The 70,975-nt window shown below is 41.5% G+C and overlaps 5 protein-coding genes across 8 annotated transcripts in view; 3 read left to right on the forward strand and 2 right to left on the reverse strand.

The window, feature by feature from the left end:
- synpra (synaptoporin a) overlaps positions 1–8,457 on the forward strand; it is a 16,127-nt gene extending 7,670 nt beyond the window's left edge. Inside the window, exons 3-5 of the mRNA XM_053653278.1 lie at positions 3,892–4,090; positions 5,371–5,562; positions 6,433–8,457. Coding sequence (XP_053509253.1) covers positions 3,892–4,090; positions 5,371–5,562; positions 6,433–6,705 — 664 coding nt within the window. The 3' untranslated portion in view covers positions 6,706–8,457. The remainder of the gene's footprint in view (positions 1–3,891; positions 4,091–5,370; positions 5,563–6,432) is intronic.
- A 6,709-nt stretch (positions 8,458–15,166) lies between these two features.
- thoc7 (THO complex 7) lies at positions 15,167–19,699 on the reverse strand. The gene is made up of 8 exons (XM_053652689.1): positions 19,635–19,699; positions 18,790–18,910; positions 18,523–18,650; positions 17,470–17,556; positions 17,314–17,371; positions 17,122–17,188; positions 16,231–16,300; positions 15,167–15,367 (listed from the first exon to the last, which is right to left on the reverse strand). Exons 1-8 carry the CDS (start codon positions 19,651–19,653, stop codon positions 15,306–15,308), a joined length of 612 nt encoding a protein of 203 aa, XP_053508664.1. The 5' UTR covers positions 19,654–19,699; the 3' UTR covers positions 15,167–15,305.
- A 253-nt stretch (positions 19,700–19,952) lies between these two features.
- Positions 19,953–52,842, forward strand: LOC128624864 (ataxin-7). Of its 4 annotated transcripts, XM_053652687.1 has the most exons (14): positions 19,953–21,123; positions 23,167–23,262; positions 27,837–28,047; positions 30,497–30,565; positions 35,058–35,162; positions 41,506–41,746; positions 43,585–43,859; positions 44,180–44,262; positions 44,631–44,887; positions 45,570–45,765; positions 46,083–46,204; positions 46,866–47,743; positions 48,281–48,423; positions 49,538–52,842. In XM_053652687.1, the coding sequence occupies exons 3-14, from the start codon at positions 27,846–27,848 to the stop codon at positions 49,553–49,555; spliced, it is 2,589 nt and encodes an 862-aa protein (XP_053508662.1). In that variant the 5' UTR covers positions 19,953–21,123; positions 23,167–23,262; positions 27,837–27,845; the 3' UTR covers positions 49,556–52,842. The 4 variants fall into 4 exon arrangements, with proteins under 4 accessions (XP_053508662.1, XP_053508659.1, XP_053508661.1 ...); XM_053652684.1 differs by having other exon boundaries at positions 48,281–52,842; XM_053652686.1 differs by having other exon boundaries at positions 45,573–45,765; positions 48,281–52,842.
- Positions 52,843–54,576: 1,734 nt separating this feature from the next.
- On the reverse strand, positions 54,577–58,339 carry psmd6 (proteasome 26S subunit, non-ATPase 6). The gene is made up of 8 exons (XM_053652688.1): positions 58,064–58,339; positions 57,177–57,382; positions 56,843–56,988; positions 56,540–56,759; positions 56,144–56,252; positions 55,865–56,033; positions 55,691–55,768; positions 54,577–54,776 (listed from the first exon to the last, which is right to left on the reverse strand). The coding sequence occupies exons 1-8, from the start codon at positions 58,206–58,208 to the stop codon at positions 54,680–54,682; spliced, it is 1,170 nt and encodes a 389-aa protein (XP_053508663.1). The 5' UTR covers positions 58,209–58,339; the 3' UTR covers positions 54,577–54,679.
- Positions 58,340–60,796: 2,457 nt separating this feature from the next.
- Positions 60,797–70,975, forward strand: part of slc2a9l1 (solute carrier family 2 member 9, like 1) — a 16,934-nt gene continuing 6,755 nt past the window's right edge. The window contains exons 1-7 of the mRNA XM_053652369.1: positions 60,797–60,820; positions 61,510–61,605; positions 63,326–63,486; positions 63,903–64,027; positions 64,760–64,889; positions 66,401–66,549; positions 66,748–66,935. Coding sequence (XP_053508344.1) covers positions 60,797–60,820; positions 61,510–61,605; positions 63,326–63,486; positions 63,903–64,027; positions 64,760–64,889; positions 66,401–66,549; positions 66,748–66,935 — 873 coding nt within the window. The remainder of the gene's footprint in view (positions 60,821–61,509; positions 61,606–63,325; positions 63,487–63,902; positions 64,028–64,759; positions 64,890–66,400; positions 66,550–66,747; positions 66,936–70,975) is intronic.

Here is a 70,975-nt window from a genome sequence, read left to right on the forward strand (position 1 = left end):
TTTTACTTTATAGCTTTGTTAGTAAACATCAGACAGCGAACATTTCTTCAAATTGTTTGCATTTTATTCTTCACTGAATTATCCCTTTAATATTGTACCGGCTTTAATGAAATCTCCTTTTTATCTACTCCCAGGTTTAAACTTTCTTCACGCCTTGCGCTCTGTAATACCCATATGCCATCCCATTGGAGCTAAAACTGCATCTGTGTGTGAGTGTGTGTGTGTGTGTGTGAGAGAGAGAGAGAGAGAGAGAGAGAATGCTGTCACTCTTTATTCACAGCTGGTATTCCGGCATTAAACCTACGCACCCCATTAAGCAGCTGTGCTAATTATTTGAGTCGAATTGAGTGATTCAGCATTACAGCCCAAAGTCTGACGACATTTGGAAAAAGCTAGAATTAAAAAAACATCTCCATGGCACCTGCTAAATCATTTCTTCTCCGAGTTGTTAAACTTCGCCTTTCTACTTCAATTTACCGGCAGTTGCGAGAGCTGCGTGACGAACGCCCTCGCATATGTCAGAATCATTTGTACAGGCTGAAGACTGAGGAAGAGTGAATGCTTTGTGCTGAAAAATCACCCTTTTTTTTTTTCTTTTTTTTTATTAGTGGAGATTTGTGTAACATAATATTTTCTAACCTCTTTCATTTTCATGCAGCTTTCCATTGACAGAAAACACCAATCCTGTATTCATAATGCATTCTAAATGTGTTTATAGCTTGTTAAATAGTATACACGGGACCTAATAATGGCTGGAATGAACCTCCATAAATGCTTATAAGTGCTTTAAAGCAGGGGTTCTCAAACTTTTCCAGGGCAAGGCCCCCCAAATGGCATTAACATTTGACCGAGGCCCCCCTTTTGCAAGATGTCTTTAAAACACATTAAAAATACAGACTTCTGAATATACCCCCCTTTTTTTTTATTAATAATTACATCTTACATCTTTACATTACATTACATTAGGAATTGATTGCGTGTGTGTGTGGTTGTCTGAGAGTGAGAATTAATTTTTCACACCAAATTATTGAGGCCCCCCGGGCGCCCCCTGGCGGCCCCTAAGGGGGCCCCCACTTTGAAAACCACTGCTTTAATGCATTAGATACAACAGTTTAAGGAAAACAATCAACAACAGGATGGCACATTGTGGCCCGACATGAAGCAGAGTTACTGTTACCACCCCAAAGTTACCAATAATAGCACATCCTTAAGTGTTTTATTCCTCTTGTATCATGAACTTGTCAGCACTAACTTTATTTTAAGTATTTAAAGAATGACCCGTGGTATTTTTAATCTGTTTATCGTTGCGTTTAAACCGTTCTCACAGTACGCTTTCATCGACTTTCGTATAAGATACGATGGATGCTTAATGAATACGTTATAAATGCATGTGTCACGCATTATGAAATCAGAGTTTATAGGAAGTTTTAGGAACAGAACGGCAGCCACGTATAATACAAGCAAAAAATAATAAATAAATAAATAATGAAAAAAGACGTAAACGTTAATTGTGGGTTTTTAAAAGTCGCTGGAGGATCAGAGAGGAATTCCTGGATCTCAAACAAAACTTGAGCAGAAATATATGAGATGGCCAACTTCATTTAAAATTAAAGTTAAGATTAAGAACAGAAAGACGGAAAGCAGAGACACTAGGATGGGACTCGTTTTAAAGACTGGTTAGTAAAAGAAAAGTATAATAAAACACTTTAAGTTTTGCACTGAGAAAATGAAACCTGTTCTTTAAAGGGATTTTCTTATAATGAAACTTTTTTTTTTTCTCATCCATCTCCAAGCCATTGAAGTCAAATATGCACACACGGTCAAACACGGTCCCAGATCAAATTTCTGAGGCTGACGTACAGTACGTCTTTGAAGCTGCTCTCAGATCTCTCTTTGCTTTAATAAGCGCTAAAGCTGCCACTCTTTGGATGTACTGTATCACACTCCTAATTATATTCCATTGTGAGAAAGGGACATTGATATTACACCGAAATCCTGCTCTTCAGAGAAATATCACGGAACTCCAGTACCGAGGAATGATGCTGGCGTTGCACTGCTTCCTCTCCTATCACACCTGCCATGTTTCCCTCAGGTACAGGCTGATCACTTGTACCAGACACTACCACGAATCGTTCTTGACTTCTTGTTGCCTTTATTCGATTCCTTCTCTGATTGGCTGAGGGGTTTATTGATTCGTCTGCTCTAGCCGCTAGAGAGGAATAACGCCTGTGGGATAAACGGAACGTGGCACGTGCGGGTCAGTTCGGTGTTCTCACGTAGGCGGATTTTTAACAGGTGAAATACTAAACGGCAATTTTCTCGCAAGTTCAATTGTTCATACGTATGGTGCCATGAAATGGTATCCCCATGATTCTTTCAGGCTTTAGATCTGATTTGAAGAAGTGTATGACATCACGCAGAGTCATAACAGATTTTTCAGGGTCTCGTATTACGACAAGAAAAGGATCCAGAAGCAGTTTTAAGGACCTGAAAGTGGACGACGCTTTGTCTCAACTATACTTTACAAAAATGAAACAGCGTTAGACAAGCAGTGCTGAAAAGTTTTTTAAAGGAGGAGAAAAAGGCTTGTTTGTCAAAAATGATGAGTTCTTTAGGAATCAAGCAGGCTTATGTAATTCACATGAAACACATGGTATGGCAGAAACATTGCAAATGAGCATGACACCTTCCTCAAGTCCTGCAGCTAAGCCGAGTCTTCGGCCCAACATCCTCCTGCTCCACCAAACACAATAGCATAGAATAGAGTCGAATAGAATAACAACACAGTAACAATAGAACAGAAAAGCAATTCATGTAATAGAATATAATAGATTCATGTAATTTATTAGAATATAATATAGCTGAATAGAATTGAATAGAATATCAGCAGAAAATTATAGAATATAAAAGAACAGTATATAACAGTACGCAAATGGATTCATGTAACAGAATAAACTTGTAGAGGGATTCCTTGAATAGAATAACAATTGGAATAGAAACAGGACAAATAATAGAGTAAAATGTGATATATAGAATAGAAAGGGGGTTCAATTATTCATAGAATAGAAAAGATAGTTATCCAATAGATGAAACTAGAATTGAACGAAGTCGAATAAAAAGAAATAGAAAAAGTATTATAATGAACAGAATAAAATCAATTTGAGTAGAACAAAATGGAACAGAATAGAATAAAGGTATTCATATAACTATATATATAGAGAGAGAGAGAGAGAGAGAGAGAGAGAGAGCGTAAACAAGAATAAACTAGGAAGGATTAAATAGAATAATAATAATAATAATAATTGATACATAGAATAGAATTTATATTTTTATATATTTACATTTACATTTATTCACTTAGCACTTTTATCCAAAGCGACTTACAAATGAGAAAACATTATAATATATATATATATATATATATATATATATATATATATATATATATATATATATATAATGTATTTAATAGAATAAACTAGAAAAGAATGAAATAGAATAATGATTATAATAAAGAATAACAATAGAGTAGAAAAGGGACTGATTGAATAGAATAGTGTCAAATGGAATAGAAAAAGTGATACATAGAATCGAATTAAATAGAATAATAATAAATAGAATATCAGTAGAATATAAAAGGGATTACTTTAATCTAACACACTACTGTGTGTGTAGTGTAGGAAGTGGTTTATAGTGAAGTGAGGGAGGAATGCTCAGGTAATGGAGTGATCTCAGAGTGTCTCAGAGACTCTGTGTGTAAGTGGAGGATATTTGGATATTTTATAAGTGTTTAAAACACAAAGTCATCAGGTATATGTGCGGCAGCCTGGGAAACCCTTCACATGTATTCCTCTCTCTCTCTCTCTCTCTCTCTCTCTCTCTCTCTCTCAGGCTGAATCAGGTGACATTCAATGTGCCTACATGTGAAGGCAGACAGCAGGAGGAGCTCCACCTGGACGGAGACTTCTCTTCCTCTGCCGAGTTCTTCGTCACTATCGCCGTCTTCGCCTTTCTCTACTCGCTGTTCGCCACCGTGGTCTACATCTTCTACCAGAACAAGTACAGAGAGAACAACCGCGGCCCTTTTATCGTAAGCGCAAAAAGAAACACTTTTACTGTTCAATATGTGTGTCATGTAATCCATAAAATACATGGGGGTTATGCTCTTGTCGGAAAATAATCAACAACGGCTTGACACAAAGCGGAATTATTGTTACCACCCTGTAGTTATTTTCCAATAACAGCACATTCTGAAGGACAACTGCAATTTGATAAAGATTACGTTTTTTAATTTATTATAGAATGACAGTACTTTTTATCCCTTTAAATGTGTTTAAAAATGGTAGATTCTATTACCAGTTGTGTTCTAGCAACTATAAATAGTCGTTCCCTCACCAGCACCTCATTTCAGTCTCTCTCTTTAAGTTAGTAAGACAAAAAAAAGTGCAGCTTGTCATTTTACAAAAAAAACCAAAAAAAACCAGAAAGTGCAAACTCCTCTGTCCTGATAACCAAAGCACTGAAACTGGAGACTCCTTCCATAAATGTTATATAAACGTGTTCTTTATTTATATAAAGCGTCACTACTACTATTATTATTATTATTATTATTATTATTATTATTATTAATCTTAGATTATGTGGAGCGTTAGCCGCATAACACTCCTTGTGAAGGAGTTGTTACTATAGAAACGATAACATAAGAGAAGTTGAGCTTGCTGTCAGAGCTGCTGTTATAGAAAATGAATCAACACCTTCTGACCAATCAGAAATGAGAACTCAACCCTTTCTCTACCCTTACTTAGAGTGTCATAAATCTTTAATGTCGTACCTCATATTTAAATACATTAAAATCATTAGAACTAGATTTCAGCATTAGCTGGAATTATTATTATTATGATTAATAATAATAATAAGAAGAAGAAGAATATAAATGATCAAACATTCTAAGTTTTGCCACCGGATTAAAAGCTAATTAGTTCATCATTTAACCTGCCGCTGGCTTAAAAGTCGTTCCTCGTTAGCGTGATGTATGTGTGTACTTGAACAACAATCTCCCAGGAGACCCAGCAGTCGAAATAAACAATATGTGTGATTGCACACTGAGGAAATCTCATTTACATCTAGGTTTCTATTTCTACAAGGATCTCCCGTAGTGAAGAGGAAAAGTCGGACTGGGCTTTGCAGGCTGCTTGTACCTTCATTTGAATTACAGCGTATTCTCATTATACTCGTATGCAAGTGAAATGAAATTGAACATGTGTGAGAATGGAGGAGAATGTAGCAGCAGCCAATAAAGCGAGAAATAAAGCCAAGATAAAGAAGAGCTTGTGAAGTAACGTTCACTTAAATCCAGTTGTGTTTGTACAGGACTTCATAGTGACGGTGGTGTTCTCCTTCATGTGGCTGGTGGGTTCATCTGCCTGGGCCAAAGCTCTGTCAGACGTGAAGGTGGCGACGGACCCCGATGAAGTGCTTCTGCTCACGTCTGCGTGTAAAGTGCAGACCAACAAGTGTGGCTCGGTGTACGGGCCAGTCTGGTCCGGCCTCAACACCTCTGTGGTATCGCTTCATTTCCTCTTAGATCTGTGAGATAGAAATGTTAATGATGGAAACATTATTATTGGTGTTGCAGAGAAATGGAAAAATGACCAAAATTTTTCATTTTTTAGCATTATTTATTTATTTATATACCCGATCCAGTCATACCAACACTCCTGGAGTCGTAACTTTAATATATATATATATATATATATATATATATATATATATATATATATATATATATATATATACATACACATTGGTTTCTTCATATAATTCTTGGACAGTCATGTCAGTAAAGTTAATTTGAAATTTAAATAACTAAATCATTGTTGAAATTAAAGCTGTGTCATTGGGCTATGTACTGTTAATAGCCTTTATAATAGTTCTTATGTAATAGCCCTCAATTACCGATAACTGAAGTGTTTTAATCAGCATAATTTACATTCCTAAATCTATGTTGTTGATTTTTATTTTATTTTATTGTAACTGCACAGAATAAAATGAGATTTCTACTACAGACACCGGGTCATTAAGTACAAGCATCACTTTGAATTGTCACAATACAGTATACTATAATAATCTCAATGAGCATATTACAGAATAATGAAAAGCACTTTATTACACATTATACGTAGTGTAATAAGGTCCATATGTTATAAACACTTTCACTTATTTGAAGCGAAGTCTCAAGGAGCCGAGCCAAAATGTGCAGAAATGATCAATCTGAATGGTAGAGAGCATTCTCCTTTCACAGGACACTGTATTTAATAAAATATAATAAAAGTTAGGAGAGTAAAGCGTGAAAGTCTGGAACTTTTTCGGTTGAATAATGAATAATGAATCACTCATTTGTCCATGTGTTGTGCGTTTCACTCTGATTTCTAGGTGTTCGGCTACCTGAACTTTGTCCTCTGGGCCGGAAACATCTGGTTTGTGTTCAAAGAGACTGGCTGGCACAAGGGTGGAGCTGCACGATACCCGACACCGGCTCCTGAAAAACACACCACCGCGTTCAACCAACAACCCTACAACCAGCAAAACTACAACCAGGGCACCTTCGACCAATCAGGAGCAAACTTCGGAGGAACCGGCGGCTTTGGCCAATCAGACTACAGCCAGGTGGGGAGTTACACCTCAAGTGGGTTAACGTCCTACTGACCGCACACCATTTCATCTTCCAATCACACACACGAGCTATTCGCAGGGGCGGGGGACAATTTCAAGGGCAAAGGGTAAGAATCGGGTACTATCAAATTCTCTTATTTTAGGATCGAAGGTGGTACACAATGATGTGTTTATTATAAAAAATCAGAAGTTCAGAATCTTCACACAGAAGTTATACGTTTTTTTTTTGTCTTTTTAAAAATTACTCATGGAAGTGTTTGCTTTTTTACAATTCATCTGAAGGTATAACTGAAGTCTGAAGGTTCCCTAAAGGCTTCTTCCGGACCTTTAAATGTTCTGTGTAGAACCCTTGCATAGACTTGCATAGAGTTTTTGCTGTCAGAAAGGGTTCCAAATAGAAACCTTGACTATTCAAAGCATCCTTGAAGAACCTAGGGTTTCACATACACAAAAATAAAGCTGCCAGAAAATGGTCTTTAGAACAGTGCTGTAGAAGAACCTTTGGTTTCCATAAGAAGATTGTAACTGATGGATCTTCAACCATTTTTCTTGGTGACGCGGAGAACTAAAACGTTTGTCCCACCATAAATGTTGCCATTATGTCGAAGCATCTCTGGTGGAAAATGATTACTCCGTTTTCTTGTTGAAACAGCAGAAATGGCTAAAAAAAAAAAAAAAAAAAAAAAAAGACGGAATTGTTCCTTAGGGAACCAAAAATGTTTTTCGGGAACCAAAATGGTTCCTCAAAAGAAGGGTTTCACGCTTAAGAACCTTTTAGAAGTGTACAGAGTGATGGGAGTTCCTAAAAAGAGATGCGGGTTAATCGAGAGAAACACTTTTAGAAACAGAAAACGAGATAGTTAAGGGTTTTTAGCTTCCTAAAGGGTTCCACTGGACATCGTCTCTGACTGGGAAACATGAACTTATAGGGGTTCTACACTGAACTTTTAAGGGTTCCTCTACAGGGACAACCAAAGGGTTCTAGATTTATTACCCACATTTCTGACCCCATAATATAATGCCCCCCCCCCCCCCCCGTACATTTCTGTACCGATTTCAGTTGTCCATATTGTGTTAACTTGATGCATGAAGATGTGCTGCGAAAGATATTAATAAAATAAAGCCAGCAAATGTAACAGAAAGCAGAGCAATTCATATTACGTTGAAATGAACCTGTGAATGACATACATGTATATGTAAAGTTGTTAGAATTTAAGAAAAAAATATATATATATGTATACGCATTATTATTAGCGATTTCTTCCTGGTTTTAATCTTTAAAGAGTTTGAAGTTGTTCTGACATCATCACTGAGTTTGACTGACATTTTTTCGGCTGTAGCAGTTGTCTGAGCTAAAGAGACGTGAGATGGGATATAACTGTGTCAAAACTGTTGCATGCAATACACGTTCCATCGAGTCTAGTGCACATCTCTTGCTGTTGATCTATATTTCATATTCTCTTGTCTCTTTTCCCTGTACGCACTGTTCAACGTCCTAATTGGATATTATTTAATGAAAAAAAAAGAAAGAAATGAACTAGATTTCTGTGGTTTAAAAAAAAAAAAAAGCCTGCTTTTAAAATAATTGCAAAACATGGCATAAAAAAAAAGAAAATAAGAAATGTATTGTTTATTATAGAGTTCACATATGCTGTTTGCTCTAATGTGTATCTTTTTAACTTTTTTTTGTTGTTGTTGTTGGTATTTATTTTTTGTAATTAATCCCATGGTGTGAATGGTACTGCATGTGCATTTTGAGTCATGCTAATAAAAATTGTGTACAGAGCCAGAGTCAGATAGTCTTCTTATAGAAATGGACATGTTTACTATTATTAAAGAATATTACAGCTTACAACATTCAAGAGTAAGGGTGGAATAGTATGATTCATAATAATATGACATATAGTATCACTCTACTAATATTGGCACCCTTGGTAAATATGAGCAAAGAAGGCTGTGAAAAAAAAATCGTCTTTATTGTTTAACCTTTTGTTCAAATAAATTCACCAAAAAAAAAAAAAAAAATACTCTGCTCTCATGGATATCAAACAATTGCAAACACAGGTTTATCTGGTAAAATATCTTTGTAAAATATAGCTGTGTAACAATTTTTGGCATCCCTATAAATTCATATGAGAAAAATATATTTGAAGTATATTCCCATTGATATTTTACAATTTTTTTTAGTACACCTGGGTGACTAGGAACAGGAAATTGTTCAACCATGACTTCCTGTTTCACAGGGGTATAAATATGATGTAACACATAGGCCAATGTCCCTTTTAGTCATTCATAACAATGGGTAAGACTAAGGAATATAGCAGTGATGTGCGGCAAACGGTTGTTGAGCTTCACAAAATGGGAAGTGGCTATAAGAAAATTATTGCCCATTTCCACCATCAGGGCAATAAGAAGTTCCAGCCAACTGGAAATGTTATGAATCAACCTGGAATTGGACATGTGTCTACCACTCCACCTACCACTGAGCTACCTAGTACATCATCAGAACCCAATTATTGTTTAGTGTTCTTCTGATGAAGGACTCATGAATATTAGCCAATCTGAGAGAGGCCTTCAGTTGCTTAGAAGTTCCCCTGGGTTCCTTTGTGACCTCGCGAACTATTACACGTCTCGCTCTTGGAGTGATCTCTGTTGGTCGATCACTCCTGAGGAGGGTAACAATGGTCTTGATTTTACTCCATTTGTACACAATCTGTCTGGCTGTGGATTGGTGGAGTCCAAACTCTTTAGAGACGCATAACGTTAATAGCAACCATTCTGGATTTCCTTATTAGAGTATACCAGTGTATCGCCACACATCTATTGTGTGTAAACCCTTTTACTCTCTTTTTAAGCTTCCTAAACTTTTAGCATACATCTTTTTTTAATAGAAAGTTCTCTCCAGCATGAGACTTGTGTTCAGTTTTCCACCTCCACACTGAAGGTCTAGCTGAGCACCCTGGGCAGTTATTGACTGTTGTGCCTCCACACCGTTTTCACATTGTGTCCACATTTATTTTCTTGGTTGATTCCATACTGTGAGCTGGATAACACCTCCACATTCAATTCTACACTGTTTAACCCAGAAAGAAAACATTTTCACCTTCATATACATCGGACAATCCATCAGAACTCATGGGTGTTAAGATAAAGAGGCTAAGCAATTGACTTAACTAGCAGGAACTGTGCAAATGTGCCATAATGCTAGTTTTGTCCTTGTATGCTAACTTCTCTTGTTTACAGAACGTACAGGCATTCTAATAACGAAGTGATGGATTAATTTAAAATTATGAGTCAATGAGTCACAAAACAAGGTACAATCACTAAACCAGAAACTATTTCCAACTTCACACCAGGGTAATTCCTGTTGTAAACAGATCACTAGGCAGGTTAGCATAACTAGCGAGTATGCTAGTTATGCTAACCTCTATTTTGTAGTGTGCTTAGTTGCAAAGAAAGAAAAATCTCATGTAACAAAATCACGAAAATCTAATAGGCAAGTGATTTTGGTAAAACCTTTCAACAAATAGCCTGAGAAAAGTAGCAAACATTAAACTTCTAGCAATTGCTAACTATTTCTAACATCATGCTAATTCCTCGTGTAAACAGATCACCAGAGAGGTGCTAGTTATGCTAACCTGTATTGTGTGCCATGCTTAGTTGCAAAGAAAAAAAAACATCTCATTGCAAAACCATATAAAACTTTTGAGTGAGAGTTTTTGGTCAAATTTTCATCAAATAATTTAAAAACAAACAGCACTTCTAACTGCCAACTATTTGTAGGACATGGATCATGCTAATTTCTGGTGCTATGCAAGGCTAAGTGCAGAATCAGGTGGGATTTCGCAATATTTATTTCTTGTTTTGTGGAAAATATACAAACCTGGCAACTTTTAATACCAATTATTTAACATTTTTAGTGTTTTTAATAATTTATTTAACACTGTCAGACAAATGGATTTTCAACCATTTAAAATTCTGATTCTTTTTTATTCAAATGTCCTCTCTTAAAGACAATCACCTGGTAAATTGAAAAGTATTAATAATTAATGATTGTGCAGATCCTCTATAAGTGCTCTGCATGGGGACACTTGTTACCCAGCTGTCAATGCAAACAAACATAAAAAATGTGATTCAGAGAACAGATCTTGGATAAGTGCTCTTATTTAAGGACGCTTGTCAAAGCACATAGGACAGGTGGAGTGGATGATCAGGACACTGTGTCCTGACCACACTGTGTGCGTGCTGGGGCCAAAGTTCTGACCAAAATCTCATTGAGCACAGCATTCTCTCCTCTCTCGAAGCGCACTTCGATGTTGTTACCATAGCGACAGGGGGAGGACACGTGGAACTGCACGCTGCCTGCCCGTTCTTTCTCACTCAGACAAAGTGCATAGAACAGAGCATCTTGACTTTCATACAGCGAGAGTGAAAAGAGCTGGGTGTTGTATTGTGCGGGAAAACAAGGGAGACGGGAAAACACCAGGAAGGTGAAGACAGACAGAACGCGAAAGTAAGCGCGAGGGCGACTGAAAAGCGTGTCTGGCTTTCGGACTGCATAAAGGAGACTTCAGTACAAGACTGGCCATAATGTCAACTTTAACATGGTCATGGGTTTGAAGTCAAAGATCAATCGCAAATGGATTTTCAGATGGATGTCTGTAGAGCTTCTGATGGCTTAAGGGTTCTTGGGTTGGTTAAGTTGTTCTTCAGTTTGTCCATCAAGGGGAACTTTTGCAAGTTTCTATCTGGAACCATACGAAAGAAGGTTTAGCTTTCAGAGAGGTGTCCATGTGAAATCCATTTATGTAGATGAGAACTCAAATATCCAAAGAACCTTTGAAGAACCATATTGTGTAAGAGTTGAGGTTATAAAATTGGTTCTAGTCTCTGTTGTTGGGTTTTTAGATGGAACTTTTAGGAATTTCCCAACGAGACAAACTACTGAACCCTTTAAATTGGTTCTGTAGGAGTATAGAACCCTGAGGAACCTTTGGAAGAACCTTTTTCTTTCTAAGAGTGTACTTAAAAACCAAACACTGTCAGTGGAAAATTAACTATGCCCTAAATTAATTTTGTTGGACCAGTTTTATTTATCTCTATTCAGCAGTTTAAACAATTTGTAGAGTCAAAGGCAGATGCACTTGCAGATTCAAAGTTAAACAAACCTAAATCGATACTTAGGACACATGCACACATAACATGACAACCAAAGGCAGACACCGAGTGCTGTTACAAATCGTGACTTAAATACACACAGGTGCTCGCTAACCAGGATGAGATTCAGGTGTGCGTGGTCACGTGACTGCTATGCAGAGGTGTAGTGGCTGCTGGGAATTGAAGTCCATGGTTCCTTCCGGAGATTCATAACAGTAGAGCTTTTTTTTTTTTTTTTTTTACCTCAGAAATGTCACAAGCAGCATTGTCTGTTATAGAAAGTGCACATCCATTGTCTCCATGGAGAATTAAGTAGGACAGAACAATGCAGTACTTTTGGCTCTTCACCTTGTGACATTCCCAGTCTATTTGCTCCATTATTGCTTGAAATCCTGACATTATGATATTAATCTCCAAATGCAGGTCTGGAGAATGTGGACTGAGCTGTCTGTTTGGGATTTGTTTTTAGACTCTTCAGACAAAGTTCTCAGTGTCGGAGCCTGGTTCTGACTCATCAGGTCGTCGTGTCTATCTCTCTGCAAGACCCTGAGAATCGCCTTCTGTCTCCTGGTGGAATGTAGGGAATTCGGCTGCCGTCGACAATCTAAAACGGAGAGCTAATTAGAAACGGCATGGCCAACTGCTGGGACCGTATTTGATTATTCATGGGATATGGCCGAGTTTGAAGTAGTTCATTGTGGGTGCTAGTGTTCCTCTCAGCATGCAGGATTTATCATTACAGGCTGGTAATAACGGTGGTGTTGGGGGACTTGATGAAATGCTATGTTAGACGTTAGTCTTCCTTAACGTGTACGATTATTTGTACAAAATGATGTCGCTAATAGTTTTATTGGCTGCTTTGTGACTAATATTTGTAACACACGCTCAGAAATAAAGGTATCAAACGGTACTGGAGTGGTACCACCACCACCACCAAGGATTCAGTATGTATCTTAGACTTGAAAACATGAATAAAGTGTATCTTTAATAGTTTAAGGTACATATCTGGAACTGAAGAACCACCTTAAAGGTACACCACTTGCACACGCACAAGGTCCAAAAATGGACGACACCACTCCAGTGAAGTTTGAGTGTAGTACCTGAGTACTAGTACTTAGTTTACAAGTATGTCTTGCCTAAAATCTTCGCTGCAAATATCTACTCAAATATCATTCAGTCCTTCCGAAATGTTTTAGGGCACAGTATGAGTTTAAACGTGAACAAAACATCACTGAGATGTTGTGAGGCGGCCATGTTTGAGACATTTACCTTTACTCATTCAGCACATGCTTTTATCCAAAGCGGTTTACAACTGAGCTGAAGGTTAAGGGCCTTGTTCAAGAGCCCGACCGTGGCAAAATGACTTGTTTTGCAAAATTCCTTATGTGAAAAGATTTACAGTGAAATTGACTCCTTGAACTTGTTAGCGATGACAGTCCTGTAGCTACACTCCCAAAGTAAAGACGCAAACATCAAACGTCTCGGCTGTTTGGCTACATTTGTGTCAAGGTGGAAATTGTGTAAACTTGATTTTTCAGCTTTGTGCTTGAACCGGATTTGGCCTTGCTTGTCAGATTCGATAAAAGTCTCCGGGCAAATGAATGGATGCAAATGTAACATGGTGTGACAGATGCAGGAATCAGTGTCACATGTCGGTATGCAGGTGAAATGACATCAGAAACTTGCATAGACCTTCCTCTTTCGGGAGAACAAGACAAGCCACACCAAAGCATTTGTTTTGTCACTATTTAATTAGTAATTAAAAAGGCAGGAATGGGTTTACCGGGTTCTTCCACCAGAGTTAAAGCACACTTGTCTCCTACTTGACAATCCACTTCCAATGTGAAGTTCCACACACTTGAGTGTGGGCGATTAGATTTATAGGCTTAAATAGACCTAGAGCATGGCTGTTTTAGAGTCGATCGATGTGAAAGGTCTTACCTCCATCACTGAATGTCTGTGGATTGATTGCTTTAGACTGAACAAACAGACCTGCAGCTTGGGTGCAGAAATCTTGGAAAGGAGAGCTGAAGAAAGTGTTGTTTAGGGATCTGTGCTGCCTACAAGGTCCCCTCTCTCTTTTTTTTTTTTTTTTTTTAAATCTCTCTGTTTCTTTCCAGTGTTGCAATGATCCAAAGAAGACTCTGGCTGTAGTCAGCTTATATTCCAATCACAAAAGTTATCAAATTCATTTCCCCCAACTTAGAAGACGCCAAACAGGAAGTGTGACCATTCCCTTTGTATACTGACTTAATAAAACCTTAGTTATGTCTTTGGTCCCATGCTCTTACACTACCGATGGATGGTCATGTCTTTGGCTCACTCGGGAGTACTGCTGAAACAGGAAGTCGTGCCGTATCTCGGGGATCCATCCAACAAGTCACAGTTTCCTCATGGAGCCAAATCAAATGGATGAAGCCTTAACTTCCACATAGCCACAGTCTCACATAGTGCTTGGACCCCTTAATCACCACACATCATCACCAGATTAGTTTACATAATTAACATTTTAATCATTAAACAGTAATTAGAAATATACATTGATAAGACAGCTTTACTGAGTGTTATACTATTATGTTAGTGATGAAGAATCATGTATTCCTGAGAGCCATTTCTATATATTTTTTTCTATAACCTCCAGAACATGTAAAACAGATGTTCTCTGTCTCGCAGTCCTGAGAAATTGTCTTTTACTGTGTGACAGCAGCACCATCTTCTGGGTTTGAGCATCACTACACAGTGTTAACTTCTTATGGTAAGGTCATAATTTGAGACATACTTACAGTATACATATATACACGACGATCAGCCGTAACATTAAAACCACCTGCCTATTAGCTTTCTATCATAACCAGCATGGACTTTTTCAGCAGTTTGTGCTACAGTAGCTCTTCAGTGAGATCGGACCAGAAGAGCTAGCAGTCGCACCCCACGTGCATCAATGAGCCTTGGGCGTCCATGACCCTGTCGCCGGTTGTCTTTCCTTGGAACACTTTTGGTACGTACACGAGACCTGCCGTTTTGGAAATGCTCGGTCTCCAAAACCCAGTCGTCTAGCTATCGCAATCCGGCCCTTGTCAAAGTCGCTCAGATCCTTACGCTTGCCCATTTTTCCTTCTTCCAACACATCAACTTTGAGAACTGAGCTTCACTTGCTGCCTAACATATAATAATAATAATAATAATAATAATAATAATAATAATAATAATCAATCCCACCCCTTCACAGGTGCCATTGATAATCAATGTTATTCACTTCCCTGTCAGTGGGTTTAATCTTATGGCTGATTGGTCACGTGTATATTTTATACACATAAAGAGACAAAAACACAAAGGATTCTGAAAACTTCACATCACTTTTATTACACTGTTTTGTAACGTTGTATTAAAAGATACTATGGAAATGAGAAAGGGGAAGGTGGGGAAAAACAAACAAACAAACAAAAACTATATAGAGAGGAAAAAAACCCCCAAAACTAATCTCCGTTCTCCATTGGGCTTTCTTGGGACGTTTCATCACTCTCCATCTTTTCATCATCTGCCAAACAAGAAACACAAATTCAAAACAGTTCAGCTGATAGAAATGCAGGAAGTATGAAATTCTGATAAACCTGACTGAAATCTTAATAAGAATTATTTGGCCATTTTAAGAACTAGACCGTATCTATTGGAATTTAAATCGCACGTTTTGCCTGGAGACCTAATTAAACTGAAATCTGATCGATCAGAAAGTGTCGCAGCTTGGATTCATGCACTCAGCAAAAACATAAAAATAAAAAATAAAGTCAGCAAGTCGTCGAAGAACCATTTGGGTATGAGCTGTGGTGTTCCGCCTTTGCATCTCGTGAAATAAATTATTTGAGTCCAGCTAGCGCTTGACATGTTTAACTTCATAGAAAGCATGAGCGTTATATAATCACGCGTGCTAATTAACCCACTCGTTCTACCTGTCCGACTCGCAGCGCCGGGGTGTGTCACACCACCATGAAGTGGATTATGTTCAATACACACAGCTACGTACCAAACGAAATCTTTTGCCGTGCAGACGTCAGTAAATTTTATGATGTTTATTTTATTTATTTATTTTGTTCGGTGTGTTGAAATCACTCGTCTGTCGAAGTTGCTTGTCCTGAGCTACAGATTCATCCACCGGATTTATTATTTTTTTCCTCTACAACTACGGAAGACACGATTAATATTTGCGAATTATGAACAGCGAAAGAATCTCTCTCCACACTACATGTATAGATGAAAATAAATAAATAAATAAATAAATAAATAAAAGTGAAGTGTTAATATGAATTCTTCAGTGTTTCGTCTCGATATTTATGTAAACATCCGATCCTGACGATTTAATGTAACGAGCGCCCAGGTAGCGGTTCAACAGAAGTTCGGACTCACTGTCTAGCGTCTGCTGAAGCTCCTGGATGGTACTGAGAAGCACGTGGAACTGTTTCTTACGCAGCTCCAACTGAGGGGAAAAACAGAAAGTGAAAGATTAGTGCTGTTTTTTTTTGTGACGTGTGTGTGTGCGTGAGAGAGAGAGAGAGAGAGAGAGAGAGAGAGAGAGAGACAGACAGACAGAGAGTGAGTGAGTGACACGGACAGAGAGAGAGAGTGAGTGAGAGACAGACAGAGTGTGAATGAGTGAGAGACAGACAGAGAGACAGAGAGGGAGTCAGACAGACAGAGAGAGAGTGAGTGAGTGAGAGAGAGAGACAGAGTGTGAGTGAGTGAGAGAGAGAGAGACAGAGTGTGAGTGAGTGAGAGAGAGAGAGACAGAGTGTGAGTGAGTGAGAGAGAGAGAGACAGAGTGTGAGTGAGTGAGAGAGAGAGACAGAGTGTGAGTGAGTGAGAGAGAGAGACAGACAGACAGACAGACATAGAGTGACACACAGACAGAGAGAGACAGAGTGAGTGAGAGAGAGACAGAGTGAGTGAGAGACAGACAGAGAGACAGAGAGAGAGAGTGAGTGACAGAGAGAGAGAGTGAGTGAGAGACAGAGACAGAGTGTGAATGAGTGAGAGAGAGAGAGAGAGACAGAGTGTGAATGAGTGAGAGACAGACAGAGACAGAGAGAGCGTGAGTTAGAGACAGAGAGAGACAGAGAGAGAGAGAGAGATTGTGAGTGAGTGAGTGAGTGAGAGAGTGTGAGTGAGAGAGAGAGAGACAGAGTGTGAGTGAGAGAGAGAGAGAGAAAGACAGAGTGAGAGAGAGAGAGACAGAGAGAGAGAGAGAGAGAGAGAGAACCACACACACACAGGGACGACTCAAAATGACCAGAAACTTACCTTATCTTCTACATTCTCTTTGATTTGGGAAAGCTGTTGAAGTTCTTTGTCCAGCGCTTCAAGCTGCCTGTGGTGACAGGATCATACCATAATAATAAATTTAAAAAAAACAAAAGACATTATTATTAAAATATCTTTATATCATTTATACTAGCGTGTCTATGCGCTTCATTAAACAGTAATTATACTTACTCCATTGTTTTGTGTCTGTCTGGATGTTGCTGGATGACTTTTGCCAAAGCATCATACTCTAAAATACAAGAAAATCGCACTCTCATGACTTGTATGATGTTTATTATTATTATTATTATTATTACATGATATACAGATGTAACGTAGTATTCACACCTTGGCGGTTCTTTCGTATCCGCTTTGCTCTCTGGATCTCTTTTTTGCACTCGCCGATTTTCTCGTGTGCGGCTGATATACTTTGCTCTGTGTCGAGGAAACAGACCAGAAATAAGCGCAGAAATCTCAAACGCAGATATTTGTAGTAGACCTGCTCTGATTCTATCAAAATGTAAAAGGAATTACCGTTAAAATACCGTCACGCGTCTATATTTAACCGCTCTGATTGACTTTATAAGAAATGCTATCATTTATCCGTCAAATATCGGAAGTGCTCCTACACGTAACAGAAGAAAGAAAGAAAGAAAGAAAAAAAGAGTCTCATGTATAAGATTTTTTTTTTTTACTTCATGTAACCAACACGGTTAAAGTTAAAGGGTGGTTTCTTATTTCATTCTTAGTCTTCTTGTCCTACTTCAGCGCTCTCAGAGTTAACCAGCAGCCATGTGTATTTGTAGGCAGTGAAGGATCGTTTAAGACGCATCACATCCATAACGGAGAACAGAAAAACTGGTTTGAGCCGACACGAAGGCTGGAGTAACTCCCTGTATTAACCGCTCTGTAAGGCTCTCAAACGTGGTGAGCAGAAAAGCATCTCAGAACGCGTGAAACGGAGAACCTTATGGTGGCTGAGCTACAATGGCGTTAGACCAGGTCGGGCCTCACTTTCTATTCCAAACACGATTAACGAGAGGTCGAGTATGACAGGATAATTTGAAACCGTAGTTAAGTTTGCTGTGTGAACAGTTAATAGGAACTAACCGGTCCGTACAGGAGGGACCGACTAACCGGCTCAGAGTAGGAGCTGCGAGTTGTTTGTGAGGAAACCGAAGAAACGCGATTTGTCCTTCAGGCTGATCGTCTGGATTCGTCGCTTTAAGGCATTCCATCTAATGTGCATAGAATTCATATTTTGATTGTTCTCGATCGAAATGCCGCCGAAATCATAGCTACGCGTCATGCCCGTGCGTAGAAAACAAGCGTTCGCCTGACACTTTCCAGCGTGAACCTAGGGCGACTCTCCGAGTTCGGACATCGTGTCGCCGCTCTCACCGATGTCTGCGTAGATCGTTTCATAGTTCTCCATCTCCTTCAGGTTCATGTCATACACCAAAAGCGTCTTTCCCATCGAGAACTCGCACTGCGACAAGCTTCCGAGCATCCTCTGGTACTGAGCGAACCTGCAGGAAAAGCAGACGGCACAAACTTTCAAGTCTGTAGCGGTGTAACGGACCTGTAACTAGTAAAAGCATAGATCTGATTATACGACTGATTTTAAATAAATAAATAAACAAACAAACAAACAAACAAATAAATCACCCTTCTTCTGGTGTCACGTTCGAGTGGCACCATTTCAGGAAGCTTTTCAGGAGGACGTTGATGCGTCGGTCGTCTCCGGCTCCGTCGCCGTCGATGAGCAGCCGCTTACGGATGACCTCATCTGCAATAAAGACAAGGCACAGGAGTGTAAAAGTTAAATGTGGGTTTTTTTTTTTCTTGTTTTTTTTTTTAGGGGGGTATGGAAATGTACATAACTTAACTAGCAACAAGTTGTTATACTTTGATTCCTGATTCTGACTCATGTGCTGAACTTAATAATGTTATGATGGTTATTAATAATATTCTGAAGTTTTGAACATGTTTTAATTCTCTTTCTTTGCTAATTGTAAACACTACCTTACTTTTAGACGTGGGCTGAATCCCAAAGAACTCCTACTTCTATAATAAGCGCACTATATACTCTGTAAACGCCACTATTTCTTACACTCTGTAGGGAACCTAGAAAGGAAACAGTGAGCGGTTTGTTATTCAGCCTGGGGAATACATTCTCAGGCTTTGAACTCTTTATAATTTATGCCTTATTGTAGCTACTAGCTGCCTTACAGAAAGAGGATTTCGCGTACATATTTAATCATTCGTGTGTTTATTATCATTCCCATACGTTTAGATAAATTTAATTATAATAATTTACGTTGCCTTGGTAATAAAACGAGCCCCAGCTGTGTAGCTACATCACTTCGGCTAATCTGTTAGCGTCACAGCGACCGAGTGATTTCTGCTCGTTCTAGAAACATGCCTCAATCCACACCGTGTTTCTCACTCAACGTTAAAAACAATAAACGTGATGTAATCGTTTCAGCTATTATACTCGGCCATGATCTTACCATCAGTTATGGTGCCCATTTGTTCCTCGGTGTACAGTGAGAGCTTTCGATAAAACTTTATTGACACTCCCGGAAATGAACAAAATAAGAGGCATTGCGTGAAACAGCGCCGCCTATGGACGCGTCCTTTATTACACTCACTGCTAAACGCAGACGTTCACACACATCACACACTTTTAGTTCTTGATTGTTGAAAAAAACAAAGGTTTTGGTTCGTTTGTTATAAATTGTATATATGCGTAATATGTACCCATATCCAGGCAATTCCTTTTTTATTTTACGTTATTTATATTTTGTCAAAAAAAGGAAAGTGGGATTTTGATAGCTAATCATTATCTAATATTCCCTAAAGTGGATTAAGAGTAAAATAAAAAGTGCCTTGATTAATATTTTTGTTTTTTATTTACAGTTGTTAGGCTGTTGTCCTTGTTGTTTATTTTATTCTACTTTTTTTATTGCCCAAAAGCTCTGTAATTATGTATGTATGTATGTATGTATGTATGCATTTGTTTTTGTTTTTTATTAGACATTTTACAGTGCTGATTAAAATCAACTACTATTAAAGGAGTTGTTATTGGTTATTATGGGTCTAATCTCTGCAGTGGTGTCTCGGTCTCAGTGTTCCCAGGATGATATTCAGTTCAAATCTAAACTCTGTAATATGGAAACAAGAATCAAACTTCAATGCAACTGAGGTTTTTATGAAACGAGGGAAAAGTGCTGCTTATATGGCTCACCCCCCCCCCCCCCCCACCATGAGCACTGGTGTACCTTCGGTTCTATGGATAGAAAATTCAGGAATAAACAAAAGTTTGAATGTCAATACTTGATGTGAACATGAACATAGAATCCATCCATCCATCTATTCGATTCTCATTTATTAATTTATTTGTTTGTTTCCCAAGTACTGTATTCATTCATTTATTTAGGCTACTTATTAATGTTAATTTTTTTGTTTCCCAATTATTTATTTATTTATTTATTCGTTTCCTATTTACTGTATTCATTCGTTCGTTCGTTCATTTAGGCTACTTATTAATGTATATATTTATTAGTTTTCCATTTATTTATTAATTTATTTCTTTATTTCCCTTCCTTCTGGCGTCCTACGTCAGGATTGGTCAGTTCACGATCCAATCAGCTTGCTGCTTGTGAGTTCGAACGCTTGCCCAATCACCGCGCGGGATTAGCGTTCAGCCGGATTACGGGTAGGGGGTGAAAACGCGCCCGTAACTGGTTGACAGGCAGACAGCGGCGGTGGAGTGATGAGCGGCGTGCTGCGCATGCGCACTGCCGAAGTGACGCGCTCGGTCCCAGAATGCTGCCTGGTAAACAGACATGGAAGCACCTGGCGAAGACCTCCACAGTCCCTGAGCACTGCGCCGCCGCTTTGCGTTCCTCCCCCAGACTCATTCTCAATCTCCTCTAACGGCTCACACATCTGCTCGCTCTCGGAGCCCGGCTCGGATCTCTGAGGTCCGGGACGTAGGTAAGAGAACAAAGATGACAGCGGCGTTAGCTGCTAATGGTTTGTTCCGCTGCTCAAACAGGGACAGTTTTAATGCTAGCGATGCTAACGCTGAGCTACAAATGGCTTCAGTTTAGCCCGCTAGCAGCGCGGAAGCTAAACATGCCACAGACAGACAGACAGAGAGAGAGGGAGAGAGTGTCAGAGAGTCAGAGTCGAGGTTTTGATGCTAACATGCTAAGGCTTTTCAGTTAGCAGAGAAGCTAAGTTGCAGCTAGCGCGCGCGCGCGCGCCCCCTCCTCCTCTTCCTCACCCCCCCCCCCTCAAATGGCAGTAGCATTTTATCTTAGTGACGTAATTCTTATCTAAGTTTAAATCTTATCCGCTTTTAACTCCGTGATATTTCGACGGGAATGTGTCGTACATTTTCTGACTTTATCGGCTGCACTTTTCTGGTTTGTTTTTGTTTCGCCGTTTATTTTTATTATTTTAAAATATATATATATATATATTTTTTTTTTGCTTTGCTTTCACGCTGTCCAAGTGCACTTGTTCTAGTGAAGTGACCAACTCTCACTACAACAGCATACTGAATGAATGAAGCACTGACAGCTCACTAACACCAACACAAACAAACTTTTGGAAATGACATTTATAAACAAAAAGAACAAATTTCTTCCTCGGTCGAAACGATTTCGTTTCTGAAAATGTCAAACTAACCGAGTTTCCCCCCGAGAAACTACGCTGTTTGCGCACATAACTGCCATTTTCATTTCTTTAAATGTATATTTTTCTGGTAAATGTTTTCATTCAGACGTAATTAGGCGTATTTAATAATAATTAAAAAAAAAAATCCTGAATATCTATTGACAACATATATTCTTGTTTACATAGTAGCTGCTGAATTATCAACCATGAAATCCTCGCGTTATTCAGAACGTAGGCGTTTGTTATGGCTGAACACCAAATACAACGCTTCTTCCTATACAAATGCACTACATAGGACACCTCATAATGGCGTGTACACTGTACGAAGTGCACTATTTTAACAGTAGGGAGCCATTCAGGATTCAGCCTGTAGCAGTGTACAGTATACAACTGAAATGGAGCTTAATTTAAACAGATTTTTTTTTCTTCTTCTAGTGACTGATATTTCTCATGACGTCTTTATACTCATGGCTTTTTATCATCATTTTCTTTTAAGGCTTGGATCAGGGATGTGCTAGGTAGAGGTGAAGATCGATACGATTTCGATCCGATGTTTGGTGATACTACGATGTGATTCGATTTCACTAGCAGGGCGGTAAGACGGTGTATCGCGACTCGTGATATATATATTCACGTCCACTGATTACGAAATAATTTAAAATCTCTGAGCGCATGTCGGAGTCCTTACTGTCGCCGGTAAGACAGAAAGCTTCCTAAGCTCCACTTTGAGGGGGATTTTTAAAAATGTATTTATTTATTTAATATATATTTTTAACCGGTTACGCAAACTGCAGGTTGGTGGTCCCGCCGAATAACCACCGCAGACCGTCACCATGTGCATAAATGCCATTTCCACCGCTTGCGATAATGTCAGGCGAAGGCATTTTGAAGTGGTATTTCTCTTTCAGAGGAGTGACATTTACGCACGTTTCTTCCTTACACGTGTAAGTTACAGGCTCATTTACTTTAAAATACCTTCAGAAGGAAGCCTTTAGTGTTGAATTCACCTGCGTTATCATGGATCAAAGCTTTCAGAGAGTTTTCAGAACTGCGTTTGTTTATTTATTTATATATTTATTTATTGTCTGGAAGAGGGATTAACGGGATGCCAACTGCAGAGCTCTCAGGTGGTTAACCAGGGATAGTGCTTATCGGATCGGATTACTCTGTAGCGGCGGGTTGCTCCATAAGTAGCTCATGTACCAGAAAGCCACAACCAGATTCACTTGGCCTTCGGCCGAGCGGCATCTCCTGTCAGCAGACACTCGGCCGACTCCCTAAATGGCGATTATTGTGCGCAGACGATGAAAACAATGCGATCAGCTTTCCCTCTCTGCCTCTGCGGTGTGCCTGCAGGTCCTGTGTTCAGCACGCGTGGCCGAGCGCAACCAGGGAAGCCGATGAGGAGCTGCTGATTCGGGCTGCGGACTTCTGCTTTTCACTTTTCAGTAGGTATGAGACTTATTTTGTTCACACAGGAAAACCAGGGGCACTTTCACCACACTGTGTGAGAAACAATCGCTAAAACACTCGTGCTCGAATAGCAGCGTCAGATAGGCAAAACAGTAAGGAATAGATCACATGCTGTTATGGCGAAATAATCGGCGACGGGGTGGCGGGATGGGAAGGGACGGGAGGCGCAGCTTGTCGGTTGTCGCGTTACGGAAAATCCACAAACCGTTAACTCTGCAGTCCTGACGACTTTCCCTTGGTGGAAAACTTACCAGCCGTTACAAAGCGCTGACACTGGAGACTCCTTCCGTAAATGTTACACTTACAGAAAAATGTACCATATGAACATTCAGACTTGTTCTTGTTGTTGTAATAATAAACTCTCTTTATTACTAGCTGTCTCATTCAAGTCCCTGTAAATGATTTGTTACTATAGAAACAAACATCAAACAAACAAACGTGCTTTAATATAAACCTGTGATTTAGCTGCTGCTGTGGAAAATGAATCAGCACCTACTGACCGATCCGATTTCCGATGCCGTGGTGTAAGAGACTGGATACGTGATACTCGGCCACAGTTGTGTGACATCGAACTATATCGAAATATAATTTTTTTTACTTCCTTATTTGATTAACGATACCACCTCCGTGGTGACCGGCTGATTCAAAAGTATCACACTGATAGACATGAGACTGTTAGGGACTTCCTGTTCGCTCTGTAATCACACTGTTGTTGTTACTATTATTATTATTCCTAAACAGTCGTTATTGGATCACTTTCTCGTTTTGCCACGTGGAGCGTCTATCTCTTTAATAAGTAGATTAACTTGCTGAGCATTCCTCGATCTACGTGCAAAACCCGAGTCCTGACTGAGACTTTTAAAAATCCGTAAAGCTCTGTTCTTATTAGACAGGTAACGAAATGCTTAAAGATGGGTGCATTATTTTCACCAGAACGATTTGGATCACGTGAAGTCAGCTGGAGGGTCTGAGATCAGGTCAGGATGATCACCATGTATACATACACACACACACACTGGCATGGTTAGTTGGACTCATTCGCTTTTTTTTTTTTGGCAGCATTGCAAAGGCCAACGCTGTCATAGCAATTAGCATCCAGTACAGTGTTTCCATGTTCTCAAGTCACACTGAAATCACAGGCGATGTGTAGGAGCTAATAGATGTAGTGTGACGGGTTCTTTAAAGTATGCAGGGTGTTTTGAACAGAACCCTGGTCGCGTTCTTCAGGGAGACGAGAACACGATGGCGATTGAAGCGCGGCGAGACGCTGATCCGACCGCGGAGAGTGAACCGAACATGGCGTGTGATTTGGGTCGCGTAGGTGAGCTGCCGAACTGAGCCAGATGACAGAGTTCTTCCTCCATGTTCTCCATTCCTGAATGTTTATGATTTCTCTGTGCAACGGTAAAAGGTTTGCTCAGAATTCTGACTAACGAGTGAAAGAGATTTATTTTCAAATCTGCGCACCCATCAGCCAGCCTTTTCCTTTGTGTTTGTATAATTTACACTACCGGTCAAAAATTTACACATACTCGTTCTTTATTTTTGTTTTTTTCCTCCATGTTTTAGAATAATAATAATAATAAATAAAGTCATCAAAACTCTGGAGTAACACAAATGGAACTATGGGAATTATGTCGTGATAAAAAAAAGCCAGAATAATTTAGTATTTTAGCATCTTCAAAGTAGACACTGTTTTTGCCTAGAATTTCCAGAAATGTATTCTTGGTGTTTTCTTACCCGATTTCTTGAGGAATTTTCCTGAGATGCTTTTTAAACAGTATTAAAGGAGTTCACACCTACGCTGCACTCTTATCGGCTACTTTCTGGAATATTTCACTCCGAGTCGTCCGTTTAAAAAAAAAAAAAAATAAATAAAAAAAATATATATATATATATATATAAAAAATTTTTTTTATTTTTTTGTAAATAAAATGTTAGTTTTCTAATGAGAGAAATTAATATGTCGGCACAATTATAACACAGATTTCAAACATTTAATCATACAGCTTCAGATCAAAAGGTTATTAAGATCATGAGAAACATTTCAGTCTCCAGACTTCTGACCTGACCGGGTGTGTGTGTGTTTGTTTGTTTGTTTGTTTGTGCGCGTGCAAACGGAGTGAAACGAAACCGATTATCAAACGAACGAAAAGAATCAGTTTAACTTTGATTGCGAATCCTCGAAACAAAGCAATAAGTGCGAAAGCGTCCCGAGACACCAAACTGACCGTCACACGTCGTCAAACCATTGTTAAACACCTGTGGCTTGACTGTTGCTTGTAATTTTATGGTCTGTTCCACATCACTGCTACAAGTCAGCCCTTGAATCAGCATCTGAGGCCAGCTGGAGATTAAAAAAATAATAATTCAGTGAGCAAAACAAGCAAAGTTTGTAATGTACGATATAATACGTTTGTATAAGCGCAGATCTAGTGCAGTCCGAAAGGCTTTGTCAATCAATCTGTCTTTTATTATTAGTATTTTTATTTATTTATTTATTTATTTATCTATCTATCTATTTATCTATCTATGCAAATGAAAAGACTCATGTTTGTTCTCTCTGCGCGTAAGTCCATCTCTCACACACACACTTTCACTAGAAGCTGGAGGCGAGGCTGGAGTGTAGGTTGGATCGTGTACCAAGGCTACAGAAAGAGATTTATACACAAGACTGAGCAGATCTGTCACCTGTGCCGAATAAATGCAATATTTTTTTAAAAAAGCGTATGTATTATGTAAGCGTATCGGCTGCGTGAGGCGGCGTATACTGTTGCACAGTTGCTTTTGACCTTTTGTGAAGATGAACTAGAGGAAAAGAAAAAAGATTAACAGCAGTTAAGCTGTAAGCATTTTAACAGTAGTAGTAGACGGTTGTAGATTCGTGGATTCATGAAGTATGACGCACAATATCCATACGGTAATATGCGAGTTCCCGCTGTTCACCCAGCACACAGGAAATCGGCATTGAGGTGAATTAGGAGAAGAGCCGGTTCATCTTCATGTCCCGTGTACGTGTGCTCTGGCACCTAGACGCTTTTTAAATGCTGGCGGATTTGCGATTAAGGTCCGAAATACGAGGCATGAACTTATTAAAATGCAAGAAGGGAGTAATGTCATATTTCCTACGCGAGATGCAGGAAGTGAAAACAGAGAATTGAAACACACTTCATTTTTTAAATAAATGGGACAAAGGATTTTTGTAGTAATATTGAGTGTGATGTGCGCATGAGTTATATCAGTCAGGAGACCGAGGGCGTGACCTTTCCCTTAAAAATGTAAATAAAATGCCCCCCTCCCCTCACCCTGAGGCTCGAAATGTAACACACTATAAGGCCAAAAGTATGTGCACACCTGACTGTCACACCCATATGTGGCTTTTTGCCAAACTGTTGCTACAAAGTTGGAAGAACATGATTGTATAGAGTGTCTCTGTATGCTGTAGCTTTACAATTACAAATCACAAGCAAAGAGGCCCAAAACCTGTTCCAGCATGACAGCGCCCCTGTGCACAAAGCGAGCTCCATGACGACATGGTTCACCAAGGTCCGAGCGGAAGAACTCGAGTGTCCTGCACCGACTTCTTTTATTTATTTATTTATCATTTTAAATTTACACTTCTTTCTTTGACGGTTTTCTATATTACCCACAATGCCGTTTGACCACCTACACTACAGGTAGTTGTGCAGGAGGATTTGGCTCTTGCGCTATCTCTTGTCTAGAGAGCGATTCAGTGGCGCTTTAGTGTTTTCCGTCTGTACGCTCCAAACGCTCAAACTTTCACGCCAATGTCGCCGTTAACATAACCGTCGTCTCGTAGATCGCCACCTAAGCATACCTCACTCGTATAACTGCACCGCGTTCTGGGACCGCGAGTCCAGCGCTCACGCCGACTTATCCACCTCTGCGATGGATATCTCATTAATATCTCATCACTGGAAAATGATGAGCTCTTGATCTTTTTTTTTTTTTTTTAACCCCTCCTATTAAACTGTGCTTTAAATAAATATGCCCCCCCCCCCATCATCATCATCATCACAATTACTGAGCACATGACTGATATTTCAATATAAACATATTTGTGTGTCAGGGTGAAGTTTTCCTGTAACAGTTTCTGAGTGTACTTTTAAACGTAAATCGGGTTTATTATTAATATATATTTTATAATGTGCATATTTGACTTGTTTCGGTTGTGTTCAGTAAATAGTTCCTCAGTGACGCTTTGAATAATGCAAATAGAGTTATTAGTGAACAAAGGCTGACACGAAAACTAATCTTTGGTTCAGTCTGAACACGTGTGTGTGGCCTGGGTTTCGCTGATTCACGTGATCCGGACCGAAGTTTTAATTTCTCCATAAAGCCAGTTTCGTATTAAATCGGTGATCGATGTAATCATATCGATGCGATCTCACACCGGGAGTCCCGAGCTCAGCTCAGCTCAGAGGTGGAGGAGGGGGAAATGATCGCGGATTCGCCCCTCGGTGTGTTTAACCGGAGCGCTGACTGGCTGTATGTGTGTGTGTTTGTGTGCGTGTGCGCGCGCTCCGTTCTAGCGGTGAAGCATGTCGGAAAGGGACGAGGAGGGCGAGCCGCGGGCGGAGCAGCGCGCCAGAGCGCCGCCCAGACACCAGCAGCAGCGGACTGAAGGCGCGTCAGCAATGGCGGCCATCGGCGAGCGCGCGGCGTCTCTCCCGAGTCCGGAAGTCATGCTGGGCCAGGCGTGGAGCTGCTGGGTGGACGCCGCGAAGCTGCACGCGACCGACGGTGAGTGCTCGAGCCGTAACCCATAGCAACGAGTAAAAAAAAAAAAGAAAAGAAAGAAAAAGGCAGCCGGCGGTAAAGTAGCAACAGCAGAGCAAGTGTTTACCTGATTATAGAACAAACATTCAGTCAGTTAGTCAGCTCACCGTGTTTATACCCCCCAGTGTTTATGCGCCCCCGTGTTTATACACAACATTTTACTTGTTTATACCCCCCCCAGTGTTTATACACCACATTTTACCTGTTTATACCCCCCAGTGTTTATACACCACGTTTTACCTGTTTATACCACCCCAGTGTTTATACACCACATTTTACCTGTTTATACCCCCCAGTGTTTATACACCACATTTTACCTGTTTATACCCCCCCCAGTGTTTATACACCACATTTTACCTGTTTATACCCCCCAGTGTTTATACACCACGTTTTACCTGTTTATACCACCCCAGTGTTTATACACCACATTTTACCTGTTTATACCCCCCCCGTGTTTATACACCACATTTTACCTGTTTATACCCCCCCAGTGTTTATACACCACATTTTACCTGTTTATACCCCCCCCAGTGTTTATACACCACATTTTACCTGTTTATACCCCCCAGTGTTTATACACCACGTTTTACCTGTTTATACCACCCCAGTGTTTATACACCACATTTTACCTGTTTATACCCCCCCCAGTGTTTATACACCACATTTTACCTGTTTATACCCCCCCAGTGTTTATACACCACATTTTACCTGTTTGTACCCCCCCCAGTGTTTATACACCACATTTTACCTGTTTATACCCCCCCCCCGTGCTTATACACAACATTTTACCTGTTTATACCCCCAGTGTTTATACACCACATTTTACCTGTTTATACCCCCCCCCCCGTGCTTATACACAACATTTTACTTGTTTATACCCCCCCCCGTGTTTATACACCACATTTTACCTGTTTATACCCCTCAGTGTTTATACACCACATTTTACTTGCTTATACCTCCTAGTGTTTATACCCCACAGTTTACCTGTTTATACCTCCTAGTGTTTATACACCACATTTTACTTGTTTATACCCCACAGTTTACCTGTTCATACCTCCCCAGTGTTTATACACCACATTTTACCTGTTTATACCTCCTAGTGTTTATACACCACATTTTACTTGTTTATACCCCCCCCCCCCCCCCCGTGTTTATACCCCACAGTTTACCTGTTCATACCCCCCCCCCCAGTGTTTATACACCACAGTTTACCTGTTTATACCCCCCGGTGTTTATGCCCCCCTGTGTTTATACCCCCCTGTTTTTATACACCACATTTTATCTGTTTATACCCCGCCCCCAGTGTTTATACACCACATTTTACCTGTTTATACCCCCCTGTGTTTATACCCCACAGTTTACCTGTTTATACCCCCTAGTGTTTATACACCACATTTTACTTGTTTTTACCCCCCCAGTGTTTATACCCCACAGTTTACCTGTTTATACCCCAGTGTTTATAGCCCACAGTTTACACCCCACAGTTTACCTGTTAATCACTGAGTCACCTGACTACCCATTTACTAAAATAACTACCTCTTTATCACACAGTTTACCTGTTTATTATGTAATTTACCTGTTTGTCACACAGTTTACCTAACTGACTACCTGTTTTAACGTACTATTGACCTAACTAACTGAATAAATATTTATCAAATAGTTTACCTGACTGTCTATGTGTGTGAATATACGTTATGTTTTACTATCTACCTATTTAATCAGTTTGATACCTGTTTACTTGTTTTTCTTAATTGACTGATTCATTTTTTACCTGTTAGTCGAACAAATACCTACTTATTTATCAATCTGTTTAGCTGTTTACTTACTGTGTACTAGTTTACTGAAGTGACTGACTGACTGAATTACAGTTTACCTTTTTAATGTTTACCCAAATAGCTACGTATCTATTTACAAACCGACAGTTCACACGTTTGACAGACTCTTTACCTACTCATATATCTGTTCATCTGTTTAGTGAACACATTCCCTGATTATTTACCTATTTATTTGACCGCTTACTTTATTTATCTGTCATCATGATTGAATGAATGTGTATGAAAAATATCTGACTGTTTACCTGATTGTTTATTTGGTTAACTGAATGAATGTGTAGTGGCATATTAGACCATTAACCTGACTGTATTTCCGAATGTCTACCTGCTTATATCTAATAATTTGTTTATTACAGAGCTTACAGGGCTGTTTAATTATTTAGCTGTTTATCAGACATCCTGCCTCTTTATCTATTTCCCTCTTTAGATATTTGCATGTTTTCATGTTTATCTGTTCATCCTACTGTATCTGATGCTTACCGAATAGACCCTAACCTGTTTATCTGATTCTTCACCTGTTCATTTAACAGTTTGTCAGGTTTATTTTATTTAACGTGTCTCTTTTCGATTCATCTGCACAGGCATAGAACCAGAAGAAAGTTTTAAAGAGTGCGGGAGGAACCGAGAAGCCATGCGACTGTGCAGAGACGGTGAGCTCTCTCTCTCTCTCTCTCTCTCTCTCTCTCTCTTTTTTTTTTCTTTCACATCAGAAAGCGATAATATTTACGCCATAAAGAGAGTTGCTTGTGCTGGTATGGATAAAATGATACAACGATGACACAAACTCAACCCCGACAAACCAGACCATTTATTAAGCGCCAAAGGTTCCGGTACTTCCTGCAGTGGGGGGGAGGGGGAGTCCCAAAGTGTTTCCTTTTTTTCCCCTGGTGAAACCGTTATGAGTGTCACTTTTGTCTCACCTTTCAAGAGCTGTAAAAGTTCACCAGCATTATGAGTTTCCGGTTTTAAATAAATAAATAAATAACCCCTCAGCTGTGCGGCTCAACAGTTTGTTGACGATTTCAGGCCCGACGCGGTTCCAGATTTTTGGAAAAGCTTGTGGAGGTTTTAAAACTCAATCAAATGATTGCAAGTACATAGTGTGTGGTGTCTTTTTCTTTTTTTTTTATTTGAATGGAAAATAAAATAACTGACACGGCAGCTGATCTTACCATCCCATTAGAGTTAACACATATTGTTTGGCTCGGTGTTAATACAGCACCACCGAATCTTTGTTTACGCGTATTACCGATGAGTCATAGTCATATTCCTGTCCCGTCATCATCTGCCAGCTTTTCACCTCTTCGTTATCACGACCGGTTATTAAATAATGAATTCTATTCCCACGTTATTAGGCCTGTCTAAAGCACAGCACAGCGTAGATATCAAGTTTTACTCTACAGTTGACTTTGTGACATAAAGGATGTTAAGAAGGACCAAAGTAAGTGTTAAAAAAATAAATAACTAAAAAAGCAGGATGGCAAGAGAGATTCTTGTATAAGTATTCACCCCCCTACCGAACTTTTCCTCATTTTGTAGTGTTGTTATCCGAAATTATACTCTGAAATTGCTGTAAGTCGGGGTTATATATCATGAATCTACACAAAATCGTCCATAATATTGATGGGGGGGGGGAATCTATATTAATTGCACATAAAAAAAGATTGCAAAAGTATTCACCCCCTAAACGAGCTCTGGTGCAAATACTTGCCATCAGAAGTTCTGTTATTAGTTGAATGGTATTGAAGTGTCACATTAGCTACATGGATTGGTTCACAACCAAAAGTTCAGATGACCGTCGCAGTTATGTATGTAGTAACTTCTAAAGCTAACTAGAATCTGAATACTTGCGCCATCTGCCATCGAATATTAAGATTAGCCCGTTCGTACGTCGTTAAAGACGTCTTCTCCATCAAACCTTCTCTTTATTCGCACTCGAAGTGGTTACACGCTTGTGAGGATGGTTTATCTAACGGCACGCTTGAACGGGGACACAACAGAGTCAGCGGGTGGGGAGCGGCAGAAACGATGTACAGTCTGACTGAAGAGAACTCGCAGAACGGGACTGTCGGCTCGTGTTTGACCAGAGAGGAAGCAAACAGCTTCAGGCTGGTTTCGATTTGGATCGGACTTACTGGCGGTGCTTAAGTGTGAAAGCTGCTGCGGTCTCAGAAAAGACAGCACTAAACACCACCTTTCCTCGTTGAATGGGTAGATACTCTCAAGCGTACACCTTTTTGTCAGTTCTAATCCACGTTTTCAGGTGAACGATGCATCTTTACGGGTTGCACCTGATCTAGAATGTGTTTCAGCGAGTCTGAGCTTTAATTGTTTCAGTCTCACTTTCACATTTGCTAGAACTTGAGAGAGATACAGACAGGTTGATTGTTTTATCTGATCAGCATGTTTTGTTATATGAGAAGTTCTCCCAGGGTCTGACGTTCCTGATGATTCTCGAGTGTAATCTGTGAGATTTTGTTTTGTATCTGGAGTCTCTCTCATCTTCAGTTTCGAACATCGGTTTGTGTCGCTCAAATATAAGCCAACGTTTCTTCTGAAATGATGATGATGATTTATTGCTGATAATAGTGTTGATGATTGACCCCTGTGCTCACGACTGGATCGCTGACCTGCAGCTTTGTCATTATATCCAGTGTAGGGTTCTCACGGTCAGTGATGGTGTGTGATCAGACAGTTACCACACCGCTTTCTTTCTTAAAATAAATTTTACAATCCTCTCCGTCTGGACTCGCTAAATCGTACTACAACTCCATTTCTCAGTGCGAATGCGGTAGTCGAATACAAACCCTAAAAACCCTTTGCCTGTGTAATTCACAACTATTCTACACGTATTATATTGCGGCACTCCTAGCAGTTTTCATAACCTTGTCGCACGTGGTGGTACAGATGAGCATGGCATTGCTCAGTATGATGCTTTTCCTCGCAGCTACTCTGTGTCTCGGCTTATAACAACATATATAATGTGTGTGTGTGTGTGTTATATATGCAAGGGTGTCTTTATATATGGACACTAATGCGTGCTGTAAGACGTGCTTTTGAGCGCAGCTGCACACAACACGACTCTTTACAGTCATCGTCATAACGTGACTAAAAGCTGGGCCGCACGGTGAGGTGTGCTGTAACAGACTGGAGACCCACACACACACACACTCTTGCACTCCATGTGTTGACTCACTCTGCACACCGGGCTCCTAAAGACAGTTCATCATGGTACATTGCTCACTCGCAGTGAAGAGGCTGGAGAAATATCCTCTCTCTTGCGCAGTTATTTAGCCCGGATTAGTCATCACTATGGACTCCATCAGAGCAGCGTCAGATTAGAGAGACCTGCTCATCATCATCATCATAATAATCATCATAATAATAATAATAGCAATAGCATCCTGCTGCAATTATTATGATTTTTTATTTTTTTATTTTATTTTAAAAGCTCGTACTCCGTGGCTAAAAACCTCCAGCCGCCGGCTCTTCATTACTCCTTCTAGTGTTTATTAAGGGACTGGTAGAGCACTTGATTTAGTGTAAGTGCCACTTGAAGTGTGTTAAGTATAATGGGGGGGCCTTGAATCATCCACCGCCAGTGAGCGGCTCCCACACGGAGCTCAGTGCCACGAAAAGCGTCATTAAAGCACCGCTAGCTGTTAAGAAACCCGAAGAGAGGATCTGGACTGTGGCATTCACTTCACACTTGCGTTAATTAGTTTGGGACTCGTGAATCATTATCGAGGAACACGTGTGATGGTGCTGTCTAGATTAGCGGGTCTGAATTTTAATCTGTGACCTTGTGTATTATTATAATAATAATAATAATAATAATAATAATAATAATAATAAAGAATAATAATAAGCAAAGGGTTTTCTACAGCATGCAGTGAAATGCAGCAGAAAGTCGTTTTGGGAGGAAAACGACGACATGAAGGACGAAGTAGAAAACCGAAGGGGAAAATGTCATTGAAATCAATAAATTTGTCAAATAAATAAAGTAACCGTAAAATAAACGTAGTAGTGATTACTACTGCAACGAATCTCAAGTCTTATTCCGTGCTGGTTTCTGGGAAAGGAAGAGGAGCAACAAAAGAACAACAACCACCCCCTTCACGTGTTTTCCAGGAGCAGGTCCACGTGTGTGTTTCACCACTCGGCGGATTTGAATGCGTCGTTCTTAAACAAATCACGTTCTTTCCTTTTCTTTCCGGGTTCAGGAGAAGTGATTAGAAGTCTTTGCGTTTGGTTGTATAATCGGCGCCGGGAACAGAACCGGCGGTTTTGTCACGTCAGTGAAAATGTGGTACGTCGACAGAGCTGGTAAGGAATATCCTGCTTTCTTTTTATGTTTGCATGACTTTTTTTTTTGGCACGGGTATTTGCGTTGCGCACGTTTGCATAGTGACAACCTGCGACAAAGAAAAAAAAGCGCTGGTGTGTATCTAACCAGAGCAGGTGCTTAGTATAGACTCCCGGGCTTATAGATTGTATGGGTTTTCAGTCTGGCATTGAGTCTGAGAGTCCCTCCTTCCTTCCTTCCTCTCTGTGTGCCTTTCTGTCTATTACTCTCTCTATATCTCACTTCCCTGAGGCAAGCTTCAGAACGGTTGGCTCGGTAGCTTGTCTTTGCCATTACCCCCCCCCCCCCCAAAAAAAACCTCTATAAAAACAGCGCGAGTTCAGCCGAGAGCAGTTGTCTGCCTGCGCGCTTGCCAGACAGACCGATCGCTTTTCTCTGAGACGTCACCAGAGCCGCGCAGCTGCAGAACTCCACATGTTCACATCCGAGCGTGGCCTCGTGCAGCATTTTAGCCTTTCCCTCTTTTTTTTTTTTTCGGTTGAAGCCTGGACGTTGCTCAGGCTGCGTGAAAAAGTTTCTCGGGTCTTCATTGGAAAATATTTACTCAGATAACGCGGAACACACACCCAAACATTGGCGCCAGTCCCAGAGCCCTTATGAGCAGCGGTGTTTTGTATACTATTCAGTCTGGAAGTGGCAACCAGAGAGTTTAAAGGAGTGTGTGTGTGTTATTTGTAACATTTTATGCATATTGCTATGACGTCGAAACATTTGAGCCTAACTTGTTTTTTTGTTGTTGTTTGTTGTTTTTTTTGTTTTGTTTTGTTTTTTTGCAGATATGCCCATTTTCGGGCAATGTCCTGCACAGGACGACTTTTACCTGGTCATGTGCAGTCACTGCAGTCAGGTCGTCAAACCCCAGGCCTTCCAAGCACACTTCGGTAAGACTTAAATCTCCTTTCTTCCCTCCCTCCCTCCCTCCTTCTCTCCCTCTCTTTTCACCTCTGTCTGTCTCTCTCTCTCTCTCTCTCTCTCTCTCTCTCTCTCTCGTTCTTTCTCTCTCTCTGTCTCTCTTCACCTCTCTTCACACACACTCTCTTCACACTTTCTTTCACCTCTCTTCACACCCTCTCTCTCTCTCCACCTCTCTTCACACCCTCTCTCTCTCCACACTCTCTCTCTCTCTCTCTCCACCTCTCTTCACATACACACACTCTCTCTCTGTCTTTCTCTCTTCACTCTCACCTCTTTTCACACACTCTCTCTCTCCACCTCTCTTCACACACTCTCTCTCTCCACCTCTCTTCACACACTCTCTCTCTCCACCTCTCTTCACACACACTCTCTCTTCACCTCTCTTCACACACTCTCTCTCTCCACCTCTCTTCACACACACTCTCTCTCTCTGTCTCTCTTTCTGTCTTTCTCTCTTCACTCTCTCTCACCTCTTTTCACACTCTCTCTTCACCTCTCTTCAAACACACTCTCCCTCTCTATCTCTCTTCCCGCTCTCTCTTTCTTTCACCTCTCTTCAAACACACACACACTCTCTCTCTCTCTCTCTCTCTCTCTCTCTCTCTCTCTCTCTCTCAGCCTCTCTTCAAACACACTCTTCCTCTCTCTCTCCACCTCTCCTCAAACACACTCACTCTCTCTACCCTTCTCTCTCTCTCTCTCGCAGTCTTATCTTTGTGAAGGAAATTAACACTCCCACCTCAGCTCTGTGTCTGCTGTGTGAAAACGGAGCGAGCGAGAGAAAGCAGACGAGGGAGAGATCATCAGCCTTTGATTTCCACTTGGTGTTTACAGTCGTCTGGTTAATATTTGATGCGCTCTTTTCCTGCCATGCCCTTCGTGCCTTTTAATCAAAGCACGCAGCTTTTAACTCCGAGCGTTATGTACCCGAGGAGAAAAGGTGCTCTTGAATACCCGATTACACACATCAGCTGCCTCGCCGCACTCGCGGATTTGTCCGGTCTGTTGCTAATAATACAAGGCAAACATTTTTTGCGTATAAGTCCCTGATCAGCCTTTTCTGCTCAGCCGTCGACGTTTGGCACAACACGGTGGTGATTTGCGACAAAAGCGGACGGGGAATACCGGAAAGCAAGCTCGTATTGATCGATCGATCGATCGATCGATTTGATTTCTACATCACGTCGGTTTTGTTGCCAAATTGCTGAAGAGTAATCCTCTTCTGGATGTGCCGTTATTGGAGATTAATCAGTTTTGGGGTGGGAGCAGTAACGCCGCTTCACTCCAGACTGTATCATACAAATGATCACGTCGTTGGTTAATCTCCTATGGTAGCACGTCCCCGAGTGTCATATGCTCATCCATACATCTAAATGTGTTTTGTGGATTTGGAGATCCTCTGGAACGATATCTGTTTTGGGAGATACTGAAGGGGCTTTATTATTATTTATTTTTAAAAAATTTATTTTTTTTTTCTTTTTGTTGCTTTGTGCTCCAGGGTGAAAATGTGAATAACACAATGGTTAATAGGGATTAAAATGTGATCTCCTCGTTAAAAAAACAAAAAAAAAAAAAGAAAAACCAACCAAAAAAAAATCTGAAGTAGATGCCACCTCAGTTTTCACTCAGAAACATTCCCTTCTCTAACCTTACTTTAAGTTTGATTTGTTTGATTTCGATCCAGAGTACGCTGCCGGAACACGCAGAGTCTTTTTCGGTGTCTCCCCATCCCGGGATTTGAACCCACAGCCGTCCGGTGACGAGCTCAGACGCTCAGCTACGGTATTCTCCAGGCCAGTCTGCTGCCGTACATCTCGCTGTCTCTCACAAACACGCTGTTGTGGTTTCTTTTGGGTTTTTTTCTCCACCGCTGAATGATTAATGGCATCGCACAGATTAATTGCGTAGTTCAGGAAACTGTAGTGCTCAGACAGAGTACAGAATCGCGAACGCGTGCCAAGTTCAACTTCTCCTGTGAGGAACTGCTGATCTACGACTGCTGTGCAAACGCGGATCCGACGGCGCAGCCAGAACGCGGCCTCTAACACACTTCTCGCCGAGTTAAGACGCTTCTCTGTTTGTCGATCTGTCTGTTTTAGGTCTTCACGGCGTTTAAGCTCACTAGAGTGTGATATCTCTATCGTATGATATAAAAATTGCAGTAATAAAACAAAATGGTTCTACAGATATAATGGTGCTTCTGCCTTTATTATTTAAAAGGCTTTTTTTAGTTTTGTTTTGTTTTGATTTGTTCTGGGGTTTTTTGTTGTTGTATATTTTCCCCTCCATATTTTCTCCCAATTTGGACAGTTCCCACCCAATAGCTGTAGCTCTACCCACAGTTACGCTGTCCATGGATTTGACCGGTTATGCTCTCTGTGAACCGTGTACTCCCGACTACGTTCTGCTGACGATTCTCCAGATCTCCCGATGATTGAGCAATTTTTGTTTTGTTTTTTAGGACCAACCATGAGGCGAAATTTACATAGTATTTGTGTACTAACTTGCTGTTTTAGTTCTCCAAGGATGTGGTTATATGCTGCCGTTATCATCATAAAACACAGAGCCTGCAGAACATGTTTTACCAGGTAACATTTCTGGTAACATACCAGGTAAAAAGTTCTGCTTTGCTTTATTTCAGAGCGCTTACCTCACCTTGGCAACTCGTATCTGGTCGCCCACGGTGTGTGTAATTTTATCACGAAATTATAATAATAATAATTATTATTATTATCATTATTATTGCGTTCTCTGTTTTAGCTATCGAGCCAGATGTTAGCCTGCTAACTCGCCCCGCTCAGCCTGGTATAAAGCTGGACTTTTTCCAGAGTGTGACGTATAAAAATATATTTTAGATCTCGATGGCTTAAGATAAACTCTCACCAAACAACCTGACCATACAAAAAATGAAATCGGTTATTATCCGATCTTATCTCCGGAGAATTTCCATCTCTGATTTACTCGTTTTTAAGGTCTGAACTTATTCCCTGCGCTCAGATAGACATTGCTGTTTTGTTTTGGGTTTTTTTTTCCCTTTGGCCTGCGCAGCGAAAACACCAGTTTTGCAGCAGATGCGTGTTCTTTCAGCACACGATGGGGTTCATAGCAGGAGTGAGGTGTTGAGAAGCTCCACTGAGCGTTTCTCTGATTCATTTATTAAACTATTTATTTATTTATTTATTTATTTGATTCTTTTTTTTTTTTCGTACACAAGGTTTCTCCTCTTTGATTGCACATTGCGCTTCCAGGCGTTCGTCTGCTGTAGGGAGCAAAATGCAAAGGGAAAACATGACACAAAGTAAATATACAGTACTGTGCAAAAGTCTGCAAAGCAAAGAAATGCCGTAGATCAAAGATGCCTTCAAAAATGCCAAAAACAGGCCAGATCATCTGTCCTCTACATCAGGGAGTCCAGTCTTATCCGCAAAGAGCCGGTACGATCGCAGGTTTTCATTCTAAACAAGCCACGCCCAGAGCCGATTAAATGCAGAGATGAACCGGGTGTGACTTTTTGATTTGGCTGGACTGAAACCCTGCAGCCACGCTGACCCTTCAGACGTCGCTGATCTACAAGATGTTTTAGGAATAGCGGCTAGTTTGCAACACGACAAAACGCCGATGACGAAGTTTGGCGACCCTATCTTATAAAATACCATAAGTTTTAATCATAAGTGTCCTAATTATTCCGACCGGCTGCATTTATTAATATAGAAACATTCAGCAGTTATTAACGCGAGTATGTAATAGCCTCGTGACAGCCTTGATCATGATCCTGACGTATCGCAGTACTGATATTACACCGTCATATCCTCCAACTCTATTAAGCAACTCATTACGTATCGGATTAAGTAGCTAATTTGTTAATAAAATGAACTTGGGTGGAAGCGAATGGTGTCATATATTAATGTGCGTGAAACCGGTTTGGCGGTGTTGATGGTGAGACATCGCTGGCTGTCGTGTGGTCTTTTGGCAGCATGCCGTGTCGTATCTGAGGTGTGAAGTGCGCTGCTCTTTAACCGGCCCATAGTGCTTTGCTTTGAAGATCTGAGCGGCGTCATGGGATATTACGACCTAATCAGGGCTGTTTATTATTTTATAATCTCTGTCTTGGAGCTGTGCCAGTTGCACAAGAAGACATGCTTTAGAGGCATCATGTTAACAGCCGTCGTGTGTGTGTGTGTGTGTGTGTGTGTGTGAGGGAGAGAAACAGAGAGGGGCCGGTGCAAGACACTGTCCTATTCCATTAGCTGAAATGAATCATAGCTTCTCTTCCTGGTCTCTCAGTCTCAGTGAAGCTTGCGTGCAGCCCGAGCAGCTAATATTGCCGGGGAGAACCAGGGTTGTGTGTATGTGTATGTGTGCGCGTGCGTGTGCACTGTTTTTCTCCCGCAGCGAGGAGTGTTTGGCAGGAAGCCCAGAGCTGCTGGAGGTTGCACAGTGTTTGAGTTGAGCTGGGCATTAACACCACACGCCAGCTTCTGCTACACGACTACTGCTCCAGCTGCTGCTGCTCCTCCTCGTTTACTTCAACACCTCGTTCCCGAATTCCTCCGTCCGCTTCGTCCGCAATCCTAATCGGAATGTCTCCACTGTCGACGCACTTTAGTCCCGACTTGTATTTCTTTTTCCCTACAACAGTTTAGTTCATTTTTAGGAATATCGTTAATTGATTAAAAGAAAAAACATAATTTTTTTATTATAAGTGTATTGTGCAATCAGTAAATTCTGTCAGATTGCATTTAATTTAGTGTTATTTAGAAAACGTAGCATTTTAAATGCATGCAAATATTGATCTGCTTTTTTTTTTTTTTTTTTTTTTTTTTCCAGAGCAGAGGCGGTTAAAATGGTTCATATTTTCAAACAACGCGAAACTATTTATTTATTTATTTGTTTGTTTATTTTTCCCCACAGTAGTATTCTCTTTTTCTGGGTGATTTTATAAATTTTACTATCCTCAAAATGCATCCTATTCACTCTACGCTGATCAGCCATAACATTAAAACCACCTGCCTGATATTGTGTAGGTCTCTCTTGTGCTGGGAAAAACAGCTCTGACCTGTCGAGGCAGGCACGGACTCCACAAGACCTCTGAAGGTGTGCTGTGGTATCTGGCACCGAGCCGTCAGCAGCAGATCCCTTAAGTCCTACAAGTAACGAGGTGGGGCCTCCGTGGATCGGACTTGTTTGTCTAGAACATCCCACAGACAGACGCTCGATCGGATTGAGATCTGGGAATCTGGAGGCCGAGATAACGCCTTGAACTCTTTGTCAGGTCCCTCAAACCGTTCCTGACCATTTGGAGATGCTCTGACCCATCACAATCCGCCCCTTGTCAAAGTTGCTCAGATCCTTTCAACAGCTTGCCTATTTTTCCTTCCTCCAGCACGTTAACTTTGAGAAGTGAGGTTCACGTGCTGCCTGATATAATATACCCCACCCCATGACAGGTGCCAGTGTAACGAGGTAATCGATGTTATTCACTTCACCTGCCAGTGGTTTCAATGTTATGTTATGGCATAGTATAATGATATGATAATGAGAGATATATATATATATATATATATATATATATATATATATATATATATATATATATATATATATATATCTCCTGTTCACCGAACTGTTCCTGTATTTCTGTACACTCGGGAAAGCACCGTGCTGAACTTTTAAGCACAGTTTTGTTCTCTTCCTTGTTGTTCTCTTGCTTCTTGTTCAGTTTCTGTTTCGATTTTATTCAGTGAAATAATGCCGTCTGTGTTTACCGCTCCAGCCAGCTCCTGTTCAGCGCTTGTGGTTTCCTATTGTACCAAGTGATTTTTACACAGCTAGCCTTCTTCCCCGTGTACAAAACAAGCGTCTCTTCTAAAGGCTTTGAAAAGCAGAAACACCGTGCCGTGGCTTTAATGAGTGCTGGCTTTTATTCCAAATAACTCTGGCTTTTTTTTCCACACTTCTGCTCAGATCATCCACTCTGCGGATCTTTCTGGTTTCGTGCCTTGCGGTGTGAATTTAATGGCCCTATTTTAAGTTCCTATTTGTATGGTTTTTAAGAGGCGACCGTAAGCTGGCATTTAGAAACCAGAACTAGTGAGATGACACGATTTTAGATAATGACTGAAATATAGAATAATAATCAGTGACTCGTTATCCAGTTAGTGTAGGTACGTGTAGTGTTGTGGAACATTTTTACAAAACAAGTTTTATTCCTTTTAATCATTTATATTATAGCAAACGGTCCTTCCCTCACCAGCCTCTTATTCATTTTCTTCGGCTATAAGTTAACACTTCACACTTCCTCCTTCATAGAGAGACGACACAGCTCCATTAACAAGCCAGCGTCGTCCTATTCATCCTCGGCTGCGCTCCCGGGTCTCCCCTCCCGGGCCAGAACCGGAGGAGCGGGTGGAGGCGGCCCTGCCAGCACCATGCCCGTGGGTTCCTCCTCCTCCTCCTCCTCCGCTGGAGGGAGCAACAACACCCACACAGCCAAAGAGAAGCTGCCTCACCGGAAGCCTCACTTCCCCCCAAAGGTGCTGCACAACGACATGTGAGTATGCCAAACCACACTGTTTTTAAAAATAATGCTGCAACGGTAGAATTTACTCCGATAAATCCTGCGAAATGCAAAGCGCATGCATTCAGCAGTGTTTCGTTAGAGGCTGCCAAACGAAGCCGATCAGTTAGCAGCTGTATTTATTAGCCGTTTAGCTTGAAGTATTATGCTGTAGGTGGTTTTATGATGCCGTTGAGACGCAGTTTCTGGGTTCTCTGAAGCCATTCGATAGAAACTATTCGCTCTAAGCGAGCGGTCCTGCGGGAGCACTTCACTGCGAGTTAGGATTTTCTCTGCTTGAACACACCTGCTGTAGCTCATCAACTAATTATCAAGCTGTGTGTGTTAGAGAAAGAAATAACTGCTAGTTTGTTGCATCTCAATAATTAAAAGAAGCAGCGTGATAACGACACTTTAACATGAACTAGGTTTACATGGACAGTAGTAATCTAATTATTGGCCTTATTCTGAATAAGCCAATATTCTGATTAAGGTGTTTACATGAGTCGCTTTTAGAATACTCCTTTCATGTTCCCGTTTTACGTTATAGAAGATAGGTCGATTAACGGCACACGTCATTACGTCCCCACACCACGCCGTCCGACGTCCCCTCCAGAATTTCACGTATCAACATACAGTTCATCTTTGTTGTGGTACCATATACAGTTTTGGGGGTTTCAAGTGCGGTTAATTGTCATGCTATACATGCTAATAGACGACTGCTTGAAGCCGTGGGCTGTGTCCCAAACCACGTACTTACCTACTTTATCGTATATAGTAATACATGTATTTCTATGTAGTAGGTAAGTACGCGGTTTTGGACGCAGCCGTGCTCTCTTGTTTACGTCGAACGGGTGAGCACTGCCGTGTGTGTACGTGTCCTTTCGCACAATGCGGTGAAAACTCTCACACGACGTTAACAGTGTGATTAAGGTGTGTACATGTCTGTAACGCACGTCGATAATGCGACTAAAACAGGAATCCTCCACACGTCTTAATTCCATTTGTGTTTATTTCGAGTATGACTTTAATCGGATTAAGGTCATCAATAATCTCTGTTTACATGCTAGTTTCTTAATCAGAGTATCGTCTTAATCAGGTTAATAGTGGATTATTGTTGTCCATGTAAACGTGTTTGTGCTTATTCTTTTTTTTTTTTTATTTTGTTTGGTTTGTTTTTCTTTCATTGAACAACGTAGGCTAGGGCTGTCGGATTTTTAAAAACATTTAATTAAAATCAATAGACTTTTATTGCACAAATCATGGAAGGTGGAAACTGTGTTGCTTTCTTAAGCAAAGAATTCAGTATCAGTCTGATACCGTGCTTATTTACCTGTACTCGTTTAAAAAAAAAAACAAAAAAAAAACTACTGGCATCTGATTGTCATGCTAATGAAGTGACGACACGCGATGACGGCGATACAGGTTCACTATATAGTGCACCGTATGTCCAGCTTGATATTCAGACAGCGCAAATCTGTTAGATGAATATCGTATAGATTAATATTAACATTGTTCAAATTTAGCCCGTTTGAGTAATTTGTTCCGGCCATTTTAATGGGAACACATTAAACTTAGCGATTTATACTACAGGTTTTGGATTTATAGCTAGCCCTCTGTGTGATCATGCTCTTGAAGTAAATTTGGATTCAGGTTATTATATTATTACCCAGTATCACCCTGTGATTCTGTTCCTCTGCATGATGTAGAGAGTGATGTAATATCATTTGCTAATCCATTTCAGTCCCACATGCCAGAGTACACAGAATAACCAGGTTTTTTTTATGTGTTTATTTATTTATTTATTTATATTTTTTTGGTCCTCCACTCAGTTTGACCCCAGCTGTCAAAGTGGAGAAGATCCATGTGAAGATGGACTACGTCTCCTCCAAACCTGGCCACGTGCCTGCTTCTTCTTCCTCTTCTTCCTGCAGTACTGTGAGCTCCTCGCCCTCGAAGCCAGGCCTTAATAGCCAGTCTGTACCAAAGGCTCATCAGGCGTCCCCCGGCCACATCCCCAACGGAAAGAGCCACCTCTCTCCGCTCAGCAAGAAGCAGGACAGCAGCACCAACGCCAGTAGCAAAAGACCCCCCAGGAAAGTGTTAGGTGGGTTTTGTGGAGTGGGACAGATGCTGGTTTCGCTGTTCATTTACCCAGATGTTGGCATGGAGGGATGGAGGTAGATGCTTGAGATGACCGCAAGCGATAAACTGGTGACAAAATGTTCACTGTAAGAGTAGTTTATTCCAGATGGTAATAATATACTTCAGGCTCGTATGAAGTCTCGTTCATGTCATCACGTGATGCTCCCTGGCTCAGTTACTTAATTTTGACATTTTTTTATAGAACTATTGATAGGTTTTTATTCGGTTTGTATCACATTGTATTGTTTACCGTATGTTGTTTGTGTTTTTGATTTCCGCTAGAACGCGAGTTCAATCCTGATGTTCATTGTGGCGTGATGGATATCGGAGCACGTAAGCCATGCACAAGATCCTTAACATGCAAGGTTAGTCCCAACTTACACACACTGAAACTGAGATTGTGTTTGAGCGGGAAAACGTTTGGAAATGCACTCGACAGCAAAAGTTTCTTTACTTGGGTAGCATCGGCTGAAATATACCGACGTGTTCAAACCCACTGTTTTTGGTTATAAATTGAGAGCCTGTACTTAATTTATCAGAAGTGAATGTGCTCTGGGTCATACTGACACGTTCTGATTGGCTATTGTTCATTGTTTTCATTTCTGTTGTCAAAGATGCCTATTGATTTTATAATTGCAGCAATTTGTAAACATTTTCTTGAAATGCTTGTGGAATAAATTATTACTAATGAGATTGTATTTAAGGCTTAACTGTTAACTGCGCCCCCCCACAGACACATTCCTTAAGCCAGAGAAGGGCGGTGCCCGGGAGGCGGAAGCGCTTTGACGTGTTGTTGGCCGAGCACAAGGGTCGAGCCCGGGAGAAGGAGCTGCAGCAACAACCGCATAGGACGGAGCCATCACAGCAAACCCCACCCCCTCTCAGGGAGACCCACCCACCCTCTCACCATGGCAACCCTACAGCCACCACTGACGCAACCAAGCTCTTCCCCCTCAGCAAAACCAAACCCCACAATCCTGTGCTTCCACGGTGAGTCAGCCTTTTCATCGTTCCTCCTTCATTCTCCCTGGTCCTCGCTCTCCCTCGCATGCCCTCGCTCTCCCTCCCTCTCCCTCGCATGTCCTCGCTCTCCCTCCCTCGCTCATCCTCGCTCTCCCTCCCTCGCATGTCCTCGCTCTCCCTCCCTCGCTCGTCCTCGCTCGTCCTCGCTCTCCCTCCCTCGCATGTCCTCGCTCTCCCTCCCTCGCTGGTCCTCGCTCTCCCTCCCTCGCACGTCCTCGCTCTCCCTCCCTCGCTCGTCCTCGCTCTCCCTCCCTCGCTCGTCCTCGCTCTCCCTCCCTCGCTCGTCCTCGCTCTCCCTCCCTCGCTCGTCCTCGCTCTCCCTCCCTCGCACGTACTCGCTCTCCCTTGCTCCCCCCCCCCTCGCTCGTCCTCCCTCGCTCGTCCTCGCTCTCCCTTGCTCTCCCCCCCCTCGCTCGTCCTCCCTTGCTCGTCCTCGCTCTCCCTCCCTCGCTTGTCCTCGCTCTCCCTCCCTCGATCGTCCTCGTTCGCCCTTGCTCGTTCTTGCTCTCTCTGTTGTCCTCACTCTTCCCCATTCCTTTCAGAGACCTTAGTAGAAGCAGATTAATAAAACACGTGTGTGTATATTTACAAAAGTGCAATGTGAGCAAGTATCGACACTGTATTGATATTACCTTTTTGTTTTTAACAGCAGTAGCTCTCACAGTGGGCTGAGCAGTTTAGGGGACGCCGCCGCGACCCCTGACCCGACCCTGCATCCCCACTTGGCTCTCACGCCTGACGGCGCGGCTTGTCCCTCCAGTGACGAGGGCGAGAACGAGGAGAGAGAGGAGAGCATGGACAAACTGGACTGCCACTATTCAGGTTACCATCCACGGCCAGCTTCAGTAAGCACTTCTCTCAGTCCTCCAGGGTTTTTTTTTAATCCAGAACATCTTTGAGTCACTGTGATGTCACCATGCAAAATGAAGGTCTAATGCATAGAGGATCGTATTCATTTAGTCAGTATTAGGGGTTGGTTGTTAAGAGAGAACAGTGAGTCAGGCGTAGTGGATACGCCTTTGGATTAAAACAAATAACGTCAGAATTTTTGTCAAGCAGGCGATTTGTTTTTTCCTATATAAGCATGATGTCAGCTCTTGTTAGAAAATGTATCGACGTTCACTGTGACATGGATTTTTAATGATCTCCTCCATTTGACTAGTTCTGCACTTTCGGAAGCCGACTGTTTGGGAGAAGCTGTTACTTGTTTGACCGGCGCTGGGATCGAGTCCAGTACGCGCTGGTGGCAATGATGGACAAACACGTCAACTCGCTGATGTGGAAGTGAGTAACACTCTTTCTGTTACAGACTTAATAACATTTTAAAAAATTACTTTGCTTTGACATTTTATTTACCAAAAAAAAAAATCTAGCGATTGATGTTGATAATGAAATACGGGTGCAACAAGAAAACACCATGACCATATCAGTGTCCGAACCGGATTTGACAAACACAGTATGTGACACGTTTATGACGAGTTGTTTTTTTTTTGTTTTTTTTTGTTTTTTAAACAATAGAAGATTTTAAGATGAATTTAAGGCTTGGCATTACCGTTATTACAGGACATAGTATCACATTCAGAAAGGTAAATGAAAGTACCTGTCGGCCATTTTAGTTACATGTGTTAAAGAAGGAACATCTGTTAAAGAAACGGTCTAAACATCTAGTTTGTATAAATGGAATTTTGTCGTTAAGGGTGTGCAAACTTTTACGCTTGCATGCAATACTTGTAGCTCAAGTGAGACAACTTGAGTCTAACTCTTTATTTAGATGACTCGGTGCGCCTCACACAGGTTTTCTTCAACTGATTCGAATAGGAACGAATATAATTATCGTAACATCATTTGTTAGGTTTCAGGTTATTAATTAACCGAAACGTGTTGGTATTAAATGTGTTTTACCTCCAGACGTTTCTCATCTTGCTTTGTGGTTTAAATCTCGCAGAAAAATCCCACTCGCGTTGGAGAATTCTTCCTCCTCCTCGTCGTCATTTGCGGCAGTTACGTCGTCTCACAGGTCGAGCACAAACTCGCTGTCCTCTTCCTCTGGCTTTCTGAGCCCCTCTCCTCCACCGCCTTACAGCCAGTCACATGACAGCAAGCCCACACTGTCGTACGGGACCACCCTAAATGCCCGCGTGACGTCACAGAGGGCCGGAGAGCAGCTCGCTTACAGCGGAGGCGGTTCGTCCAGACAAGTGTCCTCGTCCTCACCCCAGATGCCTTCAGCGCACTCGTCCTCGCTGCCCTCCGCTCCCGGCTCGAACAAATCCATCAAATCACGTACCGGACCCAAGCACTTCTGGGTCAAGGAGCCCTCCCCGGCTTCACTAGCTAGCTCCAGTGCTAACAACAACAGCAGCAGCAGCGACACCAGCGGTGTGAGTGTGAGCAGCAGCAGCGCGATCAGCCTTGGCTCAACAAAGAAGCGCAAGAACAGCTCTCTGAAATACGGCGCAGAGTCCTCCCCTTCATCATCCTCTTCCTCTTTGAAAAAGAACTGCATGGCGAACTCGGGCACCTCAGGGAGCAGCTTCCACTCCTCGCTAACCTCCACGGCGGCGTCTATGGCTTTTTCGTCATCGTCATCCTCCTCTTCCTCCCACAGTGCAGGTATGAACTGTCCACCAGGCCGCGGAAACTCGATGAGCGCGCGCCAGGAAGCAGCCGAGCCCATCAAGCGCATGAGCGTGATGATGAACAGCAGCGACTCGACGCTCTCGCTCGGCCCATTTGTGAACAACCCGGACGGGAGAACTGACACAAAGAGGAGGAAGAGTTCACAGGCCACCAGCAGCCTCGCCGGCACAGCTACCTGCACAGGTAACGTAGAAGCAGAACCACCTTTATTTATATATATATATATATATATATATATATATATATATATATATATATATATATATATATATATAAAATATGGAATGTGCTTTTACCCTCTTCCAGAGATCAGTGTGCTGTTTGGGAACACCCCCAACCCCTTACAAACACACACACCTCCTTCCTATAGTTAATCTCCTGTCATTTGCATGTCCTTCATTTGCATATTGGAACATGACTGGCTCTTGTATTTTATGATGCGATAACACATAACTTTCCAGTGAGATTTTCAGCTCTAAACCACACCAGGGGAAAAAACTTTAAAGGGTCACAGACCATGTTATTGCATTCTATCTGAAGGGTTTTCACACATGAAAACAACAGTGTGTCATTTAACCATAACTGTAACTATTTAACTCTATTATATCTGACTTTTTCAAATTTCTGGGCTTGTCGCATGTGTTAGTGTGTGTGTGTGTGTGTGTGTGTGTGTGTGTGTGTGTGTGTGTGTAGTAATGAAGTGTTCTTTCCTTTTTCCAGCATCTGCGGCGGGAGGTGGAGGGGCACAGGGGCCTGGCAGGCCAAAAATGGCCAAGTCTCCAGCCATCAACAACATTCACGGCAAACACGCGCGGCCCATGCCGGGAACGCCGGGGCTCCCTAACAACTCGCTTATACATCAGGTGTGTATGGATCTGATGCGTGTTTATGTTCTGAGAAAGAGAGGTGCTGCGTCCCAATTCGCCTACAAATACTAGGCACTAAATGTAAACATGTGTAATATGTCTTCTTCATTCATTATTCTGTATATCATTTATACTAGATCATTTAATTTGCCATTCCCTTGATTTATTCATCCACATTTTCTGTACACATCACTAAAAATTCAGCGATGCAAACTGTCCCAAAGCTCCTCCTCCTGTGGGCGATTAATAGCTGAAAAAGCGTCCACGGATCCACACTTCAAAAATCTTTTCAGGCGCTCATTTCAACATACTCCGATTCGGGACACACTAATTCTAATCTCGGATACTATTTAGGCCGGATAGTAGACGAATTGGGACGCAGTGAGGGGTTTGCAAACGTGCTTATTTGCTTAAATAACAATGCTTGTGTTGTGACTTATGACAGGAATCCATCCCTGTTGTGTGTGTTTTTATTTTAAGGTGGTTTTTAATAGCTGTAACAAGCATGGCTTGTATTTCAAATGATATTCTGCTGAAATCGTCTAATCATCAGCACTTGATGGGCACAGATCCAGCTTAGCGATTACATTCTTGCACTACTGTGTAGTACATGACCGATGCTGCATAACGTCACAGTTATATTTAAATCTTTATATATATTATAGTTTTAGAGCTGAGAGTTTATTTACATGCACAGTAAGACTCAGCAGACATATGGAATAGTGTTCTAGAAAAGCCCTTTGCCCTTGTTTGGCAGAAACCCAACACTGCGCATCACCATGAGATCTCCAGAGTGAAGCATGGTGTTGGTAGCATCGTGTTGTGGGAACGCTAAAATACTTAGACAAGACTGTGTGTGTGTGTTTTATAAATATATAAAAGACAGGTAAATTTCTAGGGTCTAACCCAAAGTTTTCTCATTATCCCATTACATAAGTAGGTATAAATGCTTAATGATTTATTGCCCAAAATTAGATTTATTTATTTATTGAATTTTTTTTTGCATGTTGTTTTTGTACTTGTATTCCTCTTCTTTCTTGATGTATTTTGTGTATGATGCAGTACGAATGCAGTGCAGAGTTTTAACACGCCCCTTATCTTCCTGTCTTAGCCAAAGGCCCGTCCCTGACACAGGTGGGCCGGCTCTGGGGGTGCGAAGCGGTGGAGCGGAGCTCCCTTAGCGCCCGTCACGGCACACTGCACGAGGCCTTCTTCTTCTTCTTCTTCTTCTTCTTCTTCTCTTACTCTCAGCTTCCCACAATCCTCAGGGTGGAGAGCGCACTGGGCCGCTCAGTGATGGCGCGCTATTTCTCCCGGCAACAAGGGGGCATCACAAAGGTGGAAAAGACACCACGAGAGGGGCATGTGTGTGTGTATGTGTGTATATGTGTGTGTGTAGGGGGGTGGATGAGATGGCAGTGGCCCCAGTGGCAGGCAGCGTGTGCTGCAGAGGTACAGTTAAGGGCTGGTACAGGGCCACGCCTACACTATTACACAACGTCAGACGGGCTTCATTGGCGAAAGGAGCATTCCTGTCGATTTGTGTGTGTGTGTGTGTGTGTGTGTGTGTGTGTGTGTGTGTGTGTGTGTGTGTGTGTGTGTGTTCATGTGGGTGAAACCGGAATACTGGAAATGAAATTCTGTGTGAACTGTGAGTGAGTGTTTGAGGGTGGTGCACAGGAAAAGGACGGAATATCAGGAGTCTCTGAGAAGGAAAACAAATGCAATCCCGTTTAGTTTAATAAACATATTTATTTTGTAAAAGGAGGAGTATATACAGTAACGCAATCCATCAGATTTTAGAGGAAAGTCGTCACCGTGTCCAAATGAACAACGCAGAGCATTTAATTAAGTCTTAATGTTTCTTCAGCAAAATATTTGGTTCACATACAGAGACTAATCGTAAGGTCTGTAAAAGAGGGTGGAACAAAATGTTATTTTGCAGCTACGTTTTAAAAATCCGCAGAAACTTCCTTAAAGACGAGTTAAAAATGTAGTTTACTCGCCCAGTTTGGTTTAAAATCACTTACTTACACTTGTGTAACAAAATCCAGCACTGCTAACGAGTCGAACCGAAACGTTTTTTTCTTATCGAAAGCTAAGCGGCGTTTTCTTATCGTTTCCGCACTCGCGTTAAAGGAATGCTTGGGATTTTCGTCTCTATCCACCACGTGAACGTGTTCACCACGGACAAGAATTCCCACTCTCCTGAAATATCCGTGTACTAAAAACAACAGAACTTTTAAAAACCAGCTCAACCTTTTATTAAGAGTCAAACCCTCGACTTGAAACTTCCAAGTGGGTATGGATTAGCTGTTAGCTTAGTTAGCTTAATTTCAACAGTGAGACCCTGGCACGAGACCTTTTTATTGTTGGTGTTTGCAACGGTTGTCGTTTTGAATTTGCGTTATGTATTTTCGGCAGAGACCGTAGACCTCTGTTCTGAGTGAGTTGGAGTAAACGGGTCGTCTTCTCAGCAAACGGGAAACGTGTTGAAATCCTTGACTGTCGTAATCACACATACGCTACATGTGCATGGAGTGGCAGCATAAGGCTCTGCTCACGCTGGTTCTGCCAAGCGTGGACCCAGATGGTCGCCACAGCAGTCAGGAAGACTTCACAGGAGGGCCAGATATTTGCGCAACACCTCCAGGTCTGTGAGAATGCTCTCCGACCAGTACGTGGCTTTTTATTCTGGGAAGACTGCGTTTAACCCAGATCGACCACCATGTCAGCTTCCCCCTTAACCTCTGAATTAACAGAACACCATGTGAACCCACGAGCCATACTAATACCGTCGTGACTTCCTGCAGGTCTGCCAGTGTAGAGACAGATTTGTTATATTGAAGGTGGTTTGTTAATTAAAAATAATAATGATGATGCACTACAGCCGTGGTGGATAGAGATCAGGGTTGAAAATCACTGGAGTATCCCTTTAATCAGTTATAATGAAGCTTCATGTCCTCTTGAAAGCTGACTTTTAAACGCTTTTAACCAATTATAACGTCCGTTACGTTACGTTTATTCAGTCCTACAGATCGTCAATCACCTTTAGTACCCGTCAAACTACATCAGATCTCTCTTAATCACTACGGCTATGTGGAGACTTTCAGGCTGTAAGGGATAAGTGCTTGTCCAAACACACTAAAAGAGATCATGCAATTTATTAGAAAACCTTGAGGGTTAATTCTGTATTATTAGTATTATTATTATTTTTGCAACAACGATGCACATCTACACTATAACATGTAACACATTGATGTTGTCTGTTCGTGACTCGACAGCAACAGCAGTTTAAGGAATACTTCACTCACACATTTGTGTGTGTATGCAGCTAAGAACGAATGAAAGACTGTGACTTAGCGTGATCATTTCCTGAATTCTACTACCGTTCATCCATTATTGGCGTAATCAGCACGAGTGCTTTCACGCTTCGTGGGTTTTTTTTTTTTCTTTCTTCTTCCCCCATTAAAAAAATAACGGTCCTAGATAGTATCGTCTATCTAACTAGTCTGTTGGCCATGGAATAGTGTTTAGTCTGCCGTGTTTTCACCTGCCTGTAGAATCACACAGGGTTCCCGCTCAACCAATCACGTTTGCGCCAATCCGTGAGCATCCGAGCGAGTAATTCGACTCCGAATCGACTCGACTGGATGAAGAGAATCGAGCCAAAGCACAGAGCTGTAGCTCTGCAGAAATGCCAGCAGAAAACATATACGCAGGATGCAGTTCACAAAATTAAACTAAAAGGTTTAACTACATATTAACCACGTTAATGTGTTTTCAGTCCTACTTTGTGAAGCAAAACCAAATAGCGAACGAACCAAAAGAATCGGGGAAGCAAAGAAACAAAACATGCCAAGTGTGAAAGCAGCCTAAAGTCATCCTTTTACCAGAGCAGGTGTAGTGAAGGTGTAGGTCAGCGCCAATACACACAACAACAGAATATGAGACAAAGTACTGTGAGAAGCTCCTAAGGTGATGCTTAGCTGTGTGATGCCACATATTCTCACACACTGATCAGTGACTTCACAAAAGCAATTCTCCCACGGTTTGTGTATCAAATCACCACAATCTTTTGTTTTCTATTGCCACGTCCAGTAATGACTAATCCTGTCCTGACATAGTAATAATAGAAGCTTTGAGAGTATTAAGTATAAAGTCGTGGAGGCGTGCAGACCTTTCGTGGGGGGGTTGGGGTATGGTATTCCGACCTGATGTCAGTCGGCGATCGCAGAAGGGAAACGAGAGCGTTATTATTATTATTATTATTATTATTATTATTATTATAAATTTTTTTCCCCGTCTTTCCTTCTTCCTATCTTTGACTTTTTTTCTATCGACAGATATTGAAGTTAACCCTATTTCAGAATACATATTTTGATTAAAAAAAAAAAAAGAAAAGAAAAGAGAATTGTACATACGGAAATGTATTTTTGCACAGGCATTTTCTTACACGTTTTTTGGTACAGTTGAGATCGTTATTATTTATTTAGTGAACGGATCCGTTTTAAGATTTGAAGTGGTTCACTGCCAAGCCAATAATGCAATATGCCTCTTACTTACAAAAATGGAGCTTCTTCTTCTTCTTCTTCTTCTTTATAATTGTGGACTGAAATCCTTATGAAGGAGCGTTGCCACCATAGTGGAGAGAGTCATCTTTTATTATTATTATTATTATTTATTTTTTAAATCTGTTTTTCCCTCTTTCTATTAAGTGAAATAAATTTCAAAGGATGTCATTATCATGGCCCCAAACACACAGATTTCACCAAATCACATTTCACTAGTTGCTCATCATTAAGGACCCCTGGGGATTACCGAAAAAGCAATTTAATACCAAGAGAAGGAGAGTGAAACACTTAATGCACCACCGTTGCCAAACTTATTTATATTTCGAAACACTGCAGTCGTTCTTTTGCAGCTTTTTAAATACTAACCAAGTGGAAAAGTGCCTGAATTTGTTTCTCACCTGTTTCAGCAGTCATTTCTGTCCCACGTTACACAAGTGTTATTTATATAAATGGTTTTGTAGAAGTTTTTTTTTTTTTTGTCTCCATTATATGATCATCTCCTTTCACCGCGTCATGAAACACAACAGCCGAGGGACCATCGGTACAAATCACGTCCCACCGTTTCGATACGGATTACAAACACGCCCTCGTGATCTTTCCCTCGGAGCGGACGTAGAGTAAATCACCACTTGCAGACTTTTTTCTAAGAGCAGAGTCGAGATCGTTTGCCGATTTGAACGCACTTGTATTGGCTGGCTAAAAACCTAGCTTGATAAAAAGCTAGCAGATTAAATTGACGAAACTGTCCTGTATATCTGTAAATGTGATATTTCTAATACATTCAAGTATTTATTGATTTTTTTTTATTATTATTAATTTTTCTGTGGACATTTTGCAAACATTCACAGCCCGCTTTCTGGAAACTGCTCCTGAAGTCTACACTGAGCCTTCAAATCGGTATTGAAACGTCTCTGTTTCAGAAGATGCTAGATTCCCTTCAAGAAAACGCTGAGGGAAACTCGAGGGCATGTTTAATACGGTATTGGAACGCAGCCCTGTGCTAATAGTTCATTTCTTCTGTTTCTTTGACCGCTTTTCCGCACTAACGCAGTCAAGTTCACAAATGGCGTTGTGGGGTTTTCCCCCCCCCCTCTTTTCTTTTCTTTAATTCCAGTTTAAGATTGAATTCTCTTGTCACATTTATTCGAGCTCCACTGGCAATGTTTTCATATGATGGAACTGTATTTGATAAAAGAAGCACAGATGTGGAATGTGAATCACGGCGCAGAGAAAATAATATTCACTTGTGTAAATTTGAGGGGTTTTTTGTTTTTGTTTTGTTTTTTTATCTACATAATCCAATCATTTGAACAGCTGGACTTTTGTGTGTTGGCTGCTATGTAATTCATGAACAAACATAGTAGGTTAGATTTACGTAATATTTAAAGAAAAAGATTGTATAGTCTATTTGTTTTGTAACAGGTTTTCTGTAAATAAAAAAAAAAGTAATTTATACTGTTATTTATAAGAAAAGAAATACGAGTCTGTTGTTCTTTGTGGCGTCGGACGCCGTTTGTTTCCGGTAAGCTCAAAGCAGGGGAATTTCTGTCGACATTAAACACACGGATGAAGGCGGTTTTCTCTGAAAAGGGTTTATTAGATACTGTACATAAAACAAAAGTCAAGTCAAGACAACTGAACTGTATCAGAACGACCACGGAACGCCGGATGAAAGTCTCCTACATGTTGATGACCCGAGAAAGCTTCTGCACTCTGTTCAGCAGGAGGTCGCCTTTCTTTATGGTTTCCTGATACTGCCAGTTCTTACTGTCAGGCCTGGGAGGGGGAGGGAGGGAGGAGAGGGGAACATCAGTACAACATGATGCTAACAATCTGTTACTAGCAAAGTCAGGTGTATTAGAACTGTAACCATTTCAAAGATAAGTCATAAAAGTTTAAGTCATGACCTTGATTCTTTTCCCCATAAACATGATCAACGCTGTCATATTTTGTTTGGCACATAACACTGATATTAATAAACAATCCAGAAGTGCTGGATTATGTACTTTAAGATTAGGTATCCAGCAAGAATCTTGCTGTAGTCTCTGTTCATATTATCTACAACATTCTTGCACTAGGTGGCAAAATACCACCTGAGTGTACCACAAAGTTGTTCTGTGGACAGATCTGAAAGCGAGCAAAATCGAAAGCTGTTTGGAAGGAGAAGAAAAAACCCACATCCCATCCGTGAAGCATGGTGCTGGGTGCATCACTGTTTAGGCTGCTATTCAAAGCCTTGGGGCCTGTTGTGCTTTATAGTAATGAGTAATTGGTAACTTTCCAATGTCTACTAGACCTGCACACAAATAAATATATAAATGTTTTCTCAAAATGAACGCGATTCAGTTCTAGACCGGTCAAAGAATCGTGATCTTATTTCTATCCTATTTAGAAGGTTGAGGTCACTTACCCCTCCCAGATTGCTTTTATCAAAACTACACATGCCTGCTTCACAAGTCTTTTCACTCTTCATCTCTGCGTTATATTTCTACAAAACTTTCATTCGGAAACATGTAAAAAAAAAAAAAAAAAAAAAAAAACCCTGACAGAAATGTAACAGTTACGGCCTGTATTTTCTTTACACAGCAGATTAAACAGTTGCTCGACATAATTTGGACCACCAGGTGGTGCTAATTTGCCCGGTGGAAGCCGATGCTCTGCTTTTTCTGGGTTTTTTTTTTTTTTTTTACCTGTTGGTCTCGACGATCTCGTTCACTTTGTCGATCTTACAGTGCAAGCGGCCTGCGGCGATAAATCGTGAGAGCTCCCTTAACGAGGAGAAGAAAAGAAAAGAGTGCATTGAGAAAACATGTTAGCAGTGAATATATCTAATAAACGCCTGATAACGGAGGACGTGCACGCACTGGTCGATGAACTCCGTGCTGACTCCGAAGGCCTCGGCCATGTAGCCCAGGGTGAGAGAGCGGTACGACTCCAAGAGCTGGTTGTAGGCCAAAATCCTCATTTCACGCACGTAGTAACGGTAGTGAGGGGCGAAGAGCCAGTCCCTCTTCATTTCCTGCTCCACGTGAGCTGCAGCAGTGCAAACAGCATAAAACAAATGTTTTAAAATTTAAAAAGCACAGACTCTTCGTCATTGGGGACTGATGTGATTTTATAAAAAAATACATATCAGGACGCACCGAGAGACTTGAAGAAGACGGAGTAACGGCACTCGTAGAGGGAGAACAGGTACTGACGCACCTCGGACAGACTGTGCAGCACCTCCAGAATCTCTGCACCTTTAATCACCTGAAAAAAAAAAAAAAGCGTTCATGTTCACTCATCTAGGGATAATATTTTGTAACCCCTCCCAAAGAAAGTGATCGTTCACACGGTGTATAAGTTTTCTGTAAGGAGGTCAGATAGAGAAGGAAGACATATCATTTAATGATAAGTTGTGTCGTGGACGTTCCACATCGTTTGCTCTAACTATGACCGTGCTACGTCCTGACGGACCGAGCGGTCTTGAACACGGCATGACTGCAGCACCGCTTTCTCTAAACTCCTAACGTACCGGTGTGAAACCTTCATCTCACCTTCTCCCTGAGGTCCGGCCTCTTCAGCGCTATCATGCACACGTAGACGGTGTACGTGACGAAAGTCTTGTAGTCCATGAGCTCATACGAGGTGAAGGTGGACACGGTGTCGAGGAAAAGCTCGGCGGCCTGCTTGAAGTCTCTGATGGCGACGCAGTACAGGCCCTGATACACCTTCAGACGGTTCCTGCGGTCCCAGTCTCCACCCTCTTCGATCAGACTAATTCAGGACGAATTAAATCGTTCACGCATAAAGAAACATTTCCATAAGCAACGGCATCAAGAAAATCTGCTGTATTTTACCTCTTGGCTTTCTCGGTGTTGCGCGTGATGAGATCGCTGTCCATGTAAAACAGCCCGATCCTCAGCAGGTAGAAGACGATGTCTAATCGGTGGCCCAGGGCTACGGTTTTGTCATAGGTTTTCCTAAAGGCAGTCAGAGCTCCTTCCTAAATCATGAGGGGGTAAAAAAAAAAAAAAAAAAGATTTTAACGATTAAGAAGTACCGGATGTCTGTCTGACCCCGATGTGGTGCAGAACACATCTGTAATCTATAAACATGAACCAAACTTCACCGTGAAGGCCGTAACGTTAAGCCAGAGGACACGCTGGACAACCACTAAACCTCTTCTCTCACCTTGTCTCCAATCCTAATCAGATACTCTGCTTTGGCCATCATGGCGTCCCGGATCTCGCTCTCGCCCTGGTTCTTCTCCGCGTCCTCCAGGACCACGTCCAGACGCTTCAGCTCGTCCTCATTGGCCTTCTTCATTTTGCTCAGCAGGTCCGAGTCCACGGGCCACTTCAGCTCTTTACATAAGGTCTCGTAGTAAGGAGCCATGTCTAAAACACACACGGAACTGATCTTACAGCTGATGGACAACTTCAAGAGACACGAAGCACTTAAACAATAAAGAATACAAAAAGATTGTATTAAAACTTTAAAAAAAACAAAGAATACAAATAAAAAAAAATAAAGATCGAGATTAATGTTTTATTACATACTTTTTTTTAACCGAAACAGTGAATATGTAAGGAAATCATTATATATATATATATATATATATATATATAATTTCTGCCTGAGGTTTTTTTATGGTGAAATATTATTATAAAGTACACAAGCAGTTAATTATCTATATTAATATATAATATTAAAGCAATATTTTTAAATTGGCTAAATTGAAAATGAGCTAACATCTATTAAGCGACATTAATATTTCCCCATCCGCATTCCGTCAAACCCCGCCTCCTGCGCGATGATTGGTTAGTGCGGCACAGGAACTACCCCACAGATTGGACCGTTTCAGTGCCAGCACGATTCAACAGCCTATCGAATCCAGAAGGTTTTTTTTTTTTTTTTTGTCGCATTACAGGTGGAAACAATAATATCGTTGGCCTTCAATTAGCAAGATTTCACGCTAGCTCATGGAGCCTTAAGGAGCAATCCGTACAGGGCTTAATTACAGTAAAGGTGCATGTTCACATTAGACTATAGGATGTGGAGCTGGTTTATTAACTCACTGTTCGCCCGGATCGCCTCCATGAGCTCGGTCTTCACTTCAGCGTCCTGTCTGTGGTCATCGAGAGTCAGCAAAAACTTCAGCTGTGCGATCCTCAGGTCGGGGTTTTTCGGTAATCCTTCTTCTTCCAGGTTTTCCAAAGGCATTCTGGCGAATCTGGGGTGCTTTTAGCGGATAGGAGAAAAATATACCGGCGGGAGCTGATACTGACAAGCAACGATGACTCTGAAGAAATCTAAACAACAGAAGAAATGTATGAAATCCACTTCCGGCGAGCCGCAACTCAACGAGGCGGAGAAAAGAGGGCGCGCGTGAGGGTGCGCACAGTTGCGAAAAGAGCTACTGACACCTAGCGGCCGGACTTTGAATTACAGCCAGCAGCAGTGCTGAAGTGAAGTGGCATGAAATGAAGCTTTAACGTCACTCTGTTTTCTCATGTTAGGAATGAAATAGAATTTTTAAATAAAATAAAATACTGCCAGACAAGAGGCGGTAACACAATGACCTGGCCTGCTTATATAAATATATTATACATGGCCTGCTTATATAAATATATTATACATTGGATGTGTAACACTGTTTTAAACCATTGGACAGACATTCAATTTTTTTACGCATTAATTTTGTTGTTCAGTTATTTAAAACTAATTTTCTCTAATCAATGGTAATTCTGTCAAAAAAGAAAGAAAACATATATAAAGAAATACTACTAAGAAGAAGAAGGAGAAGTAGAAGAACAACAATAATAATAATTTTAAAACTTAAAAAAATTTTTTTTTAAAGTTTTTACACTTATTATAATTTTATTAAAAATAATAAATAAGATATTTTGTTTGCTTTAAATGTTACATCTGCTTTAAATGTTAGTACTACTACAAATAATAATAATAATAATAAGATGAAGAAGAACAACAATTATTTTAAACAGTTTTTAAAGTGAAGGAAAGAAGAAAGGTTAAATAATAATAAATAAGATATTTTGTTAGTACTACTACTACTACTACAAATAATAATTAGAGTAATAATAATAGCAATAATATATATTTAAAAAATAATTGAAGAAAGAAGTAAAGATAAAAAATTTTTAAAGTGTTTTGTTTAAACTGCTTTAAATGTTACTACTACAAATAATAATAAGAAGGTGAGGAAGAAGAAGAAGAAGAAGAAGAACATGTAAGCGGTCTGTTGAAACTACGGATGCCTTGGGAGTTCATTTTTGAATAAAAACAGGAGCAGGGGGCGGAACTTATTTCTGGGCTGTAAAAATACAAATAGAAGGCTGAAATAATAATAATAATAATTTTTTTAAAAAATGAGTGAGATCCATTACGGGGTAATATTGCAGATTAGAGTTTTGCTGAGGTGTCTTTGAAATTATGCGATTTTTACGGGTCTTTGAACACTTTATAAAAAATATAAATAAATAAAAAATGCAAACTTCACCTTTAAGTGCCTCATTAAGCATCCACATGCTTTTGAAAATGCTGACATGTTTTTCAGATGTCTGAGTCTGTTTCAGATGTCTGTTTCATCTCAGAAATATTTCTAAAATAAGAAACATATTGTCACTACATGATGCGGAAATACTAGTTCATGCATTAGTCACCTCTAGATTAGATTACTGTAATGCCTTACTGTCTGGATGTTCCAGTAGGAATATAAATAAGCTCCAGTTAGTCCAGAATGCAGCTGCTAGAGTCCTAACTAGAACTAGAAGGTACGACCATATCACACCGATATTATCAATACTGCATTGGCTCCCAGTAAAATCTCGCATTAACTATAAAATACTTTTATTAACCTATAAAGCACTAAATGGTCTCGCGCCACAATATCTAAGCGACCTTTTGGTTTTATATAATCCGCCACGCCTACTTAGATCAAAAGATGCAGGCTATTTGACGGTACCTCGAATAGTGAAGGCTACAGCAGGGGGAAGAGCTTTCTCTTATAGAGCCCCACAGTTATGGAACAGTCTTCCTATTAGTGTTCGGGACTCAGACACAGTCTCAGTCTTTAAGTCTAGGCTTAAAACGTATTTGTTTACTCAAGCCTACCCTGACTAGATTCTGTTCTACTACTTCGCAGTCATAATTATCTTTTTTCTCCCTCTCTCCTTTCGCCGAGCCCCACATGAATTTATGGAGATACTAGAGATCCAGATCCTTTCTGCCTCTGGATGGAGCTCAAATCTTCTCTAATTCCAGACTGCTGGGACTACGGCTGCTCCTAAGGCCATACAGACTTCATATAAATCCATAATGAACTTTTTCACACTATCTGTTGTTACCCAGATGAGGATGGGTTCCCTTCTGAGTCGGGTTCCTCTCAAGGTTTCTTCCTCTTAAAACATCTTAGGGAGTTTTTCCTTGCCACCGTCGCCACTCAGTGGCTTGCTCAGTTGGGATAAATTCGCACCTTTAATATCTGTATACCATGTTGATATTTCTGTAAAGCTGCTTTGAGACAATGTCTATTGTAAAAAGCGCTATACAAATAAAATTGAATTGAATTGAATTGAATTGAATTGAGTCCAAAATCAAATCCCCTCCCAGACATCATGCTTACATTGTATAACTGAATATTTAACACACACGGATATCTAACCTCTCAGATTTATTACATTAGCAGGATGCAATCCTCTGTAAAAAATTTAACTTGTTACCTCAAATGTGTAACTGAGCATTTGGTCAAAGTGAGTCAGCAGTGTTGTGTCAGTAGAGTGTAGACAAACATGGAGAGCTTCTTGAAGCAACTGGTAGGCAAAATTTTGCTTAATTCTCCAAAAAAAAAAATCTGCTAGTCATCTGATTCTGACTTAATTGTTTAAAATGATTTGAATTTACAGTTTAAACAGTCTGCTGTAATTTAATCATAGACCGTTTTAACAAATCCAGACTTCAGAAAAGGTGAAGCTGTGACAGGAAACTTGAGTTAAATAACTTTCATATATTTTCATATATATCAAATTTTTTCACATTTAGATGTACAGTTTTTAAAAAAACTAAACTATCGTACAATAATAATGGTACGGCCCAATATCACAGCTTCCCATATGGCATATACCAATGTAGTGGTAGTCTTAAATCAAGCAAATTCTAGCAAAACTGCTAGAAATATTTATTAGAAAGGACCTTTTGGGAAGATTAACGCATTACGAATCGACATCATCTTTAAACATTGTGTTAATAGAACAGTTTGGCCAAATAAAAAAAAAGTTAAGTAAATCATTTTAAGCTAGGGAAAATTTCACATAAACATTTCCTTTAACAAGGTAACGATGAGATTTCTTTAAATATAAACTCTTAATTATTTATCATGATTACTAGGATCGTTATCGAGGGGGAAAAAAAGTAGGATATTGGAGAGGAATGAAGGAACAAATTTGAGCCGATCCTGTAACGCATTGAAAAAGATGTGGATTTGGAAAGGTTTGACTCGTTTCAGGTCCAGGGCAAGGCGTTGCTCTTCATCATCATTCTTGGTCTGGGAGGACGTTTTCAGGTCGGATGCCACCTCACACTGATCAGCTCTCCATCTCCTGTAAGATTTGTTTATATCATCTGTGTCATTTATGGAGGGCTCTCTCTCCTCTCTGAGGAAGAGTAACATGCTTACAAAGATAAGGACGTAGAAACTTGTTAAAGATAAAGAACAGTAATAATAATAATAATAATAATAATAATAATAATAATAATAGCACTTTTTAGCTTGTAGATTCTCTGAGTTATGGATAACAGTTTTGACACACGGTACTCAAACATATAATATGTTATGATATTATACTGTAGCAGTAATCCTCTAATCAGCTCCTTGTGCTTGATATACTGTACGTAGTCATGTGACTCTGGAGCAGTGCTGTCTTTTACAATATTCGTTTCAACCTGTTCAGTCATCTAACACATGATAATATGAACAGCACTGTTCTAATCATAAGCAACTATTTTTCCTAATATACAAAGTGCAGAAGTTTTTATCCTCCACAGTTTTTCAGTGAAAAAAAAAGAAAATTGTATCTCTAGTTTAAACTACAATTAAAACTTTTACACTGAGAGGATACAAAAACATATTGTTTTCTTCATTGTGATTCAAGGGTGTACAAACTTTCACACTCCATTGTACTTATTTTTATCTATCTATCTGTCTGTCTGTCTATCTATCTATCTGTCTGTCTGTCTGTCTGTCTGTCTGTCTATCTATCTATCTATCTATCTATCTGTCTGTCTATTTATCTGTCTGTCTATCTGACTGTCTATCTGTCTATCTATCTATCTATCTATCTGACTGTCTATCTGTCTGCCTGTCTATCTATCTGTCTATTTGTCTATATATCTATCTGTCTATCTGTCTGTCTGTCTGTGTATCTATCTGTCTGTCTATCTATCTATCTATCTGACTGTCTATCTGTCTATCTATCTGTCTGTCTGTCTATCTGACTGTCTATGTCTGTTTGTCTATCTATCTATCTATCTGTCTATCTATCTATCTATCTATCTGTCTGTCTGTCTATCTGTCTGTGTATCTATCTGACTGTCTATCTGTCTGTCTGTCTCTCTGACTGTCTATCTGTCTGTTTGTCTATCTATCTATCTATCTGTCTGCCTGTCTATCTATCTGTCTATCTATCTGTCTATTTGTCTATCTATCTATCTGTCTATCTATCTGACTGTCTATCTATCTATCTGTCTGTCTGTCTATCTGACTGTCTATCTGTCTGTTTGTCTATCTATCTATCTATCTGTCTGCCTGTCTATCTGTCTGTCTATCTATCTGTCTATCTATCTGTCATGTATCTATCTATCTATCTATCTATCTATCTATCTATCTATCTCTCTGTCATGTATCTGTCTGTCTGTTTATCTATCTATCTGCCAGTCTGTCTGACTATCTATAGTTTTTTTTTTGTCTTAATGAATTTTTAAGAGGGAAAAAGAGAAGTTCTACACCATTTACACAATGTGACTGTAAAATGATAAAAAGCATGATGCATTGTTCATTAATGAATTAAAAGTATTCATTGCAGTGGTATAATAAGAATAAAACAGTTATTGGGAAATAATCAAATTCGGGGCCGGTGCCAGTCAATCCATTTTGGCTGGGATGCACCACTGATTATTTTACTACAACAGCAAGCCCTCAACTGAATTATTCCCTATAAATCCAGGTCAACAGCTCAATGTCCAAAAATATACCATTCCAACATCTTCAGCAATGTATTTAAAATTGCAGTGATCTCTTTTTATCTTACCGTCTCCATCCACAGTTCATTAGGAGGTTTATAAACAGTAGCTGGACTCTGCGGTACGGTGAAGCTCCAGGAGAAGACACGCTCACGCTCATCTGGGGTGCAGTCGTGACCTCTTACGCTATTGGTGGCCTGATCGGCGCCGTTAGTGTCGGGTTTGTCATCAGTCATGTTGGGAGGTGTGTTTTCATTTATTGTATCCTGTTTACTACTCAGGACTTAATGTCTCACAGAGTGTAACATTAGGCAATATTCTAACCAGAACACTAGCACAGAGTTTGTACACGGAGAGATCGTACACGGAGAGTTTGTACATTAGAGAGGTCATACGCTGGAGAGTTTGTACATTAGAAAGGTCATACACTAGAAAGTTTGTACACTGGACAGTTCATACACTGGAGAGTTTGTACACTGGAGAGTTCGTACACTGAGAGTTCGTACACTGAGAGTTCGTACATTAGAGAGGTCATACACTAGAAAGTTTGTACACTGGAGAGTTCGTACACTGAGAGTTCGTATACTAGAGAGATCTGGTTAGATTCTTGCCTAATGTCCTTAACTTCCACACACTCTGGATTGTGAATCCTTCTCACAGAAAGAAAGCAATGATCTGGAACAACGCGCTCAACATCGTCGCTTTAGCCATCATGATGATCAGCAAAGTTGTAAATTCGTTTGAGATGATCATGCTGTCTCGCTTCATGTTCGGTTTAACCTCAGGTAAACCCCCCCCCACCCCCACCCCCACCCCCCTGTCTCTCTCTCTCTCTCTCTCTCGTAATTCACTTGCAAATACGACAGTATACACTTCTGCAGTCGTGTGTACCATGTACAGAGCAGTCCAGAATTAATGGCACCCTTTATGAAATTGGTAAAAAATAATGTATTAGAAGAACAACACATTCAATAAGTGATATTTTGAGCTGAAACATGCAGCGGTTTTGCATAGTTTTATTAAATTGTTTTGTGTGTAACCAATTTTTTTTTTCTCTACAAAACACTGCTGTTAATCACTTTTAACTGTGAAACAATTCATATTTTTGAGAGTCCTACCATGGAGAGAATAACCGCATCACTCCATTTTGTCTTCTCATTTATCCTGTTCATTCTTTTACATTTTAGATTACTTTTAATTTTTATTCAGTCATTCTGCTACTCTTTGAATTATTGTTGATTGATTGATATGGCACTTTGATCTACTACTACTATTATTATTATTATTATTATTAGTGGTTATCCTGTTCAGGTTATACCACACAGTTTCAAATCCAAAGAGAGATGGCCATTAATAAATGTATTCCTCTTTTGATTTTTTTTTTTAATCTCCTGAACTCTTATTCCTCTCTCTCTCTCTCTCTCTCTCTCTGTAAATAAACACACACACACACACACACACACACACACACACACACACACTTATTTATTTATTTATTTATTTATTTATTTATTAAGGATTAGGTGGGAACATTCATTCCATCTACCTCGGAGAGAGCACGCCCAAGAAAATACGAGGGACAGTGACAGTAACAGCGAGTACTTTCCTTAGCATTGGAAAGCTGACAGGGCAGACGGCAGGTCTGAGGTGAGGAAATTGTCTCGTACCGAGGGAGCACGGAAGCAGAAGCGGGCGGCAGGATGAATACATAAGCAAAGGGTTGGTCAAAGTTCGTAGTCGTAAGGCAGGCAGAGGTCAGGTGATCGGCGAACAACACAATAGGGGTAAGGCAGAATGTGTAGTCGGAACAGAGGATAAGGTCAAAGAAAGTAAGCAAATAAACACAGGGAAACAAAGGCTTGGAAAACGACAGAGAACAAGTCAACTGAACGTATACTTCGCAATGACATTGTGTTCTAACGGTCTCTATATCCTGTGGTGTGGGTGTGTGTGAGATTGGTGACAGGTGTGTGTGTGATTAGAACTCCGGGGAAGGTGAGCGCATGCGTGTGTAAGGGGTGTGTGTTGCTTCTTGGGAAATTGAGTCTTGGCTGGGCTGGGATATGACAGAAATGAGACCCTACTGAAGCGTGCAGCTCTAATCCTGCAGAGTTTAATTACAAATCGAATAGAACTGAGGTGACACAATTAATAATCTGCTTTAGCCTAATCCGTGTCTTAGCCTGGTCTAGTGATGTATACGAAAGAGAAAATAAGACACAGTGGGACTTATAATTAGGTGTTTAAATTGTAGGGGAGCTCAAGCGAGATGATCTCCTGCACCTTCATTTTAATAGAATGGCAGGAGAAAATGAGCTCAAAACATTTGACCCTGTAGGATGGGACTAGATTTAGCTAGAACTTCTTGTAATCACATTTCCATGACATCAATGCTGAGACCTCTGTGTAATAACAAATTAATTGAACAGAACATGTAACTCCAGTTATTAATGGCTACTCTTATATCCATCGGAAACTCAACAGGGCAAATCGCAGGTCTGTGGGGGGGTGGTTGGGGGTAGGGGGTTAACTAATTTTGGAAAATGAGAACTTACTGAAGCGTACGATTCATTTGCAAACCAAATCTATTAAACCCGACATGACATTAATGAAGGTCTACAGTTAAACCGAAATGTAAACGCTATGGACCTCTTGGATTTTATGCAGTTACGTTCTATAAAAAACGTATGAGTGGACGTACCTTTTATGGTTCCTCTCAAAAATGTTTGATGAAATATCTTGTCAAATATCTTAGATCATGTCAACTATCTGTCTAGCGTTCGCATTGAAGCATACAAACATTTTTGTATCTGAATTGAAAAGAAGAAATCCTGTCAGGTTAGCCTTAGACCTGAAGATCGTACACGTTTTTGAACATTACTCAATGAATATAACTTAAAATCCTCTCAGACAAATGGCCAAGTTAGCCTATGTTAGCTATACGCTTAGTATTCACATTAAAACTCCTCTCAGAAATACTGTAATTTGAGTAATTGTGTGATTGTTTTAACAATAGAAAGAAACATTTTTGACTTTGACTCTGAATCCTTTCAGAAAACCTGTCAGGTTAGCTTATGCTAGGTAGCTGCCTATATTAGCTGTTTTGTATATAATTGTCTCACTGCAATGTGTATTAGTCACTCTTTCTGTTGAAACAGTGAGATCCTGGGTCGAGAGGAGTCCTGGGACATCCTGCTCTGTGTTCCAGCGTTTTTCTCTTTCATTCACATAGTAACGCTGCCCTTCTTTCCTGACGCGCCAAGATATTTACTGATCGAGAAAGGGGAACTTGAGGAGTGTAAAAAAGGTGAGAATTTAGTTGCCTTGAATTTGGTAGCCTTAATAAAATGAAGAAGTTAAGTTAAGGTTAAGTAACATTTAGTATAGTTATATTTAATGTTAAGTCAGCTCCTGTTATCATTTTGTTTTCTTCTCACTCATGAAGTAAATAAGACGAAAACGTAGCTTGAAATCTGGATCAGAGTAAACCCATGTGTTGTTGCAGCGCTGCAGAGCCTGTGGGGTCCGGGTGACTATAAACCGGAGATCGAGGAGATGCAAGTGGAGATGGACGCTCTGAAAGGACAACGCAATAAGAGTCTGCTCGAGCTGTTGAGAGACTCGCATGTTCGCTGGCAGTGTCTCTCTCTGGTCACCGTCTATACAGCCATCCAGTTTTGCGGTATCTCAGCAGTAAATATCCTAAAACATTACTTATCATTTTATGATACTTTATAGAGATATGTATCTGCTGCAGAACATCAGAAAGCTGGGATTCATGACTAGTTATTTAGGACAATAGTAATAAGTGAAAGAGGACAGTTTATAGTTTTCCACAAACTAATGATTGCTTTGTGTCCACTGTTTATATCTCATCCTATTTTATTTATTTATTTATTTGAGGGGAAATATCTGCCTCAAGACCTGGTTCAACAAAAATGGCAGATGTGTAAATCAACCTATGAGTCTGGAATGAGTGAATGTTGCATCAGTCTGTTGAACAATCCATTATTAACTGACGTCTCTGGAAGCTCCGCCCCCTTCCCATCATCTTACATTAGTAATCTGTGGCAAAAGTCAAAGAAAGGGAGTTTATCCTCACATCACCTACACACAATGACACTTGCTAATAAATAAAAATAGCTTGGCTTTTAGTTGTTGAAAGTCCATGTGATTTGAGCTTTGAACCATGATAGTCTCTCTCACACACACACACACACACACACACACACACATTCACCTACCTACTAAGCCACCCTAGCAGACTGTGAGACACCGCAGGTCAAATCTTAAACAACAACTGGATAAAGGCAGTCAGTCGGTGACTGATAATTTAGAGACAGAAAGAAGCCGCTAATAAACAAGTCCTGCTCTGTGGCTCCATGGCAAAGCTCTTGACTTGTAATGCTGTGGTCCCTGGTCCAAGGCTCACTTTTGCGCTGCTATTGACAAGAAATGTGCTGATCAAAAGCCCTGTATTCATTCATACTGTAGGGATTTTAGCCAGCGGTGGGCGGAGCACAGACACACAGGAGGCTGTTTCAAGGTTATGGGAGATTTATTGAAGACAAAATCCGTGAGCGGGGGTGTGTGTGTGTGGGTTGAAGGGCGATCGGGCGGTGAGGGTCTCAGCCGTCGGCGGTTACAGCCAAGGGGGCGGGGCGGAGCCGTCACTCGCATCGGAGTCACCTGAAACCCGAAAAAACACACAACAGCGGTTAGCAAACAGGCATGCATCGGCAAAACTGCATAAAACACGCCAGAGATTTGCGCACATGCTCGGAGATACTTCTCTCTTTCTGCGAGGGGAATATCGCCCTTTTATACTCTCCCCTCGCTTGCTGGATGGTGGAATTCTTCCGTACGGTGCACCATTCACAAGCCGTGGGTGTGTCGGCGGCCCCGCCGCCACGTGCTCACTGGATGTCCAAAATATTTGGTGGTGCTTAAGCGGAACTGTCTCTTCTGCGCCACTGCGGCAGTCGCGTGAGGAGCAATCTTTGTTTCCTGTGCGCCGGCTACCGGCCTGGCGCCACAGTACCCCCCCAGCTCCGAGCCTACTGCCGCCGCATGTCGGGCCCACAGGGCGTCCCGTCTTGAGAGGCCATCTGCATTTCCGTGTTGGGTCCCTGCCCGGTGCTGGACCTGGAATGAGAAATCTTGTAGGGACAGGAACCACCGAGTCACCTAGGCATTAGTGTCCTTGGCCTTGGCCATCCACTGGAGCGGGGCGTGGTCTGTCACCAGGACGAAGTTCCGCCCAGCCAGGTAGTACTGTAGTTCCTCGATGGCCCACTTTATTGCTAGGGCCTCCCTCTCTACGGCCGCATACTTCCTCTCCGCTAGGGACAACTTTCGGCTAATGTAGAGGACCGGGTGCTCCTCCCCGTCGAAGGTCTGTGAGAGGACCACGCCCAGCCCGGTTTCTGACGCATCTGTGTGCACGGTGAATGGGAGGGCGAAGTCCGGTTTACGTAGTACGGGGGCGCTGGTGAGGGCTTCCTTCAGGTCCTGGAATGCTCGCTCTGCGTCTGCAGACCATTTCACCCGGTCCGGCTGGCCCTTCTTTGTGAGATCTGAGAGGGGGGAGGCTAGAGAGGAGAAGTTAGGTACAAACCTACGGTAGTACCCTGCCAACCCCAGGAAGGCACGTACCTGTTTTTTTTGTCCAAGGTCGAGGATAACCCTTTACTGCCTCAATTTTCTTTGCTTGTGGCTTGAGTAAGCCCCGGCCAATACGGTACCTGAGGTACTGTGCCTCGGTCAGCCACAGGTGGCACTTTTTGGGGTTGGCTGTCGGCCCAGCCTTCCGGAGCTCCTTCAGGACTTCCCCCAGGTGGAACAGGTGGTCCGACCAGGTGGAGGAGTGAATGACCACATCGTCCAGGTAGGCGGCTGCGAAGGCACGATGGGGTCGCAGGACAATGTCCATCAGCCTCTGGAACGTCGCGGGAGCTCCATGTAGCCCAAAGGGGAGGACCCGGTATTGCCAGTGGCCGTTCGCCATGCTGAAGGCCGTCTTCGGTCTCGCCTCTGGGGCCAGCTCCACTTGCCAGTACCCCTTTGTTAGGTCCAGGGTGGAGATGAAACGAGCCCTCCCCAATCGCTCCACTAGGTTGTCCACCCAGGAGAGAGGATAACTGTCAAACTCCGAGACCTGGTTTAGCTTCCGAAAGTCATTGCAGAGGCGCATACTTCCATCGGGCTTTGGTACAACTACGATAGGGCTGGACCAGAGGCTGTTGGACTCCTCTATGATGTTGTCCCGCAGTATCCGGCTGACCTCCTCCTCGATAGCCCTACGGCGGGCCTCCAGGACCCGATAGGGCCGCTGCCGCACCACCACTCCCGGCTTAGTTTTGATTTCATGCTGCACCAGCTGCGTCATGCCTGGGGAGGTAGAAAAAACATCAGTAAATTGCCCCACTAACTCTGTCAGCTCCTGCTTCTGGGCGGGGGTGAGTTCTTCGCCCAGTTGGACTAAGGTGCCCTGGTCGTGATCTGTGTGTAGGGCCGCAAACGCAGACAGTACCGGTTCTGGCTCTATCCACCTTTTCAGCAGGTTTATGTGGTACGTTTGTGTGTCTGCTCGCTTACCGGGCTGCTGCAGGCGATAATTCACGGGACCTCTCCTCTCGAGGACCGTATATGGGCCCTGCCACCGAGCTAGGAATTTGCAGGAGCTGCTGGGCACTAGCAGGAGTACCCGACTCCCAGGTTGGAACTCGCGCAGTTGCGTTGGGCGGTTGTACACTCGTTTCTGTTCCTCCTGGGCGGCTCTCATATGTTCCTGGACGATCGGGGCCACTCAGTCGATCTTCTCCTGCATCTCCTGTACATAGTCGATGACCGAGCGGAATGGGGAAGGCTGTTCTTCCCAGGCTTCCCGTGCCACGTCCAGCAGTCCACGCGGCCGCCGTCCGAAGAGGAGCTCGAAGGGTGTGAAGCCCGTGGATGCCTGGGAGCACTCTCGGACAGCGAAGAGGACGTATGACAGGAGATGGTCCCAGTTCCTCCCTTCCTCGTCTACCACCCGCCGCAACATCTGCTTTAAGGTCCGGTTGAACCGTTCGACCAGCCCATCCGTTTGTGGGTGGTAGACCGATGCCTTTAGGTGTTTCACCTGCAACAGCCAACACAGATCAGACATAAGCTTTGACACAAACGGGGTACCTTGGTCAGTTAGGATGTCTTTTGGGATCCCCACACGGCTGAACAGGAGCACCAGTTCTTTGGCGATGTTCTGGGAGGTGGCTTTACGCAGTGGTACCGCCTCGGGGTACCTGGTGGCATAGTCCACAATTACCAATATGTACTTGTACCCTCGGATGGATCTGGGGAGCGGCCCAACGAGGTCCATGCCGATCCTCTCAAACGGGATGCCTATGATGGGAAGCGGGATGAGTGGTGCCAGCGGGGGCTTCCTTGGGGCCGTGCGTTGGCACTGGGGGCATTGTTGACAGACGCGCCAGACCTCTGCGTCCATGCCTGGCCAGACAAAACGGTCCTTCAGCTTCTCCAGGGTGTTTCTCGCCCCCAGGTGGCCCCCGAGCGGATGGGCATGGGCCAGGTGCATCAGGGCCCGTGTTCTGGCTTTGGGCACGACCAAGAGGTCCACGGTCTCCCCTCAGTGGTTGGGCCGGTGGTACAGTAAGCCTCCTTTGACCAGAAAGTAAGAGGAGGGGAGTCTCTGGTTCAGGTTCTGGTCGATCCCTTCGATCTGGCGCACCTGG

This window comes from Ictalurus furcatus, chromosome 21, assembly GCF_023375685.1.
Source record: "Ictalurus furcatus strain D&B chromosome 21, Billie_1.0, whole genome shotgun sequence".
Lineage (NCBI taxonomy): Eukaryota > Metazoa > Chordata > Actinopteri > Siluriformes > Ictaluridae > Ictalurus > Ictalurus furcatus.

Bases quoted from the DNA above. Each gene is read 5' to 3' on its own strand.
- thoc7 (XM_053652689.1), bottom strand. The intron at 17,557-18,522 runs GTGAGAGCGGCG...TCCTCGACACAG, and splicing joins AACGATCTACGCAGACATCG to AGCAAAGTATATCAGCCGCA. The intron at 17,189-17,313 runs GTAAGTATAATT...CTGTCACCACAG, and splicing joins GACAGACACAAAACAATGGA to GCAGCTTGAAGCGCTGGACA.
- LOC128624864 (XM_053652684.1), top strand. From the start codon at position 27,846: ATGTCGGAAAGGGACGAGGAGGGCGAGCCGCGGGCGGAGCAGCGCGCC. The intron at 44,263-44,630 runs GTTAGTCCCAAC...GCCCCCCCACAG, and splicing joins CAAGATCCTTAACATGCAAG to ACACATTCCTTAAGCCAGAG. The intron at 44,888-45,569 runs GTGAGTCAGCCT...TGTTTTTAACAG, and splicing joins CACAATCCTGTGCTTCCACG to CAGTAGCTCTCACAGTGGGC.
- psmd6 (XM_053652688.1), bottom strand. From the start codon at position 58,208: ATGCCTTTGGAAAACCTGGAAGAAGAAGGATTACCGAAAAACCCCGAC. The intron at 57,383-58,063 runs GTGAGTTAATAA...TGTGTGTTTTAG, and splicing joins GGAGGCGATCCGGGCGAACA to ACATGGCTCCTTACTACGAG. The intron at 56,760-56,842 runs GTAAAATACAGC...GTCCTGAATTAG, and splicing joins AACACCGAGAAAGCCAAGAG to TCTGATCGAAGAGGGTGGAG.